Consider the following 72,089-nt stretch of genomic DNA (forward strand, 5'->3'; position numbering starts at 1 on the left):
CTCTGACGGATGCTCATCGATGACGAAGTCATTAACAGACCAAGAAAAGATCATGTTGCTGAACACCCAGCTGAAACAAAACTGATAGGAAAAAATTTATATTCAAGTTTGAAGGCTGATTTGAAAACGGCTAACAATTAAAATTCTGTCGACCGGTAGTTTTGGTGGATTCTATTGTAAAAAGTTTTGATTAGTCTTCTGATTTAAGTATGAATGCAGAGTCACACCTTCTTAACCATCTCACAAACGAGCATAGCCATGTCAGCAGATCATTCATAATCTTTCACAGCCAATATGAAATCAAGCAGTCAAAAGAATAACGTAACTTACAGCGAAATATCTGGAAGAGCCCAGCTGATTTGAAGCTGTTTCTCAGCAAAGAACTTCATCTGATATACTAAGTAGGAAGCTTTTTAAGGATTTGCCTGAGTTTGCGCTGGCCAAGAACAAACTTTTAGTGCTGGTCTTAGTTCTCATATCATGCAAGGCTGAGCGAAAAGTTCTCAAAAGAACTCTGTTCGAAGTTTCCTGCAGCTCCTCTAATTGATGAGCAAGAAACCTTGTCATTCCTGAAACCCAAACTTCAATGGTTCAGCATTTATACCCCCATAAATTTTCCCCCATTATTATAGAAATATGAACTTGATTCATAAGTGGGGTCTAGTTCATGAAATTTATAATTAAAATAATTTTTTATCTATGAATATTTTTTCTGTGATTGAACAATATTTAGCATATTTCGATCAACAATTAATTGAAGTAGACAAGAGTTTTGTTCTTTGACTACAACTAACACAAAGCCAGCCCAGAGACCTTTACTGAAGACAGTCCCCCCCATGTTTGCCTTGTATGTATAATGAGTACACGGGGTGCATAGTTGATGTGAAGCTCTGTTGAAGGAAACAAAACCTATATGTTATTGGTGTATTTCCGAATACTTAGATTGAGGAAATGTCAGTGACAACAAGAATTGTGCCATCATTTGTGATAAAGCTTTATTATTCGAGTGACTGGAGTAAGTAGAAAATTTTTAGTAAGACATTGCGATAAATAAGTGCCGTTAGATTAACCCGAAATAAGCGTATTTCATAATTTTAATATCTCCATCTATTGACAAATTGACTATAATTGACTCGAAAGAAAAGCACTAGAATCGGCGACAGGCCTATCCAGGCCTATATTCTTCAACGCCGAAGATACTTTCCTATATTAAAATAATTTTCAATCTATATAAATGTATAAACAACCTTAATTTCATTAAATTAAAATCGTTGCAAGACCCCTAAATGACTTTGTAAAATAATCAAGATATGTTGAAATGTTTGGGTAAAAGTTACCCCAGTTCTGCAACGTGAAAGTAATCATGAAATTGTCAGTAGCATTATTTAAACAGATCAAATATAACAACTGTAGTAAAATACTTGAAACAACTGAATAAATAATATTTTTTCACACATTCATTTAATAACTCTTTTATAATTTATCTTTGCAAGTAGAAGTTTGTTGGTAATAAATTTCATACGCCGTTCTCATTGTAAAGCTGGATCAGTCCCGGAGTGGTCAAGAAATATGGAACTAAACCCAAACATAATAAAAAAACATGCCAGTGGTGCTACCTATCTAGTGATGAATGAACTACGTCGATAACTCGTCCTATGATCACTATAAAATTTACAAAACGTTTCCTAACCTGGACCAATGTAACACGATAAATTAACTTGAAAGAATGCTCCGAAACGGTTATTGTTTCACGTAGAGCCAATATGTTTTTTTCAAATGCGACTCACCAAATTTTTTTATTAATTAAAATGTTGCTTCATCAGTCTCGTAATGTTTCATTATTTAAAAGATATATACAGAAAAAACATGAATTAAATAGTCACGATTTGTTGCTCTTAGAAATGTACACAAGGTTTTGCGTCCGAGTGTGCGTCCGTAAATTACTGTACGACATCTAAGTGAATTTGTCAGAATCGTTTAGATTGACTGTGAATTTGAAATAATAATTAGAGATTTGAAGCGGGCTGTAATAATCGTAGAATTTGACAAACGTGACTATAGTAGGGAATGTAACCCTGTATTAGGGAGCTGGCTCGTCATCTTAGTGCTAGTGCTATTGATTTAGCAAGAGACTTGTCATTTGAAAAGTTGATGCAAATAATAACAATAAGAAAAATAGAGACAGCCAGGATACGATGGAAGATGCCTCGACAAATAGCAATTCATATCATGCGGAGAGAGTTACTTAATGTTCCGTTGTACCCAACTGCTTCGAGGTAAATTGAATCAGTCGGTGTTATTGAATCTTCGAAAACTTAGCATTTCGTTTGAATTGATGACATTGTAGAATTGATGTTGACGCATCTATTCTAGCCACTGTGAATTATTTCCGTTCCTGATGCATAAATAAATATCCTGAAACGGTCTGCCAGCAAGTGTACTCTAGGGCTTCCATATTTAAGAGCATTTGCATAGCAATTAACTGGGAATGATTGCTGTCCGGAAAAACTTCTATGGAAAATAACCATCAGATCATCGACGGCCAATGTTTATTCGATGGTCGGCCGCCTGTCTTCGGCCACGATCACAATTAGTAGAGCCGCGAGATGCAGCCATCTGTGCAGGTGTTATTTTTTCAGTGCATTTATGCGCCGCGCAGTTTTCATTGTATTGGGTCAAGTGTGCCTGGAATTTATAACGGACGAAATGAAGCGATGTTTTTTACAAGCTATTGTGTTGAATGTTTTGAGCCCAGCAGTACGAATGCTGAAAAAATATTATCTGATAAAAAAGTTTTCAAATTGAGTCTCTGCAAAAATTGTAATTGTCTGAATTGTCTCTCACGCGATAACTTATTGAAGTATGCCTCAAGAGTCTGCGCTTTTCGTCTTGCAAATTTGAGTATGCGAGGAGAAATTAAAAATGCTGCAGTCAATTAATGTTCCATCTCTCGGCCAATCAGCGATCGATCGCCAGAGACGAAAAGTTATCTAATAATGCGCGTTTTAGAGAACAGCTAGATCGTCATGCAAATAGAAAACTCAAAGGACAAAATTATATATAAAATAAGACCAAATTTAAAACGGAAGGCACAAAAACCTAAATCCTGAATGAACAGTGAAAGGAACGAAAACCCAATTGATTAATAATGTCAAAAGCATAAGCACTGTAAGCGGTGGTAAAGGCAAGGTTTCAACTGAGGCATCAGAGGTGGAACATAAATGTTTAGAATCGCTCTCAGAAACAGGCAAATCTCACTGTTCGGCGTGGGGGGGGGAGGGGGGGTGCCCAGCAGAATGGGTGAGTGAGCCAAGAACTCCAGAACGGAGACTCTTGACACTGTGTTTAGTCTGAAGGAGGGGGTACAATTTTGATGTACGCTGATGCGCACTGCGTACAGCTGTACTCGTACACCAGAGAGGACCGAATTCAGGCAGGAATAAAATACTCATACCTGAAAAAGTAACCAATAGTGAAATGATTTACCAGAAAAGCGTGCAAACAATCATCCGAAAATATTTCATGAATAGGATGTTTATACGTTGTACAAGGTTTCAGAAAGCTGCCAAAGTAGGGCAAAGTGAAATGAATAGATTTTCTGCTATATACTTCTGGAAAAATATCGAAATATCGCTTGGACAGGAACTTATTGATTTGAGCGCTACGGAAACCCATTTAGATGAAATACATCAAGAATGAATTAAATTCAGGATTCATAGCAAAAAATATGAGCAAAATCATGCTTATGATGTTCGAGCTAATAAATCTTAGTACAATATTCATCTGGAAACAAATTATTTTTTATTTCGAAACTTGATTCACACAAAAATTTTATGCAGAATCTCATGAATATATCAAAGTGAGACGATTTTGACGCAGAATTATCCACATCCAAAGATAATATTGTGCCGGTAACCTATGATAAGCGCTGCATCTTGTCGTTGTACGAGGCAAAATTAATGCTTTGGATTAATGGTATAGTTTTGGCTTTCTGTTTTGAATGTATTTCTCTTCACGGATGCTAACAGAATGATTCTTGCTAGCCAGCATTGCGGACAAAATATTTGCATATAATCCAGCGCTTTCCCCATTCCTGCACTTCATAATTCTGCTTGCCTGCATTCCGCAGTTACTAAACATTTATGAAGCGCAATACAAGACTCCCCTGGTACTTCATTTCGAGCAGGTATAATCAAATTATTTCTCTTGATTTATGCACGTTCATTTAACTTGTCTCTTGATTTTGCCGTTGTTTTAAATTAACTTAGTCATCGCAATGAATCTGATGTCTAAATTGTCCACGCTTATGGAGCATATCAATAAAATTTGCGTCTGTACAAAAGTTAAGGTGGACGTTAAGCAGAAACTGCTCGCAGGAATTATAACTTTTTATCCCGTAATGATGAAGCGTATTATTATAAATTCAGATCTAATCCTTCATATTACATTATCTCTGTCATTGGTTAATTGAACTTATTTATTTTATGCAGGTAATGATACACAAGCGAGTATTTTTGAGTTCATCTATATATGGCCATTGGCTTTCAAATAAAATATTTCCCAGGAATCGCTGCTAAATATTAATTCCTGTTTATTATTTCACTTCAATATCTATTTTCTTTCAGCTCCTCACGCAATAATGCATTTAGTGTCGTTCATAGTTGCAGCACCAGAGACCAGGAAGCAGCTCATTAACCAATGCACAGCAGGGCTGAAGTCGACAATTTCCTTACGAGCCAACCAAGTTCCTCAGGAATATTCGTAGCGCCAATTAATTGCATCAAATTGGTCGCGGTAGTTTGAGACGCTCATTTTGACAATGAGAAGAACTGCTCTACGTATAAACATTGATTAAATTCTGTATTGTAATTACGCTCATATGAGTCACCGATATGCACATGCGGATTATATATATTTTTCTCTCTATAAATTTAGGTCTTTGACTATATAAGTTATACGGACATATGAACGAGTAACAGGTTATCATGTACGAAGAGTTTTATAATCATTTGTATTGGACATTAGTAACCCCTGCCCCCCTTCAACGTTAAACTGTATCTGATTCAGAGGTAGAATATGTATCATGTAGCTTTCAATTCGATGATAACACTTTTAAGGAAATGATAGATAATCAGATAAATATTGGTTAACGAATTTCGTGAGAGAAGAAACTATTCTGCAGGCCACGAAAGTATGGTCTTAGTTAGCGGCGAACTACAGTATACTCTATACTGGTGGATTATAATATAAATAATAGTCTAGACAAGTGGTCAGCGTATACACTATACAGTATATGGCGTTAAGCGAAGGATTATACTACAAATTAGGAATCATCAAAAACAATTTCGGCAATATTAAAAATAAAAACATGAGTTTTTGAATATGCCGATATAATATGAAGCATTCTTATCATCACAGGGAAACATCTATAAATAGAAAAAAATATATACATGAATTTTCCAGTTATTTTAGATGGAGCCTAAAAATTGATGTAACAAGAACAAGATGTTGCCATATGTTCGATTGCTTGACGGTTTATATAGTGACTAATGTTGTGAGTGTTTTATTCCTAGTTTCAGGAAAATCCTGAATTAACTCTTAAAATCAATTTATATATATCGTATTTCAATAAATTATTAATCTTAATTACACTCAATATAACATTTTCGCCATCTCAATGTATTTATCACTGATAAATCAATGAATAAAAATTTCTCAAATTAAGAAATGTGCAACTAGGTTGGGCCAGCTAGGTTGTTTCTAAGGGAAAATAGATCCAATCCACATCTCTTCAATATTTTCCACATATATTAATTTGACTTTCTACATTATGACAACATTTTTTGTGCGCCGAAGTTGGTTAGTGGTTACCCTAAAGCTTCAATATTCCCAATGCATTTTTCAAGATAATAATTAAAGAGTGCAAAATTCCTTCATGCAAATACCTTTTACAAACATTCAACCTCAGTTCATCCGGAAAGCGAAGCAAGTGGTAAAATAGGAGTCAAATTTTCGGGGCGATAACAGGATTATGAAGTTAATGACCGTCCTGATTATTTCCCTATTTCGAGGCAAGTGGCTTGACCGAGATCCTATCATTAACTCCTTTGCCCCAAGGAAATTTAGAACAGCGCCGATTTTAGGTTCATGCAGGATTAAAAAAATTAAATTATAACAGTCTATCGCGAATTGGAGTTCAAACGAAACTGCATGCAAAATTTTAAATTTTGTTTCTCCATTTAAAAGCACCCTTGTATCAAAATATTGCTTATATTTTGAGTCTAAAAGCTCTTCGATCTAGTAATCGGACAAAAACAATTTCCTCAAAAAGACTTCGAAGTAACCACTTTATCATCGCTTCCCACATGGCTGCAGTAGATATTCCTGACATGAGAGATTTCACATGATTGTCTCCAACTGTGTAGTGGTTCTCACCAAATTCTAACAATTTCCTCTGCAATCCATGTTAATGAATTTTCTTAATTTTCTTCGCCTGCATCAATTTTCTGTGCCCGCTTCGGAAGTGCAGACCAAACTCGTGAACGTTGCTTTGAAATTATGCTCACCATTATCTGCAAACTGCTATGGTGCTCAGCTGGTCCTCATAGTAATCGGTTGAGTAGATTTGGTTGGCAAACTACCGAGCTTTAATCATACTTAACTATTACGGTCCCTGCACTTGTAAAAACTCACAGACGTAGGTTATTATACATTTATTCAAGATTTAATGCACAAAAGGCACCTAGAAATTTAATTTGCACAAAATTATGCGTACGTTCAAGTTCAATTTACGTTGACAAAACATGATTGAAGTGTTTTTGCAACTGAAATTTGCTAGCGGATCTGGTGAATTGGATTTTTTAGGAAGCTCCACCGCGGTGATTGCTGTCAAAAAGAGATGAATTGAAATTCTTCAATCTAGTTTTAATAAAAACGTAATCGAGTTTACATGGGCTAAACACGTCTTTGAGCTCGTGGGTCCATGGATTGTTTTCCTCTTTGAAGACGCGCACTGATTTTGTTGTCGAAAGTGCGTTTTCTTTATACAGCTTTACTTCTTTATCAGGCATGACGAATCAAATCAAGACGTAGAAAGTCAAGTTATCCGGTCAGGTATTTATGCGGTTTAGCAGTTTTTCATGCGTTTTATTTACATTTTGCGCGTTTATAAACGAAGCAAATTTTTATCATTGTTTTAGAATGTCTCGTAAGATAGTTGGGTACGGTATGTTATTATGAGCGACAGTGGGAAGAAGAAAAGCCTCAAGGCTCACGTAATACGAGTGTTAATAACAATCGAAGACCACGAGTAGCCTTAACAAAAATCGCTAGATAAACAGAGATACATTAATAGATTTTCATTGTGTTTTTATAATCAACTACATCTTGGCATAAGACATTCATTCATGTAGACAGTGCACGCAAGTCTGATGACCACCACCAAAGTTACCGACATTGTTAAGCCGAATTATGATAATGTTTGAATTATGCCAACGTGTTTCCAGTTTGATCCTGAGGAATATTTGTAAAATTGAATATCGTAGCTAGCGAAGATGATCCGATTTTTAATGCAAATTTAAATCAGAACAGCAATCAGAAATTGACTGTGATTGTGATTTCTGTCGAATTGTTTGATGCTGATGATTATAATTATATTATTACAGAAATAAAATTGCAAGCGCACATTGTAGGATTTCGGTTTGGTACAGATTACTGTACAAGACACTACGCAGAACTAGGCAAGCCCAGGTGTATCTTAGTTATATTATCTTTGTTTACGGCTTGCGTCTGATGCGACAGCACGGTGCCCGCACTGTTGGTGAGGATTAATTTATTTTATACTCTAAATATTTCCTCTGAAATAATGACCAATAAATTTTCTTAGTATGTTTAGTTATACATATTTTTCTTCTGTATCGTTTACAGAAACCGTTGTGGAATGTCGAATAAATGGAATAAACAACGATAATTTTTTGGCATCCTCGACGCGTAAATATTGCAGTACGGCGGTCGAGACGAAAGACGACGATAATCAGTGCTACGGCTGTGATCGTCTTTAAAAATTATGTATCCTAAAACAAATACGCTAGTGGTACGATTTATAAAACTTTAGTGATGGTATTGATATAACTGAAGCAATGAAGAAGTCCTGAATCAGACAAAATTATTTATCGGCAACAACCGTTCCAATATGAAAGCCGCTATCAACTATCAACAAAAAAAACATTTTTAGCACACGAAAAAAAATTGCTTTTCAAAGTTTTAGAACCTTACTTGTATTGCGCAGTCAAGGACGAAAAATTTCGTTCATTCAACTTTTCCCCGACACTCCAGGTAGCAGAATATTAAAAAATTGGTGACCCTTCGTTTTTTGCTTGACGTTTTAATCTTGTCGGTCCAAAAAACGATAAAATTCCAACTCACAACGTGCCTCTCTAAATAGCATATATGTAAAGAATAAAATGTTGAAGGATGAAAACATTACTTTTTAGCGCATTTTCTCATTTATGGAAAAAAGGCGCTATTATGCTCGCCATGTCCGTTCGTCCATCCGTCCGTCCGTCCGTCTGTCCGTCTGTCCGTCCGTGACTTCACGTTTTCGTTGACGGGAAAATGCGCTCTCTGTCACTCACTGCAGTGAGTACTGAGCTATATTTTTTACTGTTGAGCAAGGAACAGCAATTAGGCTCGATGTTTATTATAATATAATTTTGCGAGGAGTTACGACGAGTTGACATCCATGTTACTAACAAGCGACAATAAAACTCTGATATATAAGATTGAGAGAGAAAAATTGAGAGAGAAAAATTATTGAGAGAGAAAAATTTAGTATTGAGAGAGAAAAAAAAGAGTATTGAGAGAGAAAAATTATTAATTGGTACGAAAAATAGTTTTATTAATATAACAGTGCATGGCAGTCTTTCAACGAGCGGCCATATATGAGTACCAGCCACATTCATATACATTGAATCAACTGTATGTAGATTCTCCATCATACGAATGCTGCGTCCATGGACAGAAACGCGACAACGACAAGAAGAATCAAAGACTCGAGTCATTCGATGGACGAAACTAATTTCGTCTATTTGCTACCGGGCCATTTTTTTTATTTATTTGAGGTCTGGCCAAAGGCGACATATCGATGCGCCATCAGAGGTGAAGATCCGTGCATGGCTGATGATGAGTTCGTAGAAATGACATCGGCGCTGTCTATATACGAGCCTTGATTTAAATCTAAGCCAACGATGTTCGTTGATGCCTCATCTATGTTCCATCGATGCCCATCTATGTTCCATTGATGCCCATCCATGTTCCTTCGATGCCCCATCTTTGCTCCATCGATGTCCATCCATGTTCCATCGATGCCCATCTATGTCTTGTAGAATTACCCAAATTTATTGCTTTATTTGTGACGAATAAGCCTCGAAAGATGATGCCATCGTGATCCTAGCTGCTTTCAAGTGAATTATGATTGCGGTAACTCGTTAAAGTATTTTTTTAGAATAAAGTTTCCGAGTTTGCCTCGCACTCTGAGCAGAACTGGAAGCTGTCGAGACGTCATCCCGTAAGTTATTATCTCGTAACAAGTCGGAGGTTGCCTGCCAGATCCAACATCTGACTTTTAATGTCTCGAATTATGAAGAAAAATATATACAAGTAAAAACCTCGTCAATCATATTATTAAATGTTTCTTTAATTAAGTTTGGAAATTGTTTGATAACACTAAACCATTGCAATTTCCAACAACGTTAATTTTCAACGCCTGTTTCATATTTATTCGCTATGTTTTTAACTAGACTTTTCGCCAATGACTATTTCGGAGTTCGCCCTCGAATTGCGGTATGCGCGAATTAATTTTAGTGCACAGGAAAACTAATCTGGATTTTGCGGGCACTGGCTCATTATCTCTGTGAACTGCCGAGGGCGCCGCGATATCGCGTGCTTTGAAATTCATTTATTTGAGTCATCCATCTTCATGAAATATGAATATCTCCCAAATTATGTGCACGTGTATTGCATTAAAATTCCCCTGAATAATCGCTCAAATATTTTTCATTAATTAAGCAGAATGTAAAGAATCGTGAAAAAATGTGCAGTGCATTTATCATAACAATATCTTGTAGAATTTATTGCTTATGTTACTAGCATGCCTGACGAATATAACCAAAAATTCAAACTGTCGTAAGCTAACACAATTAAGCGTTTAGAAGTCTTAAAAACAAAATCTGTTAACTACCTTTACTAGTTAATAAAAATTTTATGCACTGAATCTGCAGCATTAATTTTTTGAGATGGATCGTCATTTGTTCATCGATGCAACTTGAAAGGATGGCTTTCCACTCAAGTTACCACTCAACAAACAAATAATACTTACTTGATAAAATATTGGGATATTTCTCGCTTTGAAACTGCATCCTTAAAAACACAGTAATTACACAGTTTTGTATTTATAGTTAAAATATAGGCGTTACACATAGATTCTCAATACCCGTATTTCCTCCGATGAATTTCCTTTGGATAAATTACGTAAATTTCATCGTGTCAAAAATTGGTGGGAAAATGTCCACCGAAGGACCGCCGTTAGCTCTGGCATTTGGTCTACCGGTTCGCGGGCGCGCGCTAAATTGAGGAACCGTGAGCACAATTTGTTTTAGACGGGCGATCTGAAATCGCATTCACTTCGTTTATTGATAAGCCCGCTTCATGGTAAATTCTTTCTGATGTTTTGAAACAATGGAAGTGTATCTGACGGTGATTAATTTATTCCTCCAGATTCACTAGATGAATAGAGCGTTCACAGGTAAGTGATGCATCAATTATTGCAGCATCACATAATTTTATTATTCTTCATTAAAATGTAGGAACCAAAATTGTTAACGATCGTATCTTTTGCTATTTCATGTCATTTCGTGAGACCAAAAAATTCTAAATTAAATTAGTTTTTTTTTCTCTAGCTGAATGCAATTTTTTATTGGAAATGGCAGAATACTTAAAAAAATTCGCGTAATCTATATTATACTAAAAATACTTCAGAATACTTCACACAATCTATCATATTGTAAAGCTCCTACTCCTAACGTGAACGTCACTTACAAGTTTATCGCAGCTCTCACTTGAAGGATGAGGTTACACTGAAGGGACGCCTGTTGCCCAGCTTATCCCACTTGGCGGGCGGCTTGTCAGGATATTTCAGCTCAACACTTCCTGGCAGCTCTTCCCTGAGGCGCCTGGCGAGGCGCAGGAGAGCCTGGCGAGGCGTAGGAGAGCCTGGCGAGGCGCAGGAGAGCCTGGCGAGGCGCAGGAGAGCCTGGTGAGGCGCAGGAGAGCCTATTGAGGCGCAGGCTCCGGGCATGGCCATGGCACTTGTGGTGGCGTAAGACGATGTGTAGAAAATTTTAAGATAAAATTTAAGAACTTGTTCTGGATCGATGATCTAAATAGGTGGTAGCGTTATATTATAATGAAATTTCTTAAGAGCATTAAGCTAAAAACTTTTAATAGCATTCTAAAGTGATTCATTATTCTTTCATTTATTTATTTGTAATCATTCGTGGCCTATAATGTGCTTTTTTAAATCGTAAAACTCCCTGCATGGATACTATCTCTATACTATATTTTTTCACCGTTTGAATTGATATTTCCAAGGAATTTTGAGTACAATTCGTAATTCTCAATACCGCAATTCATATGACGTGCAATTGGGGGAGTGAGGCAGCTGCCGTCGACATGGATTATTCAAATTTTGACTCATGCCACCCGACGCCAAAACCAAAGCCTGAAATAAAGATTCAATGGCCGATATTTACGAGACATCATTCGGGGTTTTGACAGCCGCGCTTGGATTCGTTACAAAATCTACCCGTCAGGATATCGATAAATCTTAGAGACGTCTATTTTTCCACCCAGAAATACGGACGACAGATCATATGCGTTACGAAATTTTTTGTTTGGCTGAAATCTTTGAAATCTTTGAAAATACTTCCGATAAATTTCAAAGGTTTGTGATTCAAAGTTCTGTCTATTGATTTCACCATTAGAGCCATGCATGAATCGGTTTCAATTGTGATTATAAATATTTAAAGAGTCTATAAGCAGGTAGTAAAAAAGTACGGATTTAAATCTGAAATTTTTGTATCATAGGTATATGCAGATACTTTTTGTGTACCCCGATCTTGTCCATAATTCAGTTTTGGAAAAGTCCGCTTTACTAAAATATGACTTTTGTAATTAAGCCGAAAAGCTTCCAGTTATTTTTCCTAGAGCAATTTCCACACTGTATTTATTTTCGGCGAAAAAATTCAATTTGTTTTAAAATTATTTTCAAGTGAATTTTGTTATTTTACACCATGGTTTCGTCTTCTTGATCTGTGGAACAATTTGTTGAAGAGTTATTGCAGCAACGTTGATACTGAGAAACCATTTTTCTTTTTCCTTTGGGGAGACGTGAATTTTTCGGTTGCTCGCTGTAAACAGTCAGATTCATGCACGTGTGCAGAAATTTTAGCATAAAATATTTGTTCCTAGACATCAACACTATTTGTCTAGAAAAACGATCAGCGTTTCTATTGATCGTTGTGATTCATTATAGATCCTACGTCAATGGTAACATCGAATTACCGTATAAGAAGTAGTTGGTTAAACCAATACCTATAGATAATGCTTGCAGTCGTGTAAATTTCAAAGTGATGGACGACAACTTCTTTCAGGATATAATCAACAAGCGAGCAATTATTTTAATTTGAATTTTCATTCATTACTCCGAATTAAAATTGAACAGGTGATCGAATTAATTTATCTGTTGAATTCAATGCGCTCATTGTGTTTGGAGCAACCATCGCTAAGTCTTGCGCGCTAAAATAGTGTTTACATCCGAAGCTCATATGAAGTATTTTTTCTAATGTTTCAAAGAAAAGAGAATGGAAATAATATCATTGTTAACAGTTAGGTTGTGACAATTTTAACATAACATTGAATTGCGTAACATTGTACATTTACGATTTCTAGTTTTCACCGCTTTAACTAAAACTGCGATTTTAACCTATATTCATATTCTAAAAGTAGCTGTTTGATGAACATCTCTGCGCAAATCACTTACCGATCGAGGTACACTTCATTCTAACATCAAGTATGAAAACCCTGTTTATAATTAACAGCTTACGGTCTTTAATGCTTGCTGGAAGTCGGCCTTTGAATTCCAAACAATCGCCGGCATTAGTCGGTTGCCGAGGACCACTTAGAATCGCTGTTGTTTGGAGATAAAACGTGGCAAGTATGAGTCTAGAAATTAAACTCGCTGCAAGACAGCACACGGTTGAGGAAGCATCTTATTACGTCTTAAAAAAGGGCTCATGAGATTCATATAGTAGGACGGGCTTACGAAAATACTTTTGAGATTTTTTTCTCTCGGCGAAGGAGTGTTAATTTTCCCCGTTTCCAAACATTATATTTTAATTAGTATTTTTTTTACAGCAGACACGCTGTCACTTTCGCTTTTTTATTTATTTTATCATACTTACTTTCTATCAGACAAAGTTTCGTTGTTTTATTCATAAACTTTGCTGTCTGTTATAAGACTTATATCTTTAGTGAACCTTTCTTTAGTGGAGGTTGCAAACGAGCCACGTGTGAATAATTCCAGCTCGTAGGATTGTCGGAAGCTCTTAAGTGTTCATGTCTGCCATAAGCACGCGCTGAGTAACATATAAACGCAAGAATAAGAACAACTTTTTATGGGTACTGGGAATGTTTACGGGCTGCTTAGAAATTTTTACATTATCTTCTGTAATTTAGGAATGAATTGTTTATGATTTTATTGGTAAAAAATTTGAATCGGAAGTAAAATGATATTGTGAACTCCAAGTTTCATTATTTGAAGACGACTAAGCTCAAGAACTTGGCTTGGTGATTAATAAGATCAAAGAAAAATGTTATAAAGGCAGAATTTTTGTTATTTCTAATACGCAACAAAGATGATTTTTCTCAAGCTAGTAATATTTGTATCAAGTGAAATATTTGTCAATATCTCTCTTTAGAAAAGAAAGATATTTTTTCAAGGTTTGGAAATCGGAAATAAATTTGTTTATTGAAAGGGAAAAAATTTAAAAGAGTGGCATTTGAATCAGGTCATTGACGAATGAACATAATATTTTCAATAAAAAATTGAAAATTTTCGGATATTCCTGTTGTTTCCCGTTCCGCCGAGGTTCATATGCAAGTCCAGTCTTTTGTTCCGTTCCTAAAGCAGATTTTGATGCGATAACCGTTATGATTTTTAGCTTACCAGTGGGATAGAATGCTTCATTTTCACTAATTAATTGCAATATTTTAAGTGACGCAAATGATTATTTTTATTATTTTCATAATAAACGCGCTCGTGTCGTCAATGTTTCAGTAATTTCTTCTGTACAGATATTTGGTTTGTTGATGTGGTCTCGTTAATTTTTCCTTGCATAGGCCAGTGTAATTCAACAGAACTACCAATTTGATTTTTTAAAGACTCAAGTTAGAATGAAATCAAAAAATTTTATTGACTGGAAGTGGGTGGAGAGCGTTTCTGCATAAATGACAATGAATGTTCGAAATTGTTTAAATTCCCTTGCTTGAGCTGTTTTCGCAGGCATATAATACTGGATTTGCTGGTGATGGTCTCAGTTTGCAGAAAGTTTGGTTCAAAATGAGAACAGCTCGAGTGAGTTGAAAATATATATAGATAATTCATAGATAGTTCCATCGAACAAATAGTTTTGAAATTCAAATGCAATGTTGAATTTTTCAAACTTGTTTTTGTCATCTAGGGGCCTTGCACTCATGAGATACAGAACACATTGTCTGAGCAGGCAGCGATCCTGATGCGGGATCAACTTCTGAGTCTTTCTCCATCATGTCAGTTTTTTGGGGAGCGTTGTGCACTTCACAATACCAAGCAACTTTTTCCATTCTTTCATTTGAGCCTGGCTTAGACGTCGATATCTTTTTTTCACCACTGACGTTGAGAAAAGGAGCCAATTCATTTGACTTGCGACTCAGAGATGAAAAGTACGGCCGTTTGATATTATCAGGAGTGGAGTCTGAAGTACATGACTGGAGCAGCGGCCATGGAGTCTCGGAGCAGATGGATTCCACTCCATCTGGAACAATGCAGACGAAGGGAAAGGTGATTCATTTCAAGAGAAACATTGAGATCTCAATTTGATGAAGTATTTCCTGAAACAAAGGTTACTTCGGGCTCAAAATTGTCATGCGCTGTAAATAATCACAAACTCGATTGTAGAGAAGTAATTACTGAAAACATATTTTTAATCATGAAGGCAGCATTCACTATACCCAGCGTTTATCTCTTAAAAGTTATTTTCTGCAATGGGTGGGAAAGTTTCAATAAATTTTTCAGTCATGAAACCGCACAAAAAAAAATTAATAATTATTACGCAAAGAAAATTTAAATTCCATCTCTAATAGAATCAGAATAAACAGCAGATATTGAACATGCTGTAGATTAACGGTACGTTAGTAGAGGAAAGTCGGACTTAGTAAATGTATACCTAATACGCGATGGGCTCAACCGCGCATGCATGCTTCTGTACATTGGAGAATATAAGTTCGCGCTTGAAACAGGTTCGTTGACAGAGAAAAGTCTGAGTTTCTTCTGAAAATAGGTTATTGATTGAGTATAATATCAGTTAAGGCTTAAAACGGGTCCGGTCGAGTGAAACACTGGGGTCAACTTATTGCTATCAAAGAGTAGTTTGAAAAAATTTGCAGAAATTAATTAACCAAGCGATTATTTGTCTAGAGTATTATTATATTAAGATGGACACAGATAACAAATAGAAAATTGTGTAATCATTTATCAATTTTCTCTATGAAAGGCAGTTCGGAAAATAAACTTTGATTTTCGAATGGTCCCTTGATTTTGTATTCATTACATCGGCGAAATTTCAGGCGCTTGGTTTTATATCAAATAATTTATTTTATTTTAAGAAATAACAACTATGCAAGGATTGTTTCATTCTCGTCAATAGAAAATTGAAATCAGATGAGATATCCATGAAATGAATTGCAAAACACTGTAAGGAATTAATTTTAAATGGATCCCAAGTTAACGTAACAACTTTTATTGGTGATGTACATATCATGAGTTCATGCGCTGAGAGGAAATAGCTTTCCATTGTACTGTTTTTTTTCGGAATAAGATATATATTTTTGAAGCAAATGCATCATCACAGGGAATTATATTGTGGCGAATAAAATCGCTTTAATCTTTTGTTTTATTTGAAAATGCAGCCAAATGGGCGCAGCAATCTTTACTTATATTTGAATAATATGTAAGCGAGCTGTTCTGCAACGAATCTAATAAACAGAAATATGCGTATTAATGAAATAAATGCATCACAAGATATTCTGATGAAATGACGCGGTAACAGTTGTCAGTATTCAATTGAATAAGTTGTCAAAATAAATCTCTCTTTTGAATTAGTCGGAAGGTTGAATTGAGTTTTTAGTATTTCCAAACCTGCTTTTCAAAAAAAATAATTGCAAGCAAACAACACCGGTGATAGCAGCATTTTTTATGAAAACTTGGTTCTTCTTATTTACCGTTATAACCACTTACTTATAACATCTCGCAGTTTGAATTTGTTGTGCTGGACCTGATCATCGTCTCTATAGCCTCGAGGCGCCATGAGCGTTAGAGCGCTCAGTGGCCCTGAATGGCCAGACTTCGTCACGTCCTCGCCTGATGCATGACACAAAAAAGCGGTCACGTGAAAATAGTTACAGTTCAATTGAGCCGCTTTCTCCAGAAAAAATTTGTCGTCAGATACATTAATCCTCCTTAATGCTAATCGAGTCAAAATGCATTGTAACTTGAGTTACCATCAGTAGACTATAGGGTCAATCTCTATACACCATCGACTACGGACATTTCAGGGTAAATATGCCATAGATTTTGCATCAAAATAACACTTATCAGCTTGGTTAAACCGTCTCTTAGGATTTGTAGGAGAACTTACCTGAGAGGTCGGGGTTGGAGCGCCCTAAGCAAGGCACGGCGTCGGGGTTGGAGCGCCCTAAGCAAGGCACGGCGTCGGGGTTGGAGCGCCCTAAGCAAGGCACGGCGTCGTGCTGGAGCGCGTGCAGCTCGCAGACGCTGGGCGCGAGTGTCGTGTGTGTGGCGGCGCTGGCCGTGTAGCGCACCTCGATGGCGTGGCCGGCTACTGAATTTATTCCTTCACAAGAAAAGGATTCTTTGGATGATGAACTTTTCCTTTGCAGTCCTTCGGAGAGCGCTGCATTTTTCGAAGAAGATTTTGAAAATAATGTCATGTTTTTCAACGATTCTTTAGGAAATTTCTTCTCGCTAGATGGCTCCTCTATGGCAATACTTTTCTTAGATTCTTTAGAAGGCACTTGGGAGTGGGTTGAGGAGTCTATGATTGTTGCGGTTATGACTTGTTGATGTTTTTGTTGACTTGCTGCTCCGTCGACTGACGTTGTCTTGAGTTCGAGTTTCCGGCGCCTTAGAAAATAAGTTGATACTGCAATCGCCAGCAAACCTGTAGAAACAGCCAATTCGACCTTAAAAATATTAACGATAAGCCACAGAAACGAAATAATTTTTAATTACTGAGTAAATGAATAACTAAGAAAGAAAAATGTCTGAAATACTGCATTGTTGATTTAATTATTTAATGAGATTTACGAGGTGTATGTAATTTTGCATGTATTTCATGATATTTACAGGGTGTACGTATAAGTGTGCTAAAAGGGTGTACGCATAATTTTACAGGGTGTACGTATACGTATAAGTGTGTTAAAAGGGTGTACGTATAAGTTTATAGGATGTACGTATAAGTGTGTAAATTAACTGCTGTTTTAACAGACATTAGCACTAATATAACGCCTGATCCTCGTATCTTGCGGTGAGAAGACGCCTCACCATAAATTTGGGAAGCGCTGTAGGAATTGCATTAATTCTATGAATTTCTACGGGGGAAAGCAAGTTTGCTCTCCAGCAAAGCAGAGTAGGCCTGCAGATGTGGATTAACTTGAGAAGTTACACTGCTATGGCCAACGTTATGTTTTTACACACAACATCCCGAACCTGTGTTACCCTGCTCTTTGTGCAATGAATATAGAGAATATTTTTGTGCCGGAAAATGATTTTCCATCACGATAAATGATTTCAATGTAAATTATTATTTTACAAAATTAAAAATAAACATGGAACGATTTAAATAAATATACAAGGTTTCAGAAATAATATTCAGGCTGACCCAAGACAGTAGCGAGGGAGAAGGTGAAGGCCAGCAGGACAGGCAGGCCGCCGAGGGGGAAGGCCAAGGGTCCGGCCTGCTGCTCACAGTTGTGGCCTGCGTAGCCGCTAGTGCAGGAGCAGTGGTAGCCTGTGATACGGGGCGGCAAGTGGTGATGTTGGAGAATGGAAGTGACGTCGACAGTTTTAACTCTATTTTACAACACTTCTCTTTAACTTCACTTCTTGTTTGTTTGTTTGTTTGTCTGCTACAAATCTTGTAATCGAAATTTAACACACTTCTACTTATCCTATCGATCTGAAATTTTGCACACTTGTGTAAAGTTGGAGACAATGCATGAATCAAATTTCAAAATAAATGACTTTAAAAATTAATTTTTTTTATCAATATTAAAAAAATTGGAAAAAAAATAATTTTGTCATCTACAAATCTTATAACTGATATATGACACACTTTTACCTGTCTAATTGATCTGAAATTTTGCACACTTGTGTGAAGTCAGAGGCAATGCATGAATCAATTAACAGAAAAAATAATGTTGAAAAAAATTTATATATTAAAATAAATGTTTATATTAAAAAATTGAAAAATTAATTTTTTCAATATTCGAAAATTAAATGAGAAATTCATTGTACATCTGTAAGATTGGAGACACTGGATTCTTTGGAAGTGTTGTCTTTAAAAAGTAATTTTTAAACGTATATTATTGCAACACTTCTCTTTAACTTCACTTCTTGTTTGTCTGTTTGTTTGTCTGTCGGCTAAAAATCTTGTAATCGAAAAATTTAACACACTCCTACTTATCCTATCGATCTGAAATTTTGCACACTTGCGTAAAGTTGGAGACAATGCATGAATCAAATGACAAAATAAATGATTTTAAAAAATTGAAAAAAAATGTTTTCAATATTAAAAAAATGTAACAAATAATTTTGTCAGCTACAAATCGTACAACTGATCTTTGACACACTTTTACCTGTCTAATTGATCTGAAATTTTGCACACTTGTTTGAAGTTGGAGGCAATGCATGAATCAATTGGCAGGATAAATAATTTTGAAAAAAAATTTATATATTACAAATTGAAAAATTACTTTTTTTAATATATGAAAATAAGATGAAAAATTCATTCTACATCTTTAACATTGGAGACACTGGATTCTTTAGAATTGTTGTCTTTAAAAAGTAATTTTAAACGTATATTATTTTAGGCTGTAATGAATGACTTTTGTCAGTTAATGTTTCGCATTGATGAGTCTAATATATTATGTTATATGATATGACATAATTGTTTTCATAAAATTCAAAATGAAATCGAACTGGGGAGTTGAATCTTGTAGGAACATCAAGAAAAGACAGGAAAAAAAGAGCAAAATTGATTCTGAAGAACTTTTTTACCTGAGACTGAATTGTATATTGCATTCATTAATCAGCAGAACCATTTCCATGCACATGAAGACGTGCACTTAACACAGCTTCTTGAGAAGAAAAACAGATCATTTGTATCAATGAGGAATAAATATAAACAAATTAAACCAAAGAAGACGATTTCCGTATACCTAACAGTAACGTTCATCGTCTAATATAATATGATAGATTTACCTAATATTAAACCTTATATGCAAAATGTAAACTTTACAACTCCATTATTACGTCATCTTCGTCCTCAGGGTAGAGTTGATACTGTATCATGATACATAGTTGAAGAAAATTCCCCTACTGAGGGCGCCCATGCACACAGCAGTCATGCAAGGGTCTTTATAGAAAAGGCGGTTTAAAGGCTCCAGATATGATTATTCTTTTGTGGATCACCCTCAGCCAGCCTATCATGGCTGATTGGAATTTACAAGGACGCCATTGCAAGAAGGTATTCAGCTGGAGGTCCGTATTCTAACTCCCTCAATTTTCCTTGAAACTTGTGAATAAATATGGTATAATATCTCATGGGAAGTAGATTCCGTTAGGCTTAACAATTCATGAATTTGCGCCGTGGTTCCATATTGAAGTCTATCTTTTCATGAATATACTCATATAGGCACGTCAGGTGCTTGCAAGACGGAGTGTCGTTTGGAAAGATGTGCTATAGAGTTAATTAATGTTTCCATTTTAGTTCTTATGGTAAAATATACCCGCGCAATTTAACAGATGAAAGCTCACATCCCTTCAACCTGTCATGAGATGGTCTAGTTTGGCGGCTACATGCAGTGTGGATGCCGCTCCTGTAGGGATTGTCTCCTTTTACGGTATTTTCATCAGCACGCGGGGAGAATTATGACTTATCTTAGGAACTAGTGGCTCCTAAATTTGAATACTGAAATGCAATCCTCATCATCCATTCTAAGACACGATTTTTTCCTTGAAATGGTATTCACAGACCATTAGTCGAGTTGCACATAAATTGAAGAAACCGTTTCAAAACGGCTTTTTCTGACATTCTAGCAAAGCCACACGATCTTTCTTTAGGGACTTTTGCCTATAGTTTACCTACTAAACCATTAATAATACTTCCAGCACAACGCAAATTGTTACAAATTATTAAATATGATTTTTGGGATCATGTTTTGAATAAGCACCCATACGTTACTCGGGTGCGTAATCTAAACAAGGTTAATTGAATGAAAAATACAAACAAATTAAGTGTATTTAAACATTTTTTACTAATTATGATTCAAAGTAGAAAAATACATTGCAAAAATGCATTAAATCCCAAGTGATAAGCTAAACATCTTAGTCAAAGTATTTTGCTGCAATATGATCACATAAGGCTTCAAAAGCATTTTGTGAGAAGCTTTTTCGCCACATAAATTCTTGTAGATTTGAATATAAAAAGGAATAGGGAGGATTAATAAAGTTATTCTACAAGTTTTATTCTAGGGAGCGTTTTATCAAGAAGGATATACAAGGGTGTGTTTTCTCAACAAGTTCATACTGGGGTGCTTATTCTTAACAAGATTCGCCTTTTTTGTCTTTATGGTTGGTGCTTGTGAACAATTTTGTTCCCAAAGAGCCTGCTTGTCGAGTCAACGTCAACATGGAACTAGAAAATAAAAATAATAATGCATGATTACAGAATGTAATACAATTTCCCGCTGAAATCTGTGTTTTTATTATAATGAATAGAAATATATAATAATTTTCTCATGATGTCTTTGCCATTTTCTGAAATTTACAGTGAATCCATTCATTTCTTATGAATAGTTAAGTGATTAGAGTCGATGTTCTAACGGTCATTCATATCATGACAGATACGGTTGATTACCTAATTAATAATTCAAGTTTAACGGACAACAAAGATTGATTTATTATGAATTCAATATTTTTATAAACTAAATATTTTTATTTATATTTATTTTTAAACTCAATAAGCTTCATTTCATCATGCAAATTAGGATTATTAGACAGTGAAAGTTGATTTTATGGTGGAACTTTAAATATATCGATCCTTTCGCAATTTATCATTCTTACAAAATTTTCTACTCAAGATAGCTCGGGAAAGACACATAATAATCCATTTTCATAGTTGAAGCACCAATGCAAGAAATCAACGACTGAAATAAGATAAGTAATCAATCTTAGCCTGATCAGTTGAAAAAATCTTACTTTGGGATAGAGTTTCATTACCTGGCACCGAGTTAGAGCACGAGGCGAAGTTGAGGCAAGGCTCGTAGCGACACTCGTCCACATCCAGACAGGAGGAGCCGTCGGGACTAAGCTGGAAGCCCTCGCCGCAGCTGCGGACCAGGGGGCGAAAAAACGCTTTTTAGACCACAAACCGAAGAGAGTGGCATTTCTTCCAGCCCTATTGGCGGATACAAGCTATATTGCAGAGGTTTTACGAACAATTGACAACGGAAGGCATACTGCACTGAAGTTTTGTGTGGTAATTCCAGCGGTATTTTGTATAGAACAATACGTCGGTGTCTGTTTTTACGGGAGTCGACCCTGCATGTTCTGAGATTTTTGAGTTTGTTCTGTTATGGCAGAATTTTGCTCTGTGTGTAAGGAAACAGCGTTGTGTCGGGCTGGGTTTCAAGGTTTTGTTTTAGCAAAATAGAGCTCCGGAGCCAAGGAGTTTCCTTTCATTTTAATCCTTCTTCAACCTGGCGCAATGAATTTATGTATACCTACAGAGATGAGGTTGGACTGATTCATAAACTTTTGTTCAGAATCACAGAGCAGTCGACTTCCATACAGGTGCCAAAATTATTCATAACACAAGGCACATAGTAGTGAAGTTATGAATGCAATGAGAAGTCACATTAATAATGTGTTTCGTCTTTCAAAGACTCGTTCATAGCATTACATTGTGCCACAGCTGAAAGTTGTTTCCACCATAAGTTGTAGTTTAGACAATAGCTAAACCCAAATACTGACTCAAAGCAGCTTCTTACTCGCACTTGAACTGCTTCCAAGTATTCAGGCATTTGTAGGGCGGAGAGCAATAATTGTATCCAAATACTGACTCAAAGAAGCTTCTTACTCGCACTTGAACTGCTTCCAAGTATCCAGGCATTTGTAGGGCGGAGAGCAGGTGGCGTTGACACAGGCTGAAGGTGGCACGCACCCCGACGCCAGGTCCAGCGCAGCCTCCACGGCCCCCCAGTGGGTGGCGTTCAGGGCCGGGGGCATCGGCAGCCGTCGACCGCTCACACGTACGTCGTCCAGGCAGCCTGGGCCAATTAATGTGAGCTTTGAGGTACCTTTTGGTTCAGTATCTTGATTTGAGGTACCTTTTGGTTCAGTATCTTTGAGATATCAGTTATTAAGGTTATTGAGTGAGAAGGAAAAGACATGAACGTCAAGCAAAAACTAATTCAACCTTCACGTACGTCGTCCAGGCAGCCTGGGCCAATTAATGTGAGCTTTGAGGTACCTTTTGGTTCAGTATCTTGATTTGAGGTACCTTTTGGTTCAGTATCTTTGAGATATCAGTTATTAAGGTTATTGAGTGAGAAGGAAAAGACATGAACGTCAAGCAAAAACTAATTCAACCTTCACGTGCGTCGTCCAGGCAGCCTGGGCCAATTATTGAGAGGTTTAAGGAACCTTTTGGTTCAGTATCTTGACGAGAGGTTATGGAGTGAGAAGCAAAATATGGATCGGGAACCATGAATACCTGATTGTCGTTAAAATTGACCAAGCTAGTTGTTTCTATGTTTCTTAATTATAAACTTGTATCTTTTAAGTTATATCAGTATGCACACAATTTTTGTGTACACATATAAAGTACGGAGTAAATAATCAGTAGAATTAGGGATAAAAAAAATCAAAATTTCTAACCTTCTTTAAAGTTTGTGTGAATGACGGGCTTCTCGCCAACGGATCTGGGAGATTTACCGCCAGGATGAGGAGCATCCGCTCCCCACAAATGTTCATCCCGCCACTGCATAGGAGCGGCGAGTGATGACATTTCTTCCTCCTGTGACAGCCTCTGGAGCTCCCTGTCGCCGTCGTCTGCTGTCAGCTCCAGGACGTTGCCGAACCTGAGAGGACACGCGGCGCTCGTGGCAGAGGTTCGAAATTCATGTGGAAATGAAGCTAATGTTAGAGGTTGTATAGTTTTTTGGTCCTATGCCGCTGAAACTTCATCATTTCGAAGTCTCGTCCAGTTGAAATAAATAAGTTACACTTTGCAAGCTCAATGTTGATGTGCGCATGAGGCTCACATGGAGTCAATCAGAGTGCAGGTTAAGTTAAAAAAAAAAAAACAAATAAAAAACTTATACAAACCACGTTTTCTTAACGGACAAAAAAGGAAAACATTAACTTTTACATAGCATTAAAGTTATGTAGAATGTTATGTAATGTTATATAAGAGTTAATATTTTTCTTTTTTGTCCGTTAAGAAAACGTGTTTTTTAAAAGTTTTGTATTTGTTTTATTTCATTTTTTTAGTTTTGTAACCACCAGAAAAACGTGGTTTTTAAAAATGGCTTTTATATTTATTTATTTTCTAATTTTTAGTTTAGCAATTTTAGCAATTCAAATCATTTTCCAGGGTTGGCAATTCTGGATGTTCGACAAAAAAAAAACTCGATTTCAAAACCGTGAATTTTTAGTTTTTTTTAATTAAATTTTTTTTAACTTATTACTTATTACTCCTGATGATCAAATCTTGAATTGTTAGGCAGCATAAGCATGCATGCCAAATTTCAAGTTTCTAGGATCTTCAGAAGTGCTCTGAATTAATGTTTGATTTTTGATGTCAGACGGACACGAAGCGAAGAGAAGAAAAACGTGGTAAAATACACAAAAGCATAATTAAATAATCCTTTTATGTTGGGGTATCCGCTTATAAGCCTTTTTTCTTAATAATTGTCTCATGTAAATTACTGATAAATGATAATAATATGTCACCAATCTCATACACGGAATATATGAAAATTCCGCATTATTTTCATGCGTTATAATATTATTAATGCAAAAAAACGACAAGAAAACTCTACAGTTTTCAGTATTTATGTGCTCGCTGTAAAGAATTTTTTCATAATTTGGTGACACTGACAATAAATAATGAGTAGGCATTTTTTCGCACATCGAGGTAAGACGATGCAAAACTACTACATAGGGTAACATGGGGCAGCGAGCCCACTGCGGGTCATGGGCCCATAGCGGGTTTCTCGCTAAGTATGGCAGATATTGGTTCGTGTTCTCTACCGCCGGTCGACAGTTACACTGGGATTAAGTGTGCGGATTTACGTTTAAGATATTAAACGTTATTACGTTATTTTATTACGTTATTAAGTTATTTGTGAATAACTGTTTTAGCCCAGATAAAATTTTTTTGCTGCTAAATAAAACTGTTTTCGATTACTGTAGATGAAGCTTTTGAAATTACTGTGAATTAAATTTGAAAGTAATATTTATAGGGATAATTTTGAGATCAAGTTTAGACTATTAGCTTTTAAAATAAAATGTTGACACGATATAAATTGAAATGATACCTAGTTGTGGCAACGGGCCCACGCGTGTCACGGGGCAAAGCGCCCATGGTGAAGTCTTGTGTTATGCATCATTAGATTTGTCTCAATGACCTTTTGAAAACTATGACTAGCTTTCTGAATTCCAATTTACACTTCATATTGCATGACCTTTTGATTTGCCGCCTCAAGGCAGCAGGTTTAGTTTCTAGTTATGCGTATTTATGACCCCTTATCGAGTTATTGACTCTTGCCTTGCCAAAAGTTGATTTCAGTCAACACCAATGAGCCAAAAGTTTATGAGTTTTTATGGTGTTGGCTGAAATCACGATTAGGTACGAATTCTCGGTACATAATATCTGGATTATGGACGAAACTGGAGGAAGTTTTTTTTATCAACTAAATATATTTTTTTCTAGACAAGGATACATTTTTTCATGCCAGGGACGAATTTTTTATCGCAAGGATATATTTTTCAAGTCAAGGATATATATTTTATGTCAATTAAATATTTTTCTTTACGTCAGCGATAGATTTTTTAAGCCAAGAATATATTTTTTCCAGGTTAAGGATATGATTTTTTAAGTTGTTAATAAATGGATGAATGAAATAGTTTTTATTACTTTTTTCTCATTTGAACTGTAAAGTGTTGTTTTAATATTTTTAAACGAAAATATGCAATTGTGGTAAAGGGACCTAGGGAGGGCGCCTTGCCCCAGTCCATGGGCCCATTGCCCCAGTGGTGGGGCAATGGGCCCATTTTGACACTTTTTACAAAATAGTGTTTTATTAAAAATTTAATAACTCTATAGGTGTCTAATTCACATCTTACATTCCTCATTAGTTGTACCGTTAAACAAAACAATTAAAGAACCACCTCGTGTCAATTAAAACTTCATCAAAAATTTAGTTTAAAAAAAGGTGGGGGCGCGCTGCCCCTTGTTGCCCTAATAGTGACCCTCAACAGACAGCGGAATATCACATCGCCAACACAGTGAAAAGCATAAAGTAAGGCACAAAGAATTAATAGCGCTCAAGAGGCTTTATTGTGCAACATTATGTCATGCTTGGTAAAAGCGAAGCTTGATTTATAATAATAGTCTCTTCTATAATGAAAAATTCCACCGCCTATTTCCTTGAAGCGCCAGTCTTCGTTACAGTAAACTCAATTGTTTATTGTTGTAGTAAACAACGAAGCAATGAGCAGCAATATTTTTCCTCATGCCATCACGTAAGATACAGCTTAGGCTTAGCAAAAATCTGTCACCTTAGAGGAGCAACTTTTCCCTGCGCGCTGTTGTGTAGGATAGGCTTAGGGGCAAAGCCAGAATGGGTTAAAAACCTCTTGAGTACAATGTCGTGCCACATGCCGTCATGCAGGGTACAACTAATGCTCAGCAAGTTACCTCTTAGCAGCAATGTCGTGCCACATGCCGTCATGCAGGGTNTTATATCCAGTAAAAGAATGGGCCGTCTGAACTATCATCATACAGCTCTCTCAAAGGTTGTGTGAATTCGCTCATAATCCATTTGAATCCATTATTAAAGCGTTCTTCACTTGTCAGCTCATTACGATATGGCGCGGACTGACTGTCGGTGGCACAATTTTCCGGAATTCGGACTGCGTGTCCACTTAGTATAGGTGAGCCATGATCTATCCAGTCACTAGGTATTTGAAACAATTATTACAATAGCCGTAATATATAACTGTTTTTCAGATCTGGTTATGCCTGGCTAAGCTGGCTTGCGTTTAATGAGTTATTTCTTGTGGCATACTTCGCTTATGGTCGTTACGGGTGAAATCCTCGTAAACCGCGTGCGCTACGGCCCTACGGGTGCGGGTGGAAAGGCTAAAAATACGGGTGAGATTGTCTCACCGTCTCACGTGCACGGGTGAAGGTTTACCACGGGTAAGGGTGATTTTTGCTCGGCCACGGGTGGTTTTTGCCCAATTTTCCATACCGGATGTTGCCTTCTTTAGTTCTGTAATTCATGTCCAATTGATTCATTGAATTATGATCTGTGAATGAATATTCATTACTGTGCTGACTCTTAGAACCTGAGTCCTGAGTTGACGCGTTAGCACTTAGCAATCTAGTTAACTCGTATCCAACCACAACACAATGCGGATACACGTTTGTCAGTTTGTGTGTACGGTCAGTGTGATTACGTAATTTGCATTGCCGCACGTCCATATTTAAACTATTTTAACTTTCTAAAAGTACAGCGCTGTTGGCGCATGGCACATTTTTTACCGGCATAGTACGGCGCACCGCGCAGGTCGTTAAAATGACAATATAAATTCCCGCGCACCTGGCACATCTTCCTGGCCATGGCATAAGGGCAGAGTTTTCCAATGTAAAAAAACATATTCTTTCTTTAAAAACCCATTGAGTAAAAATTGGTTTAAATAAAACTTTACAATGCATCACAATCATTAGTAATTTGCTATAATTTCAATACAAGAACTTTTACTGCTGTACACAGAAACTTAAGAAATGTTTACACAGAAATACAGTCAATTGACTGGTGGACCGTGGTTTATGACAGAATAATAACTAAATTTTCATAATAATATTCACTAATATTGCATACCTAATAAAATTGATCAGTTGATGGAAAATACAATACTAGTACAATAAACAAATGTCTAATGATAAAATTAAATGATAACAACAAGACTAAAATATAAATAATAGTTTGAGACTTTGAGCTGGCTCGCAGGCCTACTCCTACCTAGGCCTAGGCCTAGGTACTCCCTCTTCTCATGAAGAGAAGAGGAGGGGGGTGCCCGGGGTGGGGCGAGAAAGCCAGCCGGGTTCTTGAAAATTAAATTAGACACTTGACTTAAATACGCGTAGTATACACTACAGAAAAGCAAATTCAAAATCAAGTTGATATAACTTGATAAATGTGTAGGTATTCTGAGTATTACGTTAATCACGGAGGAAAATTTTACGTTAATCTCAGAGTAATTCTAGTAACCAAAGAGCACAATCGTAAGGTGTTTACCGTATGAACGCCACGGACGGACGGACATGACGAGTACAATAGGGCATTTTTTCCATAAATGAGGAAATGCGATAAAAATTAAAATATTCTTAGAAATCTGAAAACAAATGTAAGGAATAAAGCATTGGATATTAAGCATATTTATAAAAAAGAAAACTTGCGAAAGGAGGTTGCAATTGTTTTATATTCCTGAAGTACTTCTGTGCAACTTTTTCATTGAATTTTCGACCTTGACATTAGAATTTATGTTAAAATGTTTTGACCATCAAACATAAAATTAGTAAAGGAAAAAGCTGAAAATTTTATTTGTAGAAGGTGGAACATTGTGAGCTTCAGCAACAGAAATTGAATTTAAATTAGAATAGAAGTGTCGGCTTTGAAGAAATAGGCCCATGGCCTGTTGCCGATTCTTGAACTTTTCGTGACTTGATTCACATGGGATCCGGCCTTTGGAACCCAATCTTTCCATAACTGACGATCGATTGAGATAGCTGCTGGACTTATTGCCTGGTCCGTAATTTGCTGGACATATTAAAACTGAACATATGCTCCTGCATAGCTTCGTCTAGTCTGTTTTTGAAGATGTTCATACTCGGAGCGTCAACGACGCTATCAGGGAGGCTGTTCCACATGTCGGTGACTCGAAGCAAGAAGAATAGATAGGGGTGGCCCAGTGGTTAAAGTTCAGAGTACCAAGATTGCAGCAGCGAGGCGCTCGTTTGATCCCAGCTCTGTGCGCCAGTTTCTGGTCAGAATCGGCAAGGAGGCCGACCGGTAATAAATGCACAGCAGAATTGTAGCAGTGAGTTGCGAGTTCGAGACCGCAAAATGCTGTGAATGTTCTGCGATGTTAAGAATCGGCGACAGGCCTACGGCCTACTAAACGCTGAAACCGCTATTATTATTATTATTGTTATTATTATTATTATTATTATTAACCAATCACAGCTAGAAAGAAATAGGTTATGTATATGATATGATGGACTGAAAGTGGAAAGTTCCTGGCCTTTCCAAGCTTTCAGGTCCTGCTTTCCAATATGCTATGTCAGCCTATGTGTACTGGTTAATTTAATATCCCTCTAGAATTCCACACTGCCACACACAGTGTCGGAATATAGGGATTTGGTAGGTTTGCATTCTAAAGGCTTTTAAATAAATATGGCAACATTTTGTGAGGTTTCATCATTGCTGGCGCATAGTACGGTGTTTTGCGAGTCACATAAAGCAAACAGAACTGGAGTAACGCATACGGTTATTTTTTTATAGTTTTTCAATTCTCAATGCATCCTTAATGTGTCGGAATATACCGCGTTTACCCTACCTAATTCAATTGTTTGTTTGCTTCAATTTTTAAACAGCATGCTATAGGCTCATTTTCAACTTGCATTCCACTGTGTTACCAGCATAAAGTTTTTTAAATTCAAAATTGTAGCTAGGTATAGCCGTATAGGCTTACATAAAGTATACATGTAGTCTATAGTCTTAGATATAATGAATAATAATACTATTTTGTTCTTTTCTTTCTTTTTTCAATTGTTCTTTTTAGTGCTTTAAATCTTCCAAGTTCCAATGTTTGAAAGTTGAAACTATTGATCAGATTCAATCAAAACTGCAAATACATATTTTTAACCACCTAACACTATTAGGTGGTTAAAAATTTATGTCTGAAGTTCCAATTGAATCTGATATGAAGGCTTTATTGGGTAGTACAGGGTGCGCTACAGAAACTTACTTATTTGAAAAAATTCCTGTGCTGTTAGTTGGTCGGGTAGAGGGGCAAGAGGGGGTGCATCTGAAGGGGAAAGTTCCCAAGTTTGTTTCTCAAAGTTTCTCAAATAAATTTGCTGTAGTGCAAGAATTAACTGAACGCAATTTTGTTGCCCGTCAAAATGCATGTAAAATGCTGGTTGACAACCTGCCTGAAGACACGGTCGTTTTTTTTCAGTGGCGAGGCTCACTTCCACATTTCCGGCTGTGTCAACAGGCTAAACATGCGTTATTGGTGTGGTGTAAATCCACGTGAGTTTCACCAGAAGCCACTTAACTGTGAGCGAGTTACTGTCTGGTGTGCGACGTCGGTAATGGGAATAATTAGTCCTTATTTTTTTAAGAAAGCGAACGCGCAGTTACCGTTAATGGAGCTCGTTACAGGAACATGATCGAGGAACTTTTTCTTCCAAGACTCGAAGAAATGAACTTTAGGAACATGTGGCTTCAGCAAGATGGAGCCACAACACATACAGCACGAGACTCTATGAATTTGTTGCGACATCATTTCCCCGAACGCCTCATCTCTCTCAGAGGCGATCTCCAATGGCCGCCACGCTCTCCAGGTTTGACTCCATGCGATTTCTTTTTATGGGGATATTTGAAATTTCTGGTTTATGTCAATCGACCACGGACCATAGCACACCTCAAGAACAACATTCACGACGTCATTGCCAAAATACCAATTGATATGCTGCATAGAGTGGAAACCATTATAAAAAAAGCGACTTCATTAGTTTATGCACAATGGAGGCTGTCATTCATGAGATTTAATTTTCAAAACTATGAAAAAAATTTGGGATACTGTTTTCTTGAATAAAAAAAATTTAAAACAATAACTGAAGTACTTTTGTTTTTATTGACCTTTCAAATAAGTAAGTTTCTGTGGCGCACCCTGTATATTGCGTGACGGGCTTACAGAGCATTGGTCCTAGGGTGAAACTTGAAGGCGAGGGGCGTGATGGGCTACTATATATAATTATATATCATTGTCACCTGATAGGCTGACAGTCACCCTATTAGGGTAAACACACCATATTCCAACACCTTAAGGACGTAGCAAGAAATAAATGGCTCTAAATAGATCACCATATAAGGACGTAGCAAGAAATGAATAGCTATATATAGATCACCGTATGCGCAACTTGAGTTCTGATTGATTTACATCACTCTCAAAACACCACACTATGCGCCAGCAAAGATGAAACATCACAAACTGTTGCCATATTTATTTAAAAGCTTTAGAATTCAAATCTACAATATTGCTGAATTCCGACACGTGTGACTAAATGCAGTATATTGTGAGACTAATTTGGACAGCGCTTCAAAATCATCATTCATAATTCTGACACCCTGTGTGAGCTGTGTTGGAATATGACACCCTGTGTCATGTCTGTGTGTTGTAATTCCAACACTGTGTTGGAATTAGTTTTGATGTGTCTAAAACCTTCTTTTAAATCAATCATCTATTGATTTATTTACCACTTAAAATCAGTAAATACAAGTATACTTAAAGGATTCCTAATATATTCACAGACTTATTTACAAGTCTCAAACCATAATATTCTTTCTAAACAAACAGTTTATCACTATTTGGTAGAGCAAGGTCAACTTTCACACGTGTTTTGATGTTCTCACTGGGTGACTTGGACTTTTTCTCTGTGGACCTTAACATTTTCCTGCCAGACCTAGTGTTTTGTGGAAATATTGCGCGCAATATTTCCACAAATATTGCGCACCGACATGTGGAAATTGCGCGCACCGACATGTGGAACAGCCTCCCTATAGCATCGTTGAAGCTCCGAGTATGAACATCTTCAAAAACAGACTAGACAAAGCTATGCAGGAGCATATGTTCAGTCTTAAAATGCCTAGCAAATTACGGAGTAGGCAATAAGTCCAGCAGCTATCTCAATCAATTGTCAGTTATGGAAAGATCGGGTTCCAAAGGAACCCGATCCTTGTGAATCAAGTCACGAAAAGTTCAAGAATCGGCAACAGGCCATGGGCCTATTTCTTCAACGCCGACACTTCTATTCTATTTTATTCTATTCTAATGGTATGACGTCACTATTTCAACCATCTATGCATGCGTGGAACTAAGACAAAGCTTAATATAAAGGAAAAAGAGAAGTGTCGGTATTACCCAGTGTTGGAAATTCTGAATATGGTGCGTTTACCCTAGTAATAGGGTCACACAGACACAGTCACACATCATATCTCATAGCTTGTCCTTGAAAACCCTATATTATGCTACATATACATAGAATACACTTGTCACTGCATAGTGGCACAGCAGAGAGTTTTTTAGACTCTCCCTCAAGCAGTGTGCCAGACTGGCAGTGCCTCAAGTTCATTTTTGAGTCCTAGTATAAGTAGATCAGTAAAGTATCATGGTATTCACCAAAGATGGATACCACTCACTAGCATTATTATACATAAGAAATTGGTTTAATTCTTGAGTAACTGAGGAAATTAAAAATGAACTGATTCTAAAAAATATCTGGTTTGCAGTTTGCCACTAAGCTTGTCAGAACTATGATTTGTAGGTGTTGATAACCACATGACTACAAAGCTGTTTTGACTGTGCTAGAAAGATGTAGTTAAATTTTGTTTATAAATTGACTATTTAAGTGGCATGACCATGTTATCTGCATTAAAGATGTTACTAATTATTTTTTTCTAATGCTGATATCCATGATACTTAACTTGTATCCACACATGGAATTTACCTAATTTTCCTAAATGAATTACCGTAAAATGGGGTAACTTAGACCGGTGGGGTAACTTAGACCACTTTTTGTTTTTTTTAACAAAAACCCCCACTACTCAAAAACTATTTGACATAGAAAAATTTTGTCAATGGGCATTAAAGGCCTAATACTGAGGCTACATAACACAATATAAAGATTTGAAAAGTTTGCATATCTAATAGGTTAAAAAATTAAAAATGTGACCCATGAAAAAAAGCTATTATTCAAAGCCTGTCAGAGTACCCCCTCCAATTTTTTATTTTTTGGTTAAATAACTCCAGGTTTTGATGCATTGTAGTAGAACTCTTCTAGTTACATATGCAAATGACAAATTTTAGGAAAGTGTCATAGTTTGCAAATGGGGGGCGCTGCCCCCAAATGGGGTAACTTAGACCACCTAATGTCAGCCCTGACGGGGTAACATAGACCGGCTTGGAAGTTTATATAAAATTACCATATGTAACATATTTTATGTTTGACAGCCTATTTATGTTTTTTCTTTATGTTTCAGACTCTACAGAGTCTTATATATGGTAATTTTAACTTAATTTCCAAGCCAGTTAATATTACCCCATCAGGGCTGCCATTAGGTAGTCACATTTCCTTCATTATGGGGCGGTGCCCCCCATTTGCAAACTATGACACTTTCCTCAAGTTTGTCATTTGCATATGTAACTAGAAGAGTTCTACTACAATGCACCAAAACCCGGAGTTATTTGAAGTTATTTTACCAAAAAATAAGATTGATTTTATCACCCGGTCTAAGTTACCCCAAGAGCTGGGGTAACAAAGACCATCACTTTTTTTGAAAGACTATGAGAGGCAGGAGCCAGCAATTTATGGTGAGTGAAGCTAGAGTATAGACCTGTATTTTGCATGTTTCAATTCAAGTTTAATTTAGCTAGTAAAAAAATGGCATCATTTATAATAAAAAAAGTGGTCTAAGTTACCCCATTTTACGGTACTATTTTTGAGCTTTGATTTGATAAATTTTGCTATCTTAAAGAAAATAATAATCCCTCTCCTTATCCATAAAATTACCTTTCATGATTTATCTATCATGGTTTGATTAGGGAATATTACTACTCATAAATATTGCTAATTTTATAGCACATTACTACAAATTCCAGCCCAAATTCCCATGCTCAAGACATTTTTATTGGTATGTTTTACATGTGTTACACATTAAAAATCGAGTATGTATGACAAGTTAATTGTGTCAAACCAGGTTTGAACCTGGTTTGAAACAATAAAAATTTTGGGTCCCGAAAATGCCAACTTTTGATCTTGACTGATGATGGTGGCCATTACACTTTATTGCTAATTACAATTTATGATCTATATATATATATATATCACAATAAATTCAAGTAAAAGTTGGCTAAATTTTTCTCCCATGTATTCCACAACCCAATATTACCACGTTTTTCTTAGTTTTGCTTTGTCTCTGTTGGTCATCAAAAATTCAAACCTTAATTTAGAGCTCTTCTGAAGATCCTAGAAACTTAAAATTTGGCATGCATGCTTATGCTGCCCAGCAATTCAAGATTTGATCATCAGAAGTAGGTAATAATTTAAAAAAAATTGTATATCACGTTTTTCTTAGTTTTGCTTTATCTCATCGCTGTCTGTCTGTCATCAAAAATTCAAACCTTAATATAAAGCACTTCAAAATATCCTAAAAACTTGAAATTTGGCATGCATGCTTATGCTGCCTAACAATTCAAGATTTGATTGTTGGAAGTAATAAGTTTAAAAATTATTTTTTACATTAAAAAAAATTTAAAAAACCTAAAAATTCACATTTTGTAATCAAGTTTTTTTTTGAACATTTAGACTTGCCAACCCTGCAAAAGGATTTGAATTGCTAAAATTGCTAAACTAAAAAGTAGAAAATAAATAAATATAAATAACATTTTTAATAACCACGTTTTTCTGGTGGTTACAAAACTAAAAACAATGAAATCAAATATAATGAAAAAACTTTTAAAAACCATGTTTTCTTAATGGACAAAAAAGAAAAACATTAACTCTTACATAACATTAAAGTTATGTAGAATGTTATGTAAGGTTATGTAAAGGTCTTGTGAGATTCTTTTTTATCCGTTAAGAAAACATGGTTTTTAAAAGTTTTTTATTATATTTTTTTAGTTGCTATTGATCATGTTCAAAACTGGTTACACTATTGCCTTTTCTTACAGTAGGTTTATTGCCAAACCAATTTTAAATTGGGTAATAATTTACCATGCCCTTAATTTGTGACCCATGTGGCCACACCTGACAAGAATACAATTTTTTCTTCTGTGACTAGCTTATGAATATATCTGAATGTTACAGGCCCATCTATGTTGATTTACTGATTGCTAAAATCAACATGAATGCTGTGAAACATAATTCATTTTATTTGTAAATGTCAAGTTGATTTAGGTAATACAACAGCTAGTATGGACTCCAGTGGTTTACTCTCATTGAAGTGGAATAATCACTCGAGCACCTTTACTGGTGTGCTGTCTCATCTTAGGATTAATGTAAGTGGCTTATTTATTCATTAACTTTTGCCTTATTTATTCATGTGTCATTTCAATAAGCAGCACAGGTAAGATTTATGTAAAATATGTGTTTAATTTTGAGATAGAATGCAAAACCCACTAGCCAAAGTAAAGTATTTTTGATGTGAATAAAGGATTATATTAATAAGAAATTGCATTGGCAAATTTAACTTTAACATGGTGTAATATTTAAAGCTAAATTTGTATGATATTTAAAGAATAATGTAGTTCATTTTTTTTCATTTTGCACAGAATCTGTACACTGACGCAACTCTGGCATGTGAAGGGAAAGTCTTCTCAGTTCACAAGCTGGTCCTGTCAACCTGCAGTGAATATTTCCAGAAGATATTTGAGGAGACTGACTGTCGGAGACCTGTTATTGTTCTAAAAGACATCAAGCACACAGAATTGGATGCTCTTCTTAACTATATGTACTTAGGTGAAGTAAATGTTCTTCAAAAAGATCTTTCAGGGTTGATAAAAGCCGCTGAGTGTCTGCAAGTTAAAGGTCTTGCAGTTGCAGATGATGTCCCTTCACCGCCACACAGAACTAACAATTCAACACATTTCAAAAAATCAACAAAGAGGCTAACATCAACCAGTTCTGATCAAGAAAAGTCTAAGAGATCACGAAGAGAACCTGAACAAATATCAGATGAAAATGAGCACACTCAAAGTTCAACAAGTAGAGGGAAGTTCAATGCAGCAAATGAACTTCACAGGGAATCTCGTCAATTGTGCAAGGCAAACTCAAAACCTTCTGATGATCAAAGAGCTTTGAAGGGAACTAGTCAAGAGGTGAGGTTTATATATATATATATTTTTATCTGGCAATTCAAAACTTCATCATTGAGTATGGTGCTTTTATCTCTTTGACACTTATGAATACCTATATTTAGGAGAGATGAATTGAGTTCTTATTCTTATTCTTCTTATTCTTATTTGCAATCATTTCTGAATACCTAATTTGCTAATTTTTCTGTCTAGTTTAATTGCCATAAAACAGGACCATAGAATTAGAGGGTGACTTGATCAGTTTTGACATTTAAGAAAAGAAAATCCTATACTACTCAAGAAGTTCTTGCCTTACAAAAATTGTGTTGAAGGCTCGTGAAGTACCATGAAATAACCTACATATGCAATAAAGAGAAATATTTATATATTCATTATGTGACTATTTTTATCACAAAAAGATAAGCACTATAAATGGTCCAAATAACCCCTACAATGGTCTAATCACCCGATTTTATGGTATGCAAGTTTCTTTTCTGAGTTAAATGTTCTTATTGATATGTTATAAATGTTATTGTCTGAAGTTGGTGGCCTTGACTGTTCATTTTAATTTTTCTGGAATGAAAATTAATTTAAGTGAAGTTGTTGATTTCAAATGCACCAATGGGTATCACTGCTCACAGACATTACCAGAGTCATAAGAGATAGATTCAATTTTTGTAATGACTGCATGTGTACCAACATGTTACAGTGTATCTTGTTGCTGCACTAATCTATCTAATGTCTTCATTCAATATCATTTGTGTTGATAATAAATTATCCCACCTACCTACTAGAAATTTGGGATTAAACAATTTTTGTCATAGAGAAATGAGTTAGGTAAACTAATTTTTTAATTGTGTTTTTCTCCAGATAATATTAGATGAAGAGATCAAGAGTGAAGCATTCTCTCCAAAACTGGAAGATGTTGATGATTATGAAGCTAATCCATCATTTGATGAGGCTGCTCAAGTGTCATCTGCTGCATCAAGCATTCAGAGTTCCATGCAGCATCACAGGCCTTCAGCAGATAGTGTAGCACATGTGAGTCACTCACAGGCCAGTAACTCCTGAATTTTTATTGCTTAAATGGAAAGTGTTTAGTGCCATTCACTTTCCTTGAATGTATGATCAGAAAAGTTCTCGTACTTGCAAGTTTTATTCTCTTGACTGAATGAACTGTTGAGTTTTCATGAGTTTTCATGACATTGTTTCTTCTGAATATGTTTATTGGGTTATATTATATCATAGTTTATCTGATAACATTTGTTTTTGTGCAGGAAGATGAGGGCACTGCCAATTCTGAGCCAAAAAACAGCAATTCCATCCAGCAAGACTTCTCGAGTGACGATATTCTGGTGAGTTTCCATCAATGTTGCTATAATTATATTCACTTTAATAGATACTGGTAACTATTAGCATTATGAAATATCACTCCTCCAGTTTATAATTTTACTGGACTTGGAGATCCTATTATTAAATATTTTATTTAATCATTGCAACATTTTAGTGTTCAAGAAACTTCTTGATAGTTTCTTGGAAAAAGAAACAAAGCTATTGATATCATCCAACAAAGATGCTAGAAAAAAAAATTTTCTTGGCATTCCATAATCTTTTGTTGTGTTTCATGTGTATTCTAGGCAATATATGAATAGTTTAAAACTTTTTTTCCTATTCAACAAAACCCAAAGCAGCGATTGGTCATTTGGAAAAAGAAAGTTGATTCAAATATTAAAACTGTTTATATAATTGTTTATTAATCTTCTTTACACTAGTATTGGATATGTGCACAATATTCAAGTAACTAAATTACATAAGAGTTCAGTATTTTTACTATTTTATTTGCCGAGTTTAATGGGTAAAGTAGAGTTGCATGAATATATTCTTTTGTCTTCCTGGGGGTTTTCTTTCTAAATAAGAACTGTTTGCTAGATTTTCATGATGGCAACTATGTTATGAATTTCCTCTTGGCTGTATCAACTCTGGGTTTTTAACTATGTTTTGTATTTCGTCTTAGCTGTAGCAACCCTGGGCGTTTTAGTATCTAAAAATACCTGTTTATTTGTTTAGGTTAAAGATTTCTCTTTCAGAATGTTTATATTTTTTCTATTGATGATCTGGTCTAATGCAAGTAAATGTGAGCTAACAATGCAAATGAGCTTATCAGTTTGCTGAATTTTCTTCCAGTTTTCTAGCTCTTGCCCAATTCTTGTAAATTTATTATTGTTGAAAAATTTGCTAATAGTTATATTCATTTAGCTAATTTTATTCTGTTGAATTGCTCTATGATGAATTGAATTGTGATGAAATTGATGATGAATTGGTGAATGACGAAATTGCTCTATGATGAATTGCTCTCCATAATGCCTACTATGTGTATTATTTATGACTTACAAATCAACTCGGTGTTTGTTTTGCATAATATTTTTGTACTTTTCATTTTGATGCTTATGTTATCAGAACGAGAATATGTTCATAGTTGAATTTATACTTTTAAGCGTGAACCAATTCAAAAAATAGCTTTCAAAGGAAGCAACTGTACTTTATTTGAACTGTGGAACCAGTTATTGGTAAATGTGAATTTCTGAGTAAAAATTTGACATTGCTGGTATAAGCCTTAAGATTAACAAGGAGTTTTAAATTGGAGGAACACTGAAGGAAACGGTTACAAGAATTTTTATATATTAGAAAGTTTGTACTTTTAAGAGTGCAAAAAAAATGTTTTCATATCGTCCTTAACGTTCCACTGATGCCTCACGTGTCATTTGATGTCCGCAACTTGGCGACATGTCTCAAATTTTGTCTGCAACTTTGTTTGATGTCGGAAGGTCGTACAATTTAGTACGGTGTGAACTCAGGTCCAGTTTTGTTGACTGAGGCTGCTAGACGCTTGTGTTTATCAGGCAGTCACAAAACAGTGCTAGCTGCTCACTCTGTTGCTTAAGTTAACTCGGCCTTTGTTAACCAAACTGGACCTGATGTTTCAGACGAGACTTGGTGGTGGGGATGTTGGTGGTGGTGCTGGTGCGATCAACGTCCATTCCTACATCCTTGATGCTAATGAATACTACGACAAGGATAACGACCACGAAGACGTTGTCTGCACCTCAAGCCCCGCTGTAGTGTCCATGAGTCCTCGCAGCTGCTCTACTCCCGACGATGGGTGTAAAGCGTCACGTCTCGGCGGTGGGGTAGGTGATACCTCATCGTCGTCTGACGTGTTGCACTCGGCACTCAAAGATGCGACTGATGCTACGTGTGCATCGTCACGGCTGCGTGACGAAGACTCAAGCAACGCAGCACTGAGAGCAAGCGCGTTCTCCAGTGATGATTTTTCCTCAATGTCGCGAGATCTTGACCTGGTAGTGAACTCCCTCAGAGACCAGCAGCAACTTAGTCTCGGTTACTACCAGTTAACTGGAAACGGAACTTCGGGCTCCTGTTTACTACCGCCTGTCTCTTCGCCCTCTTCTCGCAATAACAGGAACAACAGTAGCGGAGGATGCAGTAGTGCTTCAACACCATCATCATTCCTTCAAAGTTTACAAGGATCCTCATCATCATCGTCTTATGTTGCTAGGTCGTATCTCTGCCAGACATGCGGACGCCGTTTTAACCAGAAGCATCACCTACGTCATCACACGTACACGCACACGGGCGAGCGACCGTATGCCTGTCCTCACTGCGAGCAGACCTTCACGCAGACCAGCAGCAGGAACAAGCATATCAAGACCATGCACCCTGATGTTGGCTTCACGAGCCTATCGATGGTCGCCCCTCGATATGACGTCACCTAGGATACCAGCTACTCAGCCCTCGGCATCAGTTTATTTACACCGATACTGGCCAGTTGTTGATATGTATACACATTGGTGGTTCAAAGTTATTAGCGCACCATTCAATATATTGTACCATTTGTTATTCGCCAAACAACTTGGGTTTTTTAATACGAGTTAGGAGTACCTATACCTATTCTGCACCCCCAAATTCAAATCGACTTGCACTGTTGGTTTCAACCCTGAAGTGCAAGTTTAGTGAAGGTGATGTGTAATATATTTTCCATTTTTAGCTGCTCTTCTGTTAGAAATGTTATCGATCTATTCTGAGATTTTGAGCTAATTTTTTGTTATTACTTGATTCTAAAAATGCTCGTCTATTCACCTTTTCTGTAGACGCACTTATTCCGTATCCACCACATCTGCTAGTGATATCTATTTAGTGAATTTTGAATCCATACATACAGACTATGCTGAAATAATTGTGAATGTGATTTGATTAAACACTTCTGAACGAGTGCAGGTTATCTAAAAGGACAAGTTATCAGTTTTCATATTATCTGACGCCTTCACAGTTCAAGTATTGCATTTCTTTAACACAAATTTTATTTACTAATATTACATTCGCTTCGTTGCAAGTGAAATATATACTTGTCCTGACGTGAGAGGCTGCAAGTATAAGCATCACAAATTCTTTGAAAACTTATAATTCTTTTACTTCATTTCGCCTCAGACTTATTTTTTTGCAAATCAGTGTGCAAATTAAGTTTTTAATGCCCTTATGTTACAATTTTTACTTTGATTTGCACTGTAAACGCATGAGTTGCTGTCGGGAAGTATTTACGGGTATCAATGGTGTAATTTAAACACCTAATGAAGTATGTTATAAGCGCAATTTACTTCGATGAAGAACATAAACAGGTTATTTTCTTCCATTTCATTAGAAGTGTCTTCTCACGCACCGTCTCGATCTCGATTTGTTCAAAAAGTCGCAGCCGCATCTATATTTTCACCCCTTGTGCTCAAGTGAAATTATGAAGCTAATTGAAGAATCTTGCTGGCATATCTCCATGATCACTTAAGTTTCGCTAGAGTGTATCTTATTATGTATGATCCATGATCATGTTTAGCATGATGAACGGGAATGGTCGTGTGTGGAGCTTTACCAAGAGTTTGCTGCTTAACTCTTCCGAATGAGAAACGGTCATCTTTGTTTAATGTCTTTGAGAAGTTCAATTTCCGTCCATGTTTACGTATGAAAATCAATTTGTGCTAGCACTTCCTCATTTGAATATTCGTTGCTTATGATGGTATATTGATTTCTAAATTTAATTTTTACTATCGATATTGAGATAAATTTAATGTATAGCATAATTTTTCTTGATGTGTTTGCGCGTGTGGACGTGGGCTCTGCCAGTCTCGAGCATGTATAAGCTCATAATTGTTAGCATATTCTTCAGGTTATGTTGAAGTTATTTCGTGCTACGGACTTTGTAGTTATACAAACTCGTTGTAACTTTCAATGCCGACCCCCCCGTGCCATCTCGCCCTTGTCGTGGGGGGGGGGCTTGCGTGTCTCGATGAGACCCGAGGCTGTGCGGTCTCAGATGCAATCATGGCCGAGTGGCTCGGGTGGAGAGTCCAGACTAACAGAGATGGCAAAACGCCCTTCTGGTAACGACCTGGCTCTCTTACGGATACGCAAAGACCTTTCNTATGTTCTTAGCCCATAATGCCCAACGTGACATTCGGCGCGAGATAGCTTAGCAGCTGAAGCGCTAGTAATCATAGGGCCACTAAACTAAACTAAACTAACTTTCAATGCCGAACATTATAATCAATAGATGATAATGCTGATGAAATTAGACCACCGTGACAGTGTATTTAAGCTCAAAAAATCAAGTCGTGAATTATTTGAATCTGTTGATGTATGCGCTATAATTGTAAGTGCGGTAATACATGTTCGGTTTTGCTTTAATTATTGATGGTGTAATTTGCTTGTGCCAAATTCGTTTTATCAATATTTGAGAACACCCGCATAAATAGTATGATGGTTGATCGTTGCATAACAACTAAGAATTCTTGCAGATATTAGAGCTCAATTTTTTATGAATCTTCATTGATACAATCAATGGTACAATGCCGCTATCTTGCGTAGACGGTACGGTTCGATATGAATTGACGATTTGTTTCGTGAAACTTGGCAGCTAGAAGATCGCTCGTAATGATACTTTATTAAAGTTATAAACAAAATTTGCGTTCTCAGGGTTCAGTTATACAGTGCACTTTACCACAGAGCGCGGGGCTCTGACTGCTGGGCTGAGTTGTAGGATCAAGTAGTTATGTAGGCAGGATTGCTTAACACTTCTCATCTCTTGTCTCTCTCGCGCGGGCGTCCGATGTCTCTTGTATGAAAGTCTTCGTTTCTGTAGTTGACTAGCTGTTCACCTTTTCGTTGTTCGTCTCTTAAGAGATGCTAGCTTATGCAAGTTGGTCATCTGAGATCTACTTTCCTTGTAGGTAATGAATGATTTTTGGTTGAAAAATATCGTAATGATCGAAATATTTCAACTTGTTGAGAGATATTTAGTTTACGGTACTCCTGGCGCGAGTCTTTATAGCCGTGCGACGGCAAACCTAAACTTTCTCTTAACGACTTGAGGGTAAATCCTTTTTATTATAACTCAGGTCCTGAGATCCTCCATGTACATAATCACGTGTATGTAGACTCTTAGATTACATTGTAGTCCGTGCCGCCTGATTCAAGGGAGTGACGCGTTCTTGTACAGAAACATTCCAGTTAGCGAAGAAAATGAATATCTGATCGTTCTCATTCGTGACTTAGGCGTCTACATGAACCCCTCGACTGCCAACGCAGAGAAAAGTCAGCGTCGTGGATTTTATTTACGGATGACCGTTATACTATTGTGCGAGTTTGGTTTTGTATTTGTTTTTTTGTATAGTATGAAGCAATGGTAGTGCTTATTCTCTTATTATTGTTGTTATTTTTATAAATGAGGGCTTCATAGAAAAAATAAGACGAAAAAACACTTGGTCGTGCAAAGCATATATTTCGTTACATAATTTTACTCACTCAGACGCAAATGATTCTCCACACGGCTGGGATTGGTTACTTGTCTTTCTCCGAGTTTATATACGAAGATGTGAATGTATTGCTTTATCGAGTGTTTTATTATAATTACAATCAGGCAGATGATTATTTTAGTAGAGAATCGAAAGTTATTCTTTGGCAGCCGCTTGAGGAGTAAACACTTATTATCGCTTCACTTTTTGAGGAAACCATTATATTTGAAAAATAAGTTTTCAAAAGCAAGGTAATGGTAAGAGTTTTGCTTGTTCTGAAACTAATCCCTTACCAAACATTATAGCTCATTTTTCATGTATCAACTACATCAAACCATGTATATAATTAGACTCGTGCATTCATGTATCATATACGAATCAAGGTAATGAGCCGTAAACAAGTATCATATAGTAAAAAATTAATCATCTTTTAAGTTTTGTCTCTCGTTTAACTGTATTGCCGATCTCTGGGCGAGAATCTTGTTGTTGTTGATGATTCGGTTAGTTTTCACATCCAGAATTCCAATATGTTATTAGAATTTGATCTAGTTTTGGAATAAAGATCTTGAGATCTGCGGTCGGTAGACAGAGTACATATTTTTTACATGTGTTTAACTTCGTAGTCGCATCTTGTAAGACTTTGTAGTTACTCATCCATAATTCACTAGACATCCGATAGCAACAATATTTTGATGAAGTTATCACGAGCTGTCCGTGGTATGCATACCATAAGCGCTCCGTTGAGAATAAAAGATTAAAATTATTATGATAAATAATTGGCTGCAAATCATGCATATCGAAGATTTGATTGGAGGCTTTAAAATACGCTATACACTGCCCATAGGGTGAGCGGTTTGTGTGAACTCTGTGCGCGGCGCTCGTGTCGAGCATATGGAGCTCATGTCGAGCATATGGAGCTCTTGGCGCGGCGCTCGTGTCGAGCATATGGAGCTCTTGGCGAGGCGCTCATGTCGAGCATATGGAGCTCTTGGCGAGGCGCTCATGTCGAGCATATGGAGCTCATGTCGAGCATATGGAGCTCATGGCGAGGCGCTCATGTCGAGCATATGGAGCTCATGTCGAGCATATGGAGCTCATGTCGAGCATATGGAGCTCGTGTCGAGCATATGGAGCTCATGTCGAGCATATGGAGCTCTTGGCGCGGCGTATATTGAAATCACTTGCAGGTCATGCGTAGCTCAATAAATCGTTATTAGTTCACACTTTACGGCTGCATTAGATGCCTCGGCAATACTACCATATTCGCATCATCATTTGGATTGATTGTGAGTGGTAAATGTTCCTTAATTATTATGAACTTTGTCTCCCTGAAATAATATATTTCTGTTCATTAGAACTGAACAGAAATATTATATTTCAGAACAGAAATAATATATTTCTGTTCTGTTCTGTTCATTCAATCTATCCCACCTTCTGCTGTGTAATCCGTATCTACCAAATATTTAACTCCCATTTTTTTCTAACCTTAGGGCATGAGAAACTTCGATTCCTATATCATTTTAGCCAAAGATTACGTTGAACATTTTCAGCTTGCTTACCAAGTTTAATTGAAAGAGCTGATTCATATTTGTTTCATTTCAACAACTGAGTTCAAATTTTGTGCATGACTTGAATCTATTTTCGTTTTTGATCTCTTCAGTGCATGGTGTATGAAGCGTGCCAAACATAGAGGATGAATCGGTGCAATACTAAGTGTAAATTGTAATTGTTGAAGAATATCAGTATGTGAATGAATCGTGCGGTTTTTTATTTTGATAACTTAATTGATGGTCAAATAAATTTCTGAGTCTCATTGGCTTTTGTGACTAGACCTAAAACCCTGGAGTGGTGTACGGTTCATCTTTATCTTAGAATAGCGGAGAGTCGGTGGCGTTTTTGTGATGCTTCCCTCGAGTTCGATTTCATGACGCCCAATTCTTATAGATTGCATTGCGTTCAAGTTGGATCTTGCAATCTGAACCATTTTTGTGTGACGGCGACTACAAACATCGTCTAGCTTCTGCTAGTTTCAATCACTCGCGACTGGGGAAATTAACCAGCACTGTTGCCTACTCTGTTCGATATTGTTATAAAAGCAAATGGTCATGGATACACTGACGTACTGTAGAGGAAGGGTTGAAACCTTATCTGTCACTTCGGTGTTAGCTTCAAGTACATTCCAACTGACTGCATATTAATGCTTCTATTGCTTTACCAATAAGTCTTTTCTTTAGCGCAGTTTCTATTCAATGCTCAATAAGCGAGAGATGTTGGTCCTGAGTTCACCGATGATATAAATATTTGAGTGCTGTGTAGGTGTCGCTGGTAACGTTGGTGTGTGTTTGTCTCAGGAAACGCTCCCCTCGGAAACTGACTCCACCGCTCCTGGACCTCCCCCGTGTCTCGGCACACAGCCTAGCTCTCCAGCGACGTCGTGGCATTGCAACTGGCAAAAAGAGAAGAACTCGGGCGATAAAACCCGTGGTTTTGTAAACGACGAGGGATTCAAACAGCCAATGAACGCTAACGATGATTTCCCAGAAGTTATTGACTCGTCCGTACCTGCGGAAAGTTCGAGTGGTTCGTTGTCTTGGCTCGAACAAAGCGTGAGTTGCCGTAAAGAAACAAACTACGTAGCGAGTTTGAATCAGCTCCTCAGCTCTACGAATCTTCAATATCATGGGCCCAATGACAATAACTCTTTTAAGGCCCGTGCTCACGATGACCGTCTCACGTCATCGTCTTCCAGGAATAGGAATTCCGCCTCTTCAAGCTGCTCGTATTTATCGGACGGTATTTCAACTTCATCGACGTCGTTTTTTGAGAAGCTTCCATCGTCGCAGCAGGGCTGTCTAGAAGATTTTGATGTTTCGTACGACGTAGGATCTTACGTTTGTACGATATGCAGTAAATCTTTCGTCCAGCGATGTCTCCTCAAGCGCCACATGAAGATCCACGATGTCAGCGAGAAGTGTAAGTGTCATTTCTGTCCTTTTGAGACCACCTTCAAGTTCAACCTCAAGTCCCACATGGCACGCAAACATCAACATTTTTGCGATTCTTCGTGTCAGTTAAGCACCATCGGATAATACTCGTATCGTGTCAGTTAAACATCACCAGATAGTATCGAGTAAGTTAGACTTGAACAGATGATAGCGTGTTAGTTAGACTCCACCTAAGTACTCCAACAATATGCGGTGTACCTAATGTTATAAATAGATCATCGCTCGCAACAAGCATCTGCTGTATAATGACCACAAAGACGTAGTCTGCTCATCGTGTTCTGCCATTGTCTCCAGTTGTCGTCGCAGCTGCTCTACTTCCGACGGTGAGCTTGGAGTGTCACCTCTCAAAGGCGATGGAGGCCGCTCGTATTCTAAATCCTGCCAGTATATCATAAGATATTCTTCGTATTTAGTTCAGGGAGCTAATAACCGATCCTGTTAATTGTCTTCAATCGGGAGATCTGCAATGTTCTGTAAACTTCTTGCAGCATAATGTACTTATTATGTCTTGTTTTTAAATGTGTTAATGGTTTTTTTCCACTACGGACCTCGTTGTCATCTGTGAAAAAATTAGGGAGTCTGATGAATGATCCACTCAATCGTGATGGTGGAAGATATACTCAGTATGCTTGTTGATAGATGATCATGTGCAACAAGCTTGCCATGCCAATATTAGATCTGTTTCTTGCGTCCGACGGCGTTTTGTGTTGTAAGTTAATGGGTTTTCTTGCACATTGTCTGCTATTAACGTTTCACTATAAGTTGATATTAAAAAAACGTCCATCGTATGCTCTAATGATTATTTTTGTTAAAATAATGTTTAAGTTCAATTATATTGCCAGCAAAATCATCAGAGGCTTAGTTAAACACAACCCACTGTGTGTCTCAGTTCTGGGTTACAGTTCTAATGTAGGCAGGATTCTTGCTCTTCTCTTGTCGATCACCGTGAAAAAAATAGTATAGTAAAAGTATCACCGTGAGTGAATAGTATACAAATATTAAGGAGCAGTTGAAGAATTAAAGACAGTTCTCTATTGCTGTTTACATGCTCTGTTGAATTATCTAGCGCTGTCTTCTCTTATTTTGCGCAAAAATGTTGAATATTTATGATACTGCTGTATTATTATTTGTAGGAGCATTTCAAACATTCATTTTGTAGTGCAATCTGTGCCGCTTTAGTGCAATTACGCATCGTGTGTCATCGCACGACGAGAAGCCGAGTAATATTTTGAATTGTATCGTGCAATACATACCTAGCTGTCTCATCGCGGCGTCAGTACCGCATTCTAATTTCGAGAAGCACAGTTTTCGAGCCGGACTCTTTCAATGCTTTACATTTCCTTGACATCTAGGTTGTGCTGGAGACGTTTAAACTGCTATTTATTTATCATACTTGTTGCTAATAAGGTGCATATGCGTATGACCACTCAGTCTATACATCGTCAGTATTATGCTTGTTCTTTGAAATAGGAATTATTCATTTTCTAATCTGTCGATAGTTTTTCTTGATGCTGTATATGTAGAATAAAAATAATAGCTTTTTTGATGTGCAAGAGTTTGGTCTATAAATAATACTCTATGTCAATATTTATCTTTGTTTCTACAAAAATTGCAATCAAATAGCCTAATCGTCCGTTGTTGATAGTAAATGCCAAAAATATGTTTGACTCCCCATGACATGGGTCTGAACTTCACCGTTTGTTCTCGGTTCTAACTAAAAAAATAAATTTGAAATTCGTCTAATTAAAGAATATACTGTAAAAGGATTGGCGTTTTTCATTCTCTGTACAGTGCGTTTACTGTATTTTTTTCAAGTCTTATGTAGTAGTTAGGGGCATCAGTTTTGGAACAGTGATTTGCTAGTTCGAGCCTCAGCTAGCTGCTGTGAAATTTCTGTGCCTTCTGGTATCGATTAAAGGTCAGACTTGGCGCAATCTTCAACCCTGAAACTATTTTATTATGCTATTCTTATGTCTCTACAGTTTCATTTTATTCAAAAATTTTAATGTTTATGAAAGAGTCTATAGAAGAAAATGCAGTGAAAGGGTTTTCTTCCCACAGACCGGAGGAAGCCCTGGAGGATGGCTGAACGAAAGTGGCTACCGCTGCGTAGGTTCTGCCAACGTTGCTGTAAATGTTTTCAATGAGCAATGTCCGACGTCTACTCCGCTTGTCGACGACCTCTCACTTTTTGCCGAGCATCGCTCTGAATTGAATGATAATCCTTACAATAGAGATATTGATGTGGGCGAGACAATTTATGAAGGAATTGGAATAGGATTTGAAGCAGCGCCGACTGCCCCAGTGTATCGCTGTACTCAGTGTAATTATGAAAGCAACAGAAGGAATTGCTTAAAAATTCATATGCGTAAGCACACCGGCGAAAAACCTTACAGCTGCCCCAAGTGTTCACACAGGACATCTGACCGCAGTAATTTGAGAAGGCATCTTATAAGCAAACATTATCTTGACAGCAATTCTGCTAGGAAAGCATTACCAAGTCGCCTCAGTAACCGTTAGATTTATTACGCGTTTGTCCCCAGGTCACTTACATGTAAATTCTTTGTGTAATTGGAGTTGATTGTCTGCCCTTATTTCGGTATTAAAGCTGAAAAATAATTCTTGTCTCTCTATTTCCTTTATATGTCTAATCTACCGAAATTAGATATTGTAATGTAAAATTTCAAGCTTGTCTTAAATATCAAGCAAATCTAGTCATCAATGATCAATAATCTCGGAAAAAAATACCATTCTGATAGTAATACGAAGGCAATGTCCGTAGATCGCGAAGCACTTTATTAATGGATTTTTACGTACTTAATATGTTCCGCTTAGGCTCACATTACGGATTACGTTCTTATGTCGATTGCTTTCTGTCTAGTTCTTTCTGTCTAGTAAAGTCTGCTGCAGATGCCGACCGCAGCCGCTGCGCTGAGTGAAATTGGAACTTGTCAAAAATGTCGAGTATAAGTGCAATGGTAACGAAAATTTGTGATCCTTGTAGTTATTCTGTTAATTTAAGTCGGAAAATATTGACAAAAAGACTCTTTAAATTTAAGTCACATTCGCCTTCAAATATTAACTTGCAAAATATTTACAAAGTTAAAATTCGCGCATTGCACACTACCGCAACCGGTAATGGTTCCCGTTCATCTAACCCTAACACGACTATGAAAACTTCTATAGCTGGGAAAATATTTAGGAGTGTAATTTATCTAACAAGTGGAATTTCGGTTGCATGTGGAACTTATTATGCAACCAGTGACAACATTGGGAAAAGAAAATTACGTGTTGCTGCTGAAGGAGGATTGAGATTTGTAAGGCAAGTTAATTGAAATTTATTAAATTTTACTGTGATTGTAAAATTGCAATTTAAGTCAATAGAATATTGATATAGTAGGTAACTATTTTAGTACCAAGACTACCCACCGTCTGGGCGTCTGCCGTCAGGCATCAACTGGGGTGATTTTGGTCCTTCGGCCAATGACACGCCCAACGTTTAGGTATGATGTTATTTTGCGGCCATTTGTTTCTGTTGCAGACTTGCAGTTGTGTTAGCCAAAAAAATTTAGGATAGTCTACTCTTTCACCTACAGAGGTGTCAGATTTAGTAATTTAGTATCCTACATTATTCTGCTATGACTATGAGTGCTATCAGACTGGGGCTGCCCATTAGACAGTATGCCAGTGATAGGTAGGCAGTGAGACTGAGTGAGTGAGCCAGACTAGTTTGGATCTGCATTTTTTGGTTAAAAATTACCTACCTTGAAAAACAGGATTAGACTTTACATAAGTTCAAGGGTTGCAACTCACTTGCACCTCTATCAAGCATCATTGGTTTTTTTAATTTTTAAGAATGCTCCAGATCCCATGGGGACTAGATTTTTCAAACTTTCATGTCCAGATGCCATTGAAATCAACAGAAAGCTGCCTTAATGACACATTTGATTCACAACTGTGAGTCCTTATCTTTGTGTTTCACTTTTTATAATACACAGTGGTATTGATTATCATTTTTTAAAACACCCTATGTGGCTGATGTCACCCCGCTAATGGTTGAATTCGGCCACTAAATCATTTTTTACTACATTTTTACAATGTTATAACACATGTGGGAATGTGGGATGTGGCCAAAGTCACCCCATCATGGGGTGACATCATCCACCCAGCCCAGCTAATTTAAAAAAATTTATTAAATAATAAAAGTAACATAATTTAGATATGACATATTTAAAGAAGAACATTTCAGTAATATATTTACAAATTTACAGTCACCAGCAATGCCTCATTCCTATTTTGTAGGAATTTGATTGGCAGAAACTAGTGTAATTTGGCAGAAGTCACCCCAGTTGACAGTAAATAAGTAAAATAACTAGAATCAATGAGAAAACATTGACTGGCAAGGGCCACCCCACCTAAAATGAAAAATTGGGCAGAAGCCACCAATGAATTGGACAAAAAGGACTCTAAATCTGGGGCTGGAGGCAATTACCCCCATTTTTATGGTTTTTCCCCAATTTAATCAATAAACAAGATGAACAGATATTTTAACATGCAATTTTTTAGTATCAACCATCACACATGAAAATGATTATGTAATAATCCTTTTAACCTGCAATTTTGGGAAACTTCTTCCCAATATTCTAACTTGGTTCAGCACTGGCATAGAAATTATGTATTAAAACTGGAGAGATTAGAGATAGTCTGATGCTGACAGGACACCTTCATTGGGGCTTGGGCTGTGATGTCTTGGCAAACTTGGCATGGGTGGCTCTCAATGTTCCAAATCACACATTTTGGTAAATTTTTAATTTTGGCATTTTTTATTTCATTGATTATATTAACAAAATTTTATTAACAACATGAAGTTTTATTTCTAATTAGATATGCAATCACATTTCCAAGTTGGAATTTTGTGGCTTCAGATAGAGAGAGAGCATAAAGCTCAAGTTTTTGGCTTGGAAAGTAGAAATTTTTTATATGTGGCAATAAGTAATTCCCAAACTTAGCTAGAATGAAGTATGTACATTCTATATAAACTACAAGTAAGGATAAAAGAATCCAAGAACGTATAATTTTAGTAAATTTGTAGTGTTTTAGACTTGCAGCATATATATATGCCATTTCTTGAAATTTTTAAATTCTGCTTATAGTGCCACAATTAAATTCCTAATTCCCAAACTTTTTCCTTGACATTTTTGTGGTCATATAGTTATGATTTTCATTTCCAAACATAGTGGCTTTAACTACCAACTTGATCATCAATGCCAACTAAAGCAACAACTGTAGCCTCATCACTGAAGTTGCCAGCCTCCAGTAGAAATGATCAATTTCACAAGCAGAACTGAACCACATCTTTCTAGCTGATCTGATCAGAACAGTTTTGTGGTCATTATATATGTGGTTATTGAACCCTACAAATAATGGTTCTGACAAGTACTACCTATGTGTTTTTAGTGTCAACTTACAAGTGGCAAGACAAGTGCACTAGGTATCTGCTGAGTGGCTATGTGTCATTGATGGTAGTAAGAATGTCAGTCTTTCCAGACATTGAAAATAATTTTATTTTCAAGTCATTTCCACAAGAAAAGTGGTAGAATTTTATGTTAAAAATAAATTGTAGACAATACTTTTTTAAACCATTTTCATTGCTTTTGTATTCAAATGAGTACCATCTCCACATCTGGATGAGAGGCTGATAAAATTTTATACTTTCAGATCAGTACGCATTGGGCTGACGATATCTTTGGACTATTGGTGGCAGACTTATGGAGAGGATGACACTTCTGATGAATATCTTGAGAGATTAGATGCCTGTCACCAGAGAGCAGCTGAAAGAATACTAGATGCATGTCTCAAGGTAAGGAATTCTAAAATAATTTTTGCAATCGTTTTTTGCTTCAGACACTTAGTATATTAAATTTATATTGTAAAAGATAATAGTAAATTTAATGCCTTAACTGATCATTATTTTTACTTGCATTAAAGTTAGTTCAAAATATTTATAGATACAAGCATGATTGCTGATTACTGGTATGCTGCATAGATATGGTATGTATATTCAATAAACAGATATACCGTATGTAGTTGCAGAACAGTTGAAAATATCATACATGCTCCAAATCAATTAAATATCTATCTCTGTGGTATTATGAAAGAAAATTTGTTTAATCTTTCTAAACCCTCCAGCAAAGAAAGGATTCTTTTCATGGACCTGCTTGCTGAAAAAACTGCTAGAAATTTGATTGAAGTTTAAGGCTACCTACCAATGTTTCTATTATTTTATGGTTCTGATTTGAAATTGCGATTGTTATTTTATGATATAATTGTTAAATTTAATAGCTGTTACCCTGGACAATGATGTCATTTCAAATTCTGAATCTGTTATAATATTCATTTTACATTTTTTTTATATTCCTATTACCAGAATGGAGGGTTGTACATAAAGTTGGGGCAGGGGCTTGTCTCAATGAATCACATACTTCCAAAGCAGTACCTCGATACTCTGAAGGTATGCTCATTTTCATATTAAGTAATTTTGCACACACAATAATTGTAGTCCTTTAGCATGAATTACATGTATTGTGAATATTATTGGGTCAGGACTTGCTGGCAATTTGGCACACAATTCACAATTACTCCAATGTTCGTTGCATGTTTAAAACCTTTTGGTGTATGGAGGTGAGATTTTGCCCCTACACTTAGAACCTTAGAAGTGCAATTGTTATGTCAATTTTATATATACAGGTTCTTCAAGACCAGTGTCTGACACGCCGCAGTGCATCTGAAGTTCAGGAGTTGTTTATGGAAGATTTTGGTGTACCTCACACCGATCTCTTTGATGAGTGGCAAGAAGAACCGATTGCTGCTGCCAGCCTTGCTCAAGTAATCATGCAATACCATAGAGATTTGATGATTCTATTCATGGTCCTAATTTATAATTTCCTCAGCTCTCTCTATTGAATAATATCAATTTATTGATTTTTGCTGATGGCACAGTCTTTGATTTAAATCATGTTCTAAACTATCTTGAAAGGAACTAGTTTGCTTTAAATCTCAATATTAGCATTTCTGTGCAGGTATTTGTTGCCAAAACAAAGCAAGGTGAAGAGGTAGCGGTTAAGGTGCAGTATATTGACCTCCAAGATCGTTTCAGTGGTGACGTGGCTACCATAGAACTTCTACTTGATGTCATTCAGTGGATGCATCCCAAGTTTGCTTTCAAGTGGGTCTTTAAGGTGAGAATTATCATTATGAAGTTGGAAATTATTTGTGTAGAAGTGTGTACTTTTGTAACAACAGACTTGACACCCCGAGACCACTTTTTATTTGTGTAATGTATGAAAGGCGTTCCTAAGATTTTTTGTAGAATTCTTGCTCTCCACTAAGTACAAATTATGTTATTAATTAAAATTTATTTACCTACTGAACTGTTTTGTGTGTCATGTGCTAATGATAAAAAACAATTATTGAATAGATTTACCGCTAATCTTTCATTATGATAGTTAATAGTTGAGCCTTTTTTTGAATTGGTTTCTTTATATAATAATACATAATGTGCTCATATTGCCATTACATTAAAGATTTTTCTTGCCTCTGTAATTTCGTTTGGCATTCTACCTGTGCAACATTCAATTAATGTGATCGGTCTAAAGACCGTAGAAGTCAGACAGATCAACATTTGTGAGGTTGTGGGCACATTTGGGGTTGCGGGTGCAGCTAATCGTGAGTGGTAGCTTGAACCTCAATAAAGTTACGTTATTATGTCAACATTAAATGTGCTTGGGTTTAGGTTATTAGGTTCTTTTTTAGAAGGTAATCCGTCACCGTAATAGTCTCAATTTGTGCCACTTGTTTATAAGTAATCCCACTTCTGAGTCCTACGGCCTTGAAAGAAACCTAAAATTCAACACCTTGAGAGACAACACCAGGCAAATTCATATTATTAGCTTGGACAAAGCAGTCGAAATTCAAGTCATAGCAACTTTCATTCAGTAAAAATCAAAGCCCTACACTTGCCTATCAATTTGCAGGACTTACGTCACACCTTGGAGCAGGAGCTGGACTTCCTTCACGAGGGCAGCAACTGTGAGAAGTGCATGCGCCAGCTGAGCCATCTGCCGTACGTGCGCGTTCCTCGCGTGCATTGGGACCTCTGCAGTAAAGTAAGCTCGCGGGGAAGTCGTTTCTAGAAATATTTGTGCATTCATTATTCATGTACATTTTTTGAACGTCAATAATTGACGCATCATGCAGAATTCGAACATTGTATTTCAGTTAGTCATTTTAATGAACATCGCGGTTTTCAAGTTAATTGTATTAGTATGATGAAATGGCAAGCTCAAAATTTGCCACGTATTTCCAAATTTATGAAATATTTAATTTACTGTGTTTTACTATAAAATTGTTGTGTAATGAATGACAAATCATTTTTAAACACTTATAAATAGGTTAAGAATATTGGAGTTTCAATCATTATTCGTCAGTTTGATGGGACTACTTTCAAGGATTTGAGGCGAGTTTAGATAGTGCCACACATGTGCTCTAAATAGCTGCAATACACCCGGCTATATCGTTGCATTTAAGCCCGCCCACCAAATTGTTTTTGTTGTTGTTGTTGTGGTTCCCCGGCCTCACTTTTACAAGAGACCCCTTCCAGCAAATTGAGGGGTCCAGTGCCCAGACTTGCATTGCTTCGAGGAATATCACTGAAGCTTTTTACCCGCACGCAGCGTGTCTTGACGGCAGAGTTCATCCGCGGGCACAAAGTGAGCGACGTGGAGGGCATGCTTGGTGACGGCCTCTCCCTTGCCGACGTCGACACGAAGCTCATTAATGCCTTCGCTGAACAGATCTTCCATACTGGATTTGTTCATGCTGATCCGCATCCTGGTAACAGTAAGTGATTTACTCACCATATTTTCATATATTTTGGACATGCAGCTCATCAATGTCTTCGCTGAACAGGTCTTCCATACTGGTTTTGTTCATGCTGATCCGCATCCCGGTAACAGTAAGTGACTTATTTTTTCGCTACGTTTCCATATCTTTGGTGCTACGCTCATTGAAAGAAAAGATTACAATAGTAAAGTTGAGGTGCTAGGTCAGGTATATGAGGAAGTCTCCTACAAACCATAGAGTGAGATTATATACACCAACCTCCATATGGATCTTAAAGCTGCCGTTAATTTGGTGTTGGTTACATAATTACATACCTAATGACGTCAATTTCGTGTTGTTGGTTACATTCCCGAAGGTTTTAGAGAAATTTAAAATTGTGGCATCACATTTTTTAAACATTTTCATTGTATTCGATCACAAAATGTCAAGCTTTTATAAAAATTTACTTTTGTTTGTCGATTGATTATAACAAATCGCATTGCTCATAGGCCAGTCTCAACTGAAAACCGTTCCAGATGACATTGATAAATTTGAAGAAGTACTACCCGAATGTTACCTGAGCATTAATTGAAATGATCTAGCTTGAGCGAGTCATTATAGATTTCTTTACCGTAAAAACATATCACGACACTGCAGTTAACTTTGGCTTGCAGGCGTGGTAACTCATTATAACATCACACCTGTGTGCAGTTTTGGTGCGTGCCAGCAGTCGTGTGGTGGGAGCAGAGATAGTGCTACTGGACCACGGTCTGTACCAGGACTTGCCCTCCACAGTACGACAGCCGCTGTGCCGCCTCTGGGAGAGCATCGTGCTGGGTGACCACGCCGCTATGAAGCGTTACTCGAGCCAGCTCGGCGTCACTGGTTAGCGTCTTTTTTCTCTGGTCGTGATATATTACTTGGCTGTTACTTAAAATGTTGGATTCATAAACGTTGTTGAATATTTCCTACGTTTTGAATTATATTTACCCTATAAATAAGCAAGTCGTAATTTGGAACTGGGCTAATCATAAAAACAAATATTGAATGAAGGAAAACATTTCGTTATAATGTATTGTGTCAATTATTTTTCGGGAATATTTTTTTTGTTTATTTTCAAGACTACGTACCGTCTATTTACTCTGAGTGCTGTCAGAACGGTAATTTAGCATTCTGTCAAAGAACGATTTGCCAGCCATCACAGACCTGAATTTTCCAAGTGCTTACTATCATCGTAATGTGCAGACGGTTACCGATTTTTCTGCATGTTTGTGGCACAGCGCTACATTGCTCCTGAAGGGTCAAGTCGTAGCGAAAACGAGTTTTTCTCCCAGACTGGGCCTAAACAATTCTCCAGAGCACAGTACAAGAAATTGTCTGCGGAAGACAAGGAGAAAATGCAGAAACGAATCGAAGAAGCTCGTGCTATGATTGAAACAGCCTTCCATAACTTACCCACCGAACTCTTCCTCGTTCTCAGGTAGGAATTAATATGAGTCTCTAGTTAAAATCTTTTGTTGGGTCTATAACTAATCAGTATTTATAACAGGGCTCCTTCATTTCCGCATTTTCTCCTTGAAACTCTCCGTTTAGTTTTTTGGCTGATATTGCATGAACATGTCTGCCTCTGCAAAATTATTCAAAATGAATAACAGTTGAATTAGTCTTGGTTCCAACTGAACTGGGCTATTCTAAATTTCCTATTCTAGTATGACCAGCATTATCATGGACACCTGGAAGCCTATTCATGTGATGTTTTTGGCACAGTCTATTATTGAGATGATGGTTGCACCGGAAACTTTTTATTGCAATCGGAACTTGGTGCCTTCTCTTATTCTATTTATTTTTTAATCTTAGTTTACCTGAAGCCGCATAATTTCATATTAAATAAATAGTGACAAACTTTCGAAATTTTCGTCGGTTCAAAATGCTTCCCAATAGTTGTTCATGTACGATTTTGCATTCATCAATCAAAGTTGGGAGCGCTAGTTTCTCAGTTTGTGTTATTTGCCTAAATAGACACCAGTGCTTCGCTGTAGAATCATTTCTCATGCACGTTCATGCTTACGTAAACATTTGACTACTCGACGATAGGTAGTTAGGTGTAAACTAGCTACACTAAGCGGGCTGGTGTGCACTAGCTACACTTAAGCGGGTTGGTGTGCACTAGCTACACTAAGCGGGTTGGTGTGTACTAGCTTTTGTGGGTTGGTGCGCACTAGCTACACTAAGCGCGTTGGTGCCGCGCAGACGAGTTGCTGTTCGCTGAGATGTTGCTGCAAAGGCCTGTGGTCGGCCTGGGCAGACTGGTAGACACGTTAACGACAGCCGACTCACAGTACATGATTGACATGGCCAAGGATCGTTTTGACAAGATCACCCTCACTCTCCAGCAACTTCCTAGAGAAATTCTACTTATCATTAGGTGAGTTGGCTCCATCAACAAAAGCACCTCATTTCATTTAATAGTCTTTCTTTTGCACTGTCTCCATGTTCTTGATTACTGCATTAACGACGGCCGTGTGGAAGAAAGTTGTGCGGCGGTCGGAAAGATTTGTGGTGGGACGATAGCTGTGGAAATTTTACGGAAAGAGCGTCAGGCAGCATGCTGGGATTTGTTACCGTGATTATATACCTATATTATGTGTATTAATTTTTGGCTTGTTTTGGAAACTTCGTCTGAATAAGTATATACTGATTCATTCCAAATTTAAAGGGTTTTGTTTCTGTAATTTATAATAGTTTCATAGATGTTCTACAATAAAAAGTTACTCATAGTTGGGTTCGTGGTAATCTATAACTTTGTCCATATTGCTATTCATTCTGAGTTGTAGTGGGTGCCTTTAGTTTCTTTGCTTTATTTTTTTCGTAGCTGCACTGTTTTTCCTTTGTGCAAGCTGCATCCTCTATTCTCAGCCGTGGTGTCTTTGCTTATGTTACCGTTACTATAAAGTCTATTCGTTTGACTGCACAGTAATGGATTTCAATACTAAAGGTAAGAATTGCAGAGCACTGTTTCTTATAGTTTCGCATCCAGTCCGAGGTGCTCTTCAAAGGATAATTTACCCTCTGATCACCTCAATAAATCGGTGGAAGAAAACTTTCAACCAGCCTAATATGTAAGTGAATCAGAATCCTTACAGTCGCCATTTTCGATGCTTGCTTTATGTGTACTTAAATTTTAAACATAGCGTCGATAATTTGCATTGTGAAAAACACGAGTTTTTTCCGGATATTTCCCTCAGACTTGTCGTTTATTTCAATTATAAAACCCCGCTTTGGAAAACCCGCTAGTATTTTTTTCTGATACGCACTCCCTCTGAAAAAATTAGTCAATGAAGACTGAAGATTTATAAAATTTCTATTATAAATTATTGTAAATATTAAAACAAAATTATTCTCGACGCTAAGTTGTTACTCAAACATAATCACTAGCAGATTTCTTTAATGCTGAAGCAGCATGTATATGTATAAGTATTTCTTAAGTTATGTAATGTATAAGTATCCCTTTGTTTGTCGACGTGATTGAGCTCATGATTGTACATTGTTCTAAAATTCTTCAGTTTACACACTCAAAGCTGATGTTTGTACCAGTATTCTTCTGTGCACAGGAACATCAACACGGTGCGAGCGGTGACGCGCGACCACGGTTCTCCTGTGGACAGATACTCCCTGATGGCGAGGGCGGCGACGCGCGGAGCTCTGTTGTCACCTGACGCGTCCTGGGCAACGCGCCTGAGAGCGCTGCTCAGGCAGGCGCGCTTCGATCTCGTCTTGAGGTGACGGGCTAATGCGTACAGTCTCTTGCTAATACATATGATCATCATCCTCGTATTGTGACAGTTTTTAGAAAAGGAATGGAACAATACGTTCATGATATTGAGACAATACAGTTGCCCCGTTAAATCAATCAAATTTATAACCGGTTCTACATTACGAAAGGATTAAAACTTTTGATTGCTGTTCTATCGAGAACAGTTTCTCTAATTGATGCTTGAAACGTTATACATTTCCAGGTACGAAATGGTGAAAATGTGGATTCTCCAGAAAATCCTACAGTTCACAGGCCTCTTGCCAGATCGTAGCTTGCTGACTTAGTGGTAATAACCTCTCTCCGTCACCCGACCATTTCCTGCAGCGATGGTACTTGACCAACTCAAAGCACTTCTTCTGTTCTTTACTGTGAATGACATTTTTTGCCATTTCACCACGCTGTCGATGATAGTGACTACGTTCGTATTTGATACGCTAATAAACTCTTCCTATGGTTAGTCTAAGGTGTTTAACAGACGGGAATTTTCACGTATCAAATACAGCTGTTAACTAAGTATAAGTAAAGGCATACATATGGTTTCTTGTTGCTTCTCTGTTGGTAATTTCTTTGCTAGGCGAGGTGACGTTTGGTGCTGAGTTCTGCAGCACCAAATCTACGAGGCAACTATCGACTGTTATTTTGTCCTCACGAATTTGTTTCCTTCTAATTTATGTTACCAACTTCAATTAAAATAATGAACGTTTTCTGATGATTGTTGCGACGAAAGATAAGCAACAATTCCTGATAAAATTATGCTCATTGATATTGTTTTCTAAAATGATGTAGAAAAAATAAATTTACGAATAAAAATGTCCGTTTGAAGCGATTAGTTTGTTACAAATGTTAATTTTTTGGTATATGGCAAAATAGGTATATGAATATATTATTGATCTAGAAAAGACTCGTTCTGTATCATGTCTGAGCCTTAGTTCAGACTAGTCACACCAAACAAATACGGTTTCACGTTCACAATCAATAAAATATGCTTTATGTTAATCATTGACCTAGGATAATTTGTAAAATAAATTCAAGCAATTCAAATGTAATAAAATAATTTATCTTATTAGAGTTTCATCTTACCTTATATCAGCTAGCGTTAATAAATGCTCGTAACACCCCATGAAAGAACTGCTAATTAGTCCTGAAGTTACAAGTGAAAATCCGGGATATAGATGCATATTGAACTACGAAGCAAGATGATAGATTATGCAAGAGCGCTACAGATTTTAGCACAGAAGAATACATTGACGTGATAATTTCAGCCCGCGTTTTATTCATGGAACACACAAGCAAATAATGTACTTCTTTGAATAAAATTTGCACAATTGAACGAATGTTTACCAAACGTGGGTATATTTCCTCATACAAAGATTTTATGCTAGACGATAAAATATCTCATGGTTCATATTTTAAACAAGCTCCAGATTAGTGAGAGTTAATAATTTTTCGCTGTTAATAGTTCCTCCCACTACCTACTTCTTCATATTCGTGGTATTTGTCTATAATGTAATTTGTTTTTCCATAATATAATTAAATTATACATTTTAAATTCTTAGAAATTTTTTAGCTAAATTTTGTTCGGTTTCTTTGGCTTTAAGCGACAATACTAACGACGATTTCGGGTAACCCCTAATAGACGTCATGTACCTAATAAAATGAGATTCATCGCTTAGTTTACAATATTGAATACAATTTGCTGATGCAGGAACACAAATTATCCTATGCAATTGCAAAAATAAGTACCAAAATCTTCCTTAACTGAGAGCTTTTAACTGAGAATGGAGAGAGAGATCATTTCGCCCATGATGAGCTGTACTTCAACAACCGGCTGCAAATGTAGAATAATTTAACTTTGTATTCATTAACATGAATTTCACGGCAATTTTGCTTTCAAAATATCGTAGCACCCCAGCCATTATGAATTACTGCTTCAATAAAATGGTGACGTCACAGTACCGTAATATATGCCACAATTTTTATGTCCTGTTTTGCCAATTGACGACGGGTAAATCGCGACGGCGGCCTCAAATGCAAACGACACATTTACATGAAAGTTGTGTTCAAGTTCATTTAAATCTTACGAAAGCTCACTGAAAATGAATGAACAAATTAGCAACCATTCACACATAGTTACGAGGTCATCATAACTCATCTTTGGGCAATGTTTTTCTAGACGCCACTTCCTCTTCCTGCTGTAGCCGCCATGTGAGATGGGACACGATAGCGTCGGGGTCCAAAGTGTTCAGCAGCTCACCTCTGGGGTTCTGGCGGGCATTTTGTGTCTTCAGGGCGCCTTTGTAGAACATCACAGTTGGGTACGCGCCGACGCCAGCGCCCTGGCACAGCCACTGGAACGCTTGGCAGTCAACTTTGCCCAGCTTCACCTTGCCTTCCAACCTCTAAAGAAAACATTTACAAGATATCATTCCGTGCAAGAAAATTACACCAATAACACTAGCGATTAATAATGATTAATTCAATCCTATCCTGATATCCTAATAGTTATAAAAATGCAGTAGAAAAGTTGAAATTTCCAGCAGATAAAATTAAAAAATTGCACAAATACAACGATAGTCTAGGTTTAATTTTAATTAGATCGTAGAACGGGCATCATAGCTTGTTGTCTCTTTCGAATATAATTTTTGTCAGACTCGTTCAGTTAAGAGACTAAGTCAAATAAGTCGTATCAATTTTAAAGATTTTGATAAAATTCAGCAGAAACTTTAATTTTTTAACAAAATTGTTGTAAATATTTGGAGAATTATCATTTATTTCACCTATTAAAAACCACTGTAGCTACTGATATTTCATTAAAAAACAAAATAAGTAAGTAACATATCACTTAGCGATGATCAAATTCAAATATTTTAAGAACTAAATCTTCACGCTATTCAAGATAAAACCACACCAATTATACAAGATTCTCTTTTGTAAGTTTGTCTTTGCTTGAAGACCGGACTATGCTATCGAGCCTTTGAAAGAGTCGTTTTCATCTTGTCTTCTTAGATCACTTTCAAACTTATTATTAGCTGTCAACATGCAACGTGCCCTGTAAATTTTATTCTACCTAACATCCCGAAAATCTTCAAAGAATAATAATAACAATACTACAAATGAAAAGTTCTCACCCTGGCCATGTCTTCAAACTCGGGTGCAAAGACATGGCAGTGACCGCACCACGGAGCAAAGAAGTCTACCAGCCAGGGCTCGGATGACCGCAGGATTTGCTCGAAGGTTCGGTCATTGAGCGCAGTGACCGAGGAGGGCAGGTGCGAGTACAGCCACCGCTTGAACGATGCCGCGTCACGCGCGTAGTCGTTATAAGTGCTGCACGAATAACAGTAAGCAATTAGTACTTCCTTATTACTTACTGATTAAATAATCGGTATTTTTTTAGTATTGCGAGGACTGTTATATAATTAAACGTACAATAAGTGCATGGAAAAAGTGCATGAGCATTGCGTAAATTTGGATACGTGCGCATTGACATTCAGCAGTCTCAAAGCTGATATAGCAGCTACTGTTTTATTTTACAATACGATCAAATTATCTGTTTTTTTTTCGAGCGTAACACTGAATTTTTTCATTTCGCAAACACCGAACAGTGGCGTTTATTACGGCTAACATATCAACATAAAAATTAAGTTTTGTGAAGCAAAAAATTACACTAAACGAAAGGTATTACATAGAAGCAGGTTAGCCCGGCGTTGCCCGAGCTCGATAATTCCTGCGATTGTTGAATACCGTACCCCAAATCCTGTCAATAAGAATAAAATGTATAGATGCTTTGAAAAAAGAGCTGTTTGAACTCTTATTTCACATGAAGCATGTAACTATACAATTTGACGGACGTTACAAAATGTGGAAAAAAAAATTTCAGCTCTCTTCTAATTAAAATGTATAAATACAAATTTGAAAATCGAATTGCTATTTTCGATTCAATCCGTACCTCACAATGTTGCAATGCTTTTCTCGAACTATCCTCTTCCAGTGCCAAGCTTCTCACACGCAAACTCAGACAAACATACGACAAACAAATTGAATAAATTAGCAACCAATCACACTTACTTACGAGGTCATATTAACTCATATTTGAGCAATTTTCTCAAAGAACATATTTGGGCAATGTTAAAGGAAACTTAGAAAACAAAGAAACCTATAAGATACCTGAAATCATTGGGACGGGCGTTTGGTCTGTATATGCGCACAGTCGGGTAACTCCGGACGCCTTGTTCGGAACAGAAGGAGCCATAGTCGGCACAGTCCACCGACGCAACAAACACGTCTTCAATGCTCGACACTATGCGGCTAAATCTGTCCAAAAATAATTCAATAAACTATCATTGACAATCGAATACCTTGATAAAAATTGAAATAAAATTGTAGGTATATGGTACATCAAGCAAAAAATAATACCCAAGCTGGAAAAATTAACAATTATCCGGAATTGGTCAAGAATTTAATGCGATAGAACTGACAAGATTCCACATATAGATTGTCATATGGAACAATTGTCAAACTATGTATGGCGTGATATAGTAATTATAATTTTAGCCTACACATCAATACCTTAAGATTTGAGCATCAAACGCTGAATGAATGTTGCACTAATACCTTCTGTACTCAGGAGCCATGGCGATGCAGGGGCCGCACCAGTTCGCGAAAAAATCCACCACCCAAATTTCGTTGGAGCGACGCTCCAGCACTGATGACTTGAACGAAGCTGGGCTGAGTACCTGGACTATAGAATGAGCTTTAGAATTATCTATGATTGAATGGAGAGAAAAATTATTTGCTTCATTAGAATCCAACTATATGCCATGCAGCCATGATTCCACCGATTCATTTCCAGGTTTCGTAACTTTGTCACTCGTAGCTAATTTTTCCATTTCGCAACGGTAAAATAACATCGTCATAAGGAATTATAATAGGTACCAGAGTTTTTCATCAGAAAATGTCTGAAGCAGAAACAAGGACGACATATATTATAACTCTTCTTTATCCGCAGTGCTTAACTAAAGAGAAAAAAATATAACTCAGTACTCACTGCAGTGAGTGACAGAGAGCGCATTTTCTCGTCGACGAAAACTTGAGGTCACGGACAGACGTACGGACAGACGGACGGACATGGCGAGCACAATAGTGCATTTTTCCATAAATGAGAAAATGGGCTAAAAAGATGCCTTAGAACTAAGTTCGGGGACTGTCTACTAACTAACCCGTGGGATTGAGAATATCTTTGACAAACTCGACGATGTTATGCGGGTTGTGGTGGCCGCTGTACTGGTGTGGCACAGAGCCGTTGTAGAGGATCGTCGTGGGGTACGAACGCACGTTAAAGCGTGAGCAAAGCGACCCGTGAACCGTGCAGTCAACGATTCCTGAATTACAATCACGAATAATTGATTGAGCGTGAGCAAAGCGACCCGTGAACCGTGCAGTCAACGATTCCTGAATTACAATCACGAATAATTGATATTATATACTTAATATTAATATGTATAAACAATGAGGTATTGAAAACCCAGTAAGGGTAGATATAATTCTGATTAAAATTGTAGGTTTTTAAATACAAAACTATACATTTTATTTCATTTTACATGGGTCCAGTGTCTAGAACCATCGACAAGAGGTTGACTGTAACTTACATTTACTTTTAGAGCATTTACAAAAATCATACTAAACAACATTAGGCAGCTTATGGCTTTGCACTAGTAAAAATAAGAGCATTCAAAATATTTATTTTCAAATGACATTTCTCGCTCACCAAAATGCACGGGCTGGACAGGGCGGTGCTCTAGCTGCATGAGGACCGACGCCTTCCGGAACTGCGGCAGGAGTCGCATGCAGGGCGGGCACCAGGGAGCATAGAAGTCTATGAACCAAATACTTCCCGCTGATAATACTGAGGGAAACTCCTGCTCAAGTCACAGAAACTACACATTTTCGGCAAATTTAAAATCCTTTTTACAAAAATTATATTACAGTTTTGGGTAGCAAAACTTAACAAGAAATCATGAAACACCATTAAATTTATTACAAAAATTATATGTCAGGATATTTGGGGATTAAAATCTTCGAGGAAACCGTCAAACGTATGTTATTCTATACCTTTCGACCATAAGAAACTAATGGAACACATTTGATCGAAATATGGAGCGCGATTGTGCCCAACATCAAGAATATCCTACTCAGCAGATTTCTAACACATAGAAGTTAAGAGATGCAATGGATAGTATTTACAGTTTATTTAATACTAAAATTTCTCGAGTCCATACCTTGGGAGTTAGAGTGCAGAAGTGCGGCGCGCCGGCTGCTTCACGCGCGAAATTAGCGATGTCTTGCGCCATCAAGCGACCCTGGCAACGAGAATAACTTGGATGAAAATACAGGAATATTGCAAATCATACAATTTAAAGAGAAGAATCATGAATAAAATGTTTCTATTTTCCTCCGACTGCACATAAATAGGACATAAGATAGAAATTCCTAGCTCTATAAATTTAACGATGCTATGATAAATAGCAACACCTGAAATATAATGGAAATAACAGAAAAAGGCGTTCCATGACACGTAATGAGGATAAAGAATTACATGATGCATCTCGTATCCTCCGCCAGGTTTGAAGAGAACAAATGCGGGGGTTTTTGTGATGGAGAGGCTGTCACAGTCCAGGCCTGGCGACAGCGATGAGCACAACACGCGGTGACATGGCAGCGGGGCAGCCAAGCCTGCCAACTTACGCAACTGCAATGGACAACACTTTGTTAGCTAATAGTGAATACTCCAATTATTATTTCCAGTTTAGAAAGAACACTTTCTGGTAGCAAATAAATTCAAGTTTATTTTTTGCAAATGTAAAAGTTTGAGAAGAACAAGCACAATAATTCCATATAAATGAAAATGAACAATAATTTTTACATTGGCATTTTTTCCTTTTGTGTTCGTTCTAATTTTTATGTATTTTTGATGAAAAAACAAAAACAACTGCTTTTCTCTGTTAGGGTAAAGTGAAAAATATTAACCACACAAAATTAAAAAAAAGGCAATGATAAGAAGAAAACCGCTGGTTGTTTAATATTTATACCTCATCGTCAACGTCATCGTTCTCACTGGAGAACTGCACCAGCCACCCAGGCTGACGCGACCCTTCAGTCCCAGAGGAGCTGCTGACGATCTCAGAGTGAAGCTTCTGCTCGAAAAATGTTTACAGTGCACTTCAGATTATAGTTCTTCACTATCAATATTGTACTAAAGCTCCTGTTAATTAACCTTCGGGTTATCGGTACATTAACTGTGTCATTTATCCTAACATAGAGGACAGGAACCTAGAGTTACCGTAAGTAGACAAAGTAAAAAAGTAATTTTACCAACTGAAACTGAATAAAAAGTTAAGTGAATTTTCATTCTAAATAGTTATATTTATCCATGAATATGACATTCATTCATAAAACTCACAGTGAACTCGTCGTTATCAATTAGGGGGAGCGGGGGCAAAAGGGCAAGAACATCTTTTGCAATGTCCTGAGCAGATCGATCGTCAGCAAGGATGGCAGTGGCGCTGCCCAGGACTAAGGCGCTAGGATAATACTGCAGCAGAACATCTTCATCACCCAAGCTGATGTTCAAGCTCTTGCACGCAGCAGCGTCCATGGAGCAGTCTAGGCGCCCCACGCTCATCACACCAGACTGCGAGACAAGCAATATTAAAAAAATATAACTCAGTACGTACTCACTGCAGTGAGAGAGCGCATTTTCTCGTCGACGAAAACGTGAAGTCACGCACGGACAGACAGACGGACATGGAGAGCACAATAGCGTCTTTCTTTCCATAAATGATAAAATGCGCTAAACATGGCATTGACATGTATATATTATTTGCTCCTGAAAATAATAAATAAGCTCATCAAGGAACTGCTACTTGAAATTTAATTTTTAGAGAATCAGATTGAAAATAGATTGAAAATAAATATGAAATAATTTCAAAATTAGTTATTAACTAACACAAATAATCATTTCAGAGTGATTATCCATTTTCAAAATTATTACGACATAAAATTGAAAACACATATAAATAAATTTAGCCTTTTTCAGTAATTCACTGGAACAAATAATAGTTTGTTCATGAGACAATAAAATTATCTTTTATCTGTATATTCCAGCTAGGAAATTGCAGATACTTACCTACCTATGCAACAATCAAACAAATTTATTTAGAGATACAACTTCAAGACAACTTTTTATCCAACATGCAAGCACCAAGACAATAAAGTAAGACACCAAAAATATTATGGTGTTTAAGTTAGCAACCCACAAAGATCGCTGCCAGTTTGGTGAGTGTCATCTTGAAATCGTCGAAAAGTTTGTTGCTTGAGAATGAGGCAAGAAGCCAAGGCTTGTTGCTGAGGAGGACATGTTTGTCAGGGGCGCTGTGCAGACGACGCATGTTGTAGAGCATGCCAGTCGTTACGGGGATGCCATGCCCCGTGGGCAGACGATCCAGGATGAATGAGGCCAGCAATTCTCGTGTCTTCTCCAAGTAGAATTTTTCTTTCTGCAATACATAAACTCATATGATGACAGCATAACTATAGGAAAATTAAATGATCATATTAACAATTCCTCAAACTAGCACACAAAAATACTTATATGATAAAAGAAATTGAGAATAGTTTCTACAATCATTTTTTCAGACATGAGGGGAGTAACGATATGAAATACATGGAATCTTGTACTTTTGGTAAAGGAGTTATATAACTAAGTAAAGAAAACTTGCCTTTGAGAATTTACTAGATCAAAGTTAGATGGTCACATACATGTTGTAAGATTTTAATAAACAAATGGCCTAAATTTGAATAGTTAAATAGATAAAATATAAGTGATACTGAAAAATTATAAGTCAGAAAAAAAATGATTCCTAGGAGCTCACCCCTGGGTAAGCTATTAAGGATGGGTAGCCACGAACTCCCTGCTGGGAGCACAGGAGGTATTCATCATCACAGTTTACAGCTCCAATGCGAACAACTCCTTGAAGCTCAATGCTCAGCCACCGCCAGTCAGGAGCCAATGTGTGGCAGTGACTACACATTGGGTGATAGAAGTTGATGAACCACGGGGTATCACTTCCACTCACACTGGCATCTGCATTTTTAATAAATGAGAAAACAAGTTTATTGTATATAAAAAATTAATAATTAGCTATTCAATGCGGAACATCTTAACTGGATAGTTCAGTTAACAAGATGTATAGTACATGAATACAAATGACTTTAAATGACCAATCAAATGATAAATAATTATAATTTCATAACAATCATCAAAATGATTTTTCAGGATTTTCTCCTGGAATGGATTGATTAAGTGATTTGTATTACATTAATTAATAGATTTCATTTATGAATTTGGATATTTATGTGTAGTATGTATATATATAATTTTGTGTCAACTATGAACTTGATGTGGGCTAAATGCAACTAGATATTATAACAGATATCCAGCTACTAGCTCATAGTTAAATGATAGATCTCTTGTTAAACTATATGGTAGTGCCTAAATATCTAAACAATAACTTACCAAAATCTGTTCTTGAGAGTGTAATAATTTCAGGATCATCATCATAGATACCAAAATTATCTCTGTAGTAAGTCCAGGAGTGGTAGCCTTTACCAGAGTGACTGAAATGATAGAAGATAATTATTCATAAATTGAATCCCATAACTTCTGCAGGCTTTACTTACAGCATTTACGAGTTTTCATAGCAACAGAATTTAGTAATGATGCAATTAGTGTGCATTTTGACTAAACCTAAATAAATCCTAGGCAACAGAAGAAATCAACAATTTAAAATGAAAGAAATCTAGCTTATTAGAGAAGGAAGAGAATAATTTTTTAGGGTATTATTAAATTTTTATATAATGTCAATTGCAACTAATATTCACTGTCATTGAACTAGTTACCTGTCATCAAGGCCTTCTTCTCCAAACTGGTCATATTTTTTGCGGAGCTCTTCATCCTTGAGAACTTCATATGCACGGTTAATGCGTATAAACTTCTTATCAGCATCGGGATCTTCCTAGAAAAATAACAGTACATCATTAGGATATTTGACAACATTGAATATATTTGGCAAAAACTTCTCACTTTTCAATACCTGACTTAGCTTAGGAAATATATTTATTCAAAGCATAATTAAAGGAGAAATAACAACTTTCATGTTTTGATATGATACTTTTCTATTAATGACAGTTGTATCTCATGTTACTCCAACTAAATAAAAAGATTGTGAAGATCAGCTATTTAAAAAATATTAACTGACAGTCTGACATGCTCAGCTTAATGAAATAACACATTCATTTTCAACCTCATATTGCAATGTCACACAAGTTTATACATATTTATTGGCAACTATCAATCAACAATCACCAATTAACAAGCACTGCAGTCATGCAAAAGCCTAAATTAACACACGTGAATAAGTGTAATTGGCAAGTGGTACCATCAATGCTGATAATTTTGCAAGAGCCACTGCCCGGCAGCAATAAAGTCACAGACTTCATTAGAAATTATCTAATGTAGTACAAACAAAACTGATCCTCATATTCATGGTGCAAGCAACAGTTTTTTAGTTATTATGTGGCAATTAGGCCCAAAAAATTTTTCTTTTGTGTTCTGATCAGTATCATATGGTTTCAAGGGGACTGTCTACCCTCCAGAAAAACTTCTACATTTATCATCCGATCTTGCTGAAATTTCATACACATACGTAAAATGTAAAATAAAAAACAATTTGCTCATATAAATTTTTTGAAAAAAATGAAAGAAAACATAAAATTTATAGAATACGGCCAAAAAGGGTGTCATGGTCTCCGAAACGTTTTCCTTTTTAAGAAATGGTGAATTTTCTGGCTATTTTCTTTGCTTTTAAATTTTTGGCCAAAAAGGGGTATTTTAGAAAATCTATCTCCTCTTACAAATATCATGCTACAACATCGAGATTCGAGACACGTATCATTCGATTTGTAACTAAATTATCTAGCGGCTCTATCATTCCAATTTTTCATTTTCCCCATTGTTTTTTTATGTGCGTTTTTCCCATTTTTCCACTTTTCCCTGCCCTCCCTGCCCCTTCCCTCCCATATATATGACAAACCATGCACAAATTAAATAAAAGGGATGATAGAGTCGATAGGTATGGTCTTTACAAATCAAATGATATGTCTCTCAGACTCTCATTGCTGTAGCTTGAAAACTGTAGGAGGAGATAGATTTTCAAAAAGACAAAAATTCAGGGGAGCCAAATAAAATAAAATTCATTGAAAACAGATGAATATGCTAAAAAAAGTATTGATATTGTAGCCCAAGCTTTTCCATTGCCAATTATCTGCATTCAAGGTACCAGCACGTGTCTTTAGACCTATTTATGTCCAATTTAACGTGAATAATAAACTATTAACGGGAATTTTTATATATAAATATATATATAAATATTCATTTTACATAACTTGACAACTGCATTCCGCAAAAACTATTACATGTACATCCATGGTAGTGGCTTTGTTGAATGTGTCTTGTTTGTAGCTTTCAAACGAGTGCAAACACTTTGCAATTAACCTAAGTAATGACATAAATACCATTTATTTGTAAATAATGTTATAAAATAACCATTTTATAAAAGTTCAAGACTGCATTACACAAAAAATTATTGCATGTACATCTATGGTATAGTAGCTTTGTTGAACGCGTCTGGTTTGTAGCTTTCAAACGAGTGCAAACATTTTGTAATTAACAAGAGTAATGAGCTATATATACAGATATAGTTCAAATAAATCTTTGTACATATTGTTAAAAAATGTTCATTTTACATATTTTTAAAATTGTCTTCTGCAATAACTATAATGCACACTGCACAAACATGCGGTAAACTGCGTTTGACGCGCCTTTTCAGCAGCTACAAAATGCGTCAAGAAAACAGAAAAGCCAAAATTTCTGATTTTTAGGGTAGCCTAGATGGTCCCCTTAAGGTATAAGCAGGCTAAGCAGCAAGCTGGGTAAGGTATGTCATAAATAGAGGCAGCTTGAATTATCCATGTCAGTTTTGTGGCATTGATTCTCTGATTGACAGCAAACCTATTTGGAAATTGGGGTATTATTGCAGATTAACTACATCCAAAAAAAAGGGTGTTTTTTTTTTTTAATTATATGTTTTTTGGGGTGTAGATTACGAATCTGAAATCCATTTTTGGCGGTCGGCATCGGAAAACCGATTTTTTTCGCGACTTACTAACATGGGGGTTACGTAACTTACGTTACCCACTCACCTTTATTTACTAACATGGGGGTTACGTAACTTACGTTACCCACTCACCTTTATATAAAGGGTCGGATTGTTCATCGAAATTTTACAAAAAGCTCTTAGGTTGGGTTAAGTCAGCCAAGTTCATTTTTTTAGATAGCATTTTGATCTAAAAGGAACCTGGGCGAACCAACCCAACCTGCGAGTTGGCGTTAGGTTGTGATCTCTCGATGTGGCAATGTATCTCCAGATTTATGGACAAAGAAGACGAAAATGTTACCCGTTGCAGTGCAACGGGTAAGTTTCATTCAAGATGTCGTGCGCTACGTGTAGACTCCTGCGTCTCGAAAGAATTTTCTCGAAATGAACCGGGACAGACGAAACGAGACGAGAAAATTCCGGGAAAAAAATAACGGGACAGAGGGTAAAATTTGTCCCGGAATAAACGTATGAACCGAGACAAGACTTCTGTCCCGGACTTTAAAACTTGTGTCCCGGTAAATTATGAACCGGGACGAGACAGACAGATTTGAAACGAGACATAACGAGACGAGACGAGATTTGTCTTAATTATTTAAGTCAAAACAAGTTTTTCGATCACGATACGAATCATTTCGAAAACATGGGTTGAAGAATGATAAGTTAGCCCTTTATTGCTACTAATAGGGCCATAGACAGTTACCAGTTAAATTGAGTTAATTGCAGATTTAGCAAAATTTGTCTAACTGAACTGGCAGTTAATTAGTGGTCCTACAAACACCGCAAACCTGTCGATGTATGGCTGAGTATTGAGTCAAAAATATTACTCTTAAGTCTTAACTATAGAAGGCTTCGATAGCACTTATGGGAACTGTACGAATATGAGCGCATAGGGAGTAGGGACGCAGGGTCTAGAATAGTCGGCCAATTAGTAGACAGTGGAGTGGAGTCCTGGTAAGATATTCCTAATAATACTAAAGCTAGTATTAGATTATCTCTGCCTTTAGTAAAATTTTGTGCTACGCCTCCAGGAAATCTTCACAATTGCGCAGTTTCCTGAATTGTTATCAAACACTTGGGCATGTTTAACGTGTATTTAGAAAGGATACACATGTATATTTCGAGTCCTTTTTTTGAAGATCAAACTATTATATTTTTTCCAACTTCAATCTTGTTGTATGTTGAAATGTTGTTAATATTTCTTTCCAAACTTTT

At 36.8% G+C, this 72,089-nt stretch overlaps 4 protein-coding genes across 7 annotated transcripts in view; 2 read left to right on the top strand and 2 right to left on the bottom strand.

Moving 5' to 3' along the window:
- Window positions 1-14,735: 14,735 nt before the first annotated feature.
- LOC108681110 lies at window positions 14,736-17,346 on the bottom strand. Its single transcript, XM_018170096.2, has 3 exons — window positions 17,010-17,346; window positions 16,610-16,732; window positions 14,736-15,128 (listed from the first exon to the last, which is right to left on the bottom strand). The coding sequence occupies exons 1-3, from the start codon at window positions 17,320-17,322 to the stop codon at window positions 14,788-14,790; spliced, it is 777 nt and encodes a 258-aa protein (XP_018025585.1). The 5' UTR covers window positions 17,323-17,346; the 3' UTR covers window positions 14,736-14,787.
- A 17,707-nt stretch (window positions 17,347-35,053) lies between these two features.
- Window positions 35,054-47,960, top strand: LOC108681115 (longitudinals lacking protein, isoforms H/M/V). 2 transcript variants are annotated; one of them, XM_018170107.2, is made up of 5 exons: window positions 35,054-35,251; window positions 35,525-36,070; window positions 36,917-37,087; window positions 37,324-37,401; window positions 45,255-47,960. In XM_018170107.2, the coding sequence occupies exons 1-5, from the start codon at window positions 35,168-35,170 to the stop codon at window positions 45,990-45,992; spliced, it is 1,617 nt and encodes a 538-aa protein (XP_018025596.1). In that variant the 5' UTR covers window positions 35,054-35,167; the 3' UTR covers window positions 45,993-47,960. The 2 variants fall into 2 exon arrangements, with proteins under 2 accessions (XP_018025596.1, XP_018025595.1); XM_018170106.2 differs by lacking the exon at window positions 45,255-47,960 and adding an exon at window positions 39,031-40,326.
- Window positions 47,961-48,779: 819 nt separating this feature from the next.
- LOC108681114 (uncharacterized aarF domain-containing protein kinase 5) lies at window positions 48,780-59,947 on the top strand. Of its 3 annotated transcripts, none has more exons than XM_018170102.2 (11): window positions 48,780-49,230; window positions 51,627-51,768; window positions 52,336-52,419; window positions 52,656-52,793; window positions 52,988-53,146; window positions 53,942-54,073; window positions 54,641-54,806; window positions 55,500-55,673; window positions 56,034-56,268; window positions 58,400-58,567; window positions 58,805-59,947. In XM_018170102.2, the coding sequence occupies exons 1-11, from the start codon at window positions 48,866-48,868 to the stop codon at window positions 58,884-58,886; spliced, it is 1,845 nt and encodes a 614-aa protein (XP_018025591.1). In that variant the 5' UTR covers window positions 48,780-48,865; the 3' UTR covers window positions 58,887-59,947. The 3 variants fall into 3 exon arrangements, with proteins under 3 accessions (XP_018025591.1, XP_018025592.1, XP_018025593.1); XM_018170103.2 differs by lacking the exon at window positions 56,034-56,268 and adding an exon at window positions 57,039-57,213; XM_018170104.2 differs by lacking the exons at window positions 58,400-58,567; window positions 58,805-59,947 and adding an exon at window positions 57,039-57,127.
- Window positions 59,629-72,089, bottom strand: part of LOC108681113 (dnaJ homolog subfamily C member 10-like) — a 14,608-nt gene continuing 2,147 nt past the window's right edge. The window contains exons 2-15 of the mRNA XM_018170100.2: window positions 68,560-68,675; window positions 68,177-68,277; window positions 67,533-67,744; window positions 66,918-67,157; window positions 66,062-66,292; window positions 65,691-65,795; window positions 65,198-65,350; window positions 64,881-64,961; window positions 64,370-64,520; window positions 63,822-63,983; window positions 63,217-63,343; window positions 62,770-62,916; window positions 61,731-61,929; window positions 59,629-61,001 (exon numbers count right to left, since the gene is read on the bottom strand). Coding sequence (XP_018025589.1) covers window positions 60,744-61,001; window positions 61,731-61,929; window positions 62,770-62,916; window positions 63,217-63,343; window positions 63,822-63,983; window positions 64,370-64,520; window positions 64,881-64,961; window positions 65,198-65,350; window positions 65,691-65,795; window positions 66,062-66,292; window positions 66,918-67,157; window positions 67,533-67,744; window positions 68,177-68,277; window positions 68,560-68,675 — 2,283 coding nt within the window. The 3' untranslated portion in view covers window positions 59,629-60,743. The remainder of the gene's footprint in view (window positions 61,002-61,730; window positions 61,930-62,769; window positions 62,917-63,216; window positions 63,344-63,821; window positions 63,984-64,369; window positions 64,521-64,880; window positions 64,962-65,197; window positions 65,351-65,690; window positions 65,796-66,061; window positions 66,293-66,917; window positions 67,158-67,532; window positions 67,745-68,176; window positions 68,278-68,559; window positions 68,676-72,089) is intronic.

The sequence above is a fragment of the Hyalella azteca genome, unplaced genomic scaffold (assembly GCF_000764305.2).
Source record: "Hyalella azteca isolate HAZT.00-mixed unplaced genomic scaffold, Hazt_2.0.2 contig2800, whole genome shotgun sequence".
NCBI classification, from domain to species: domain Eukaryota; kingdom Metazoa; phylum Arthropoda; class Malacostraca; order Amphipoda; family Hyalellidae; genus Hyalella; species Hyalella azteca.

Bases quoted from the DNA above. Each gene is read 5' to 3' on its own strand.
- LOC108681110 (XM_018170096.2), bottom strand. From the start codon at position 17,322: ATGACATTATTTTCAAAATCTTCTTCGAAAAATGCAGCGCTCTCCGAA. The intron at 16,733-17,009 runs GTAAGTTCTCCT...GTCATGCATCAG, and splicing joins CTCCAACCCCGACCTCTCAG to GCGAGGACGTGACGAAGTCT. The intron at 15,129-16,609 runs GTAAGTGGTTAT...GCATTGTTCCAG, and splicing joins CAAACTGCGAGATGTTATAA to ATGGAGTGGAATCCATCTGC.
- LOC108681115 (XM_018170106.2), top strand. From the start codon at position 35,168: ATGGACTCCAGTGGTTTACTCTCATTGAAGTGGAATAATCACTCGAGC. The intron at 37,088-37,323 runs GTGAGTCACTCA...GTTTTTGTGCAG, and splicing joins CAGCAGATAGTGTAGCACAT to GAAGATGAGGGCACTGCCAA. The intron at 37,402-39,030 runs GTGAGTTTCCAT...CTGATGTTTCAG, and splicing joins TCTCGAGTGACGATATTCTG to ACGAGACTTGGTGGTGGGGA.
- LOC108681114 (XM_018170102.2), top strand. From the start codon at position 48,866: ATGTCGAGTATAAGTGCAATGGTAACGAAAATTTGTGATCCTTGTAGT. The intron at 52,794-52,987 runs GTAATCATGCAA...ATTTCTGTGCAG, and splicing joins CTGCTGCCAGCCTTGCTCAA to GTATTTGTTGCCAAAACAAA. The intron at 54,074-54,640 runs GTAAGCTCGCGG...ACCCGCACGCAG, and splicing joins ATTGGGACCTCTGCAGTAAA to CGTGTCTTGACGGCAGAGTT.